Raw genomic sequence first — 64,047 nt, 5'->3', positions numbered from 1 at the left:
GCACGTCAATGGTCATTATAATACTCACATAGTCACTTATCACTTATTATATTTGGTTTGTTACGCCTACCTATAGTTTGTATAATTATAGCACTAGTTGATTAATATAGTCAGTTATGCATTGTTTTGACTTAATAGGCCACTTTCCTTTACATTGTATCTTATCTACACTTTATGTACATTGTATTGTGGGTGAAAGAAGAAGAAGAAACCAATAAAAAAAATGTTTTGGCCTCCATATCTCTATTGTGTTCTTGAGTGAGTTTCCTCTTGTGTGTATGGTGTGTGTTTGATGCATCAACTCAAGAAGTTTCCCCACCACACCATTCATGACACATCCATCTTTCTATACAAATTGCTAATTTCATTAAAGATAATATCCCTACTAACTCTCAACTCACATGTAACAAGGCTATAACATTTGTATCTCTTTTAGTCAAGATAATATCTCACAAATATACATTTTTTTGCTTTGGGATCTACTTTACTATGCAATCTATCAAAATATGCACATAAGCAATACATTCAAATACTTTCAGATGGGATAGATTTATCTTTTTACATGTATACTTCACCTCAGATGTCATAGCATATATTGTAGCATAGGTTTCTTATTCATAATGTATACATTAGTAGCAATTACTTCAACTTAATAGTAATGAGTCAAGTCTCTTTCAACTATTAATGCTTGAGCCATCTCTACATATGCTTGTTTTTCTACTTAACAAGTCCATTTTACTACAGAGTGTACATATATTTAAACTATCTCTACATATAATTTTTTTGCAAGAAGTTAAAAAACTCATTAAAGAAGTACTCTCTCCCTTTATCCAAGCTTAGGCATTTAATATCTAATACAACCTCCTTCTTAGCCAAAGCCTTAAAGCTTTTAAAAGTGAGTGCATACCACACTTTTTCAAGCTCAAAATAAATCCATACTTTTTAAGTATGATCATTAATGAAGGAGATATACTCCTTGCAACCATCATAGTTACACATTTTGTAGGACCCCACATTTCAAAATGTATTAGCTTAAGTGACTTATTGCATATATGCTTTGCATGTGAAAATGTATACCTTGCATTTTTTCCAAATTAACATGTTGCATATACTTTATACATCCCATCAACTTTGAACTTTGATTAGCCATCCACAATTTATTTTTATTACATATTTTTCAAACATTGCACATTTACATGGCCAATATACTTATGTCAAATTTCAAAGTTAGCCACAATACATGAACCTTGTGCAAATATATGAGCATCCATTTTAGGTAGATATATATCAAGGATAAACAATTTACTAGCACACTTACCCTTTGCGATTAACTTGCAATCATTTATAGAATCCTCTATATAACTCCTACATAACGACCATTAGATGCCAACTAAACTTGAAATCCTTGTTCCACAATTTGACCAATAGAAACCAGATTCTTAATTATGTTTGTACATGTAGCACATCAACCAAGTACTTTATTTTACCATCATGCATGCTCAATGAAATATTTTCAATGTGGTGGTTAAAGGCGCCTCAATTTGCATACCATCTTACAAATCACATGGTGGAGGGACACACAATACATACAAGAGGAAGCTCATTCAAGAACACACAAGAAGTAATCAAGTCCAAAACATCTTCTTGTTGGTAATGCAATGTACATAAAGTACATATAAGATACAATATAAAGGAAAGTGGCCTACTAAGTCCAATAGTACATAATTGACTATACTAATGGATTGGTGCTATAACTATGCCAGCTATAGACAGGTGTAATGAACTAAATATAACAAGTCATAATTCAGTAGCTATATGAGGAGCTACTTACATGTGTCATAATTGTTTAATTACCTTGTTTTTTTTAATTTTTAATTTTAACATTTTTAAAAAATATGACATTTCTCACCACAATGCTAGCATTTCCTATTATCACTAGAATTCTATTATTGTCGATTAAAACCTAAACCTTGCCCTCTTTGGCTCCCATTGTCCTTCCCTATTTTGCTGTGCACTATAACTTTGACCACAACCACCACCTTGGTCTCAGCCCATGACCTTTGCCTCTACTAGTGAAGTAAAACACCTATTCATACTTGCTTTTACTCTCTCTCTCTCTCTCTCTCTCTCTCTCTCTCTCTCTCTCTCTATCTAGGGGGAGGGAAAGAAGGAAAATTTAAATATGAAGTTAACCAAAGCCACTAGATACATTTAAGCTTTAAAATCCTTTGTGCATGTATCTAAGCTATAATTAGAGCTCTCTCTCTCTCTCTCTTTCTCTGTGTCTTTCTATCTGTTTGTCTGTCTGTCTATCTATCAGATGTCTCTCTCCCTCACACTATCAACATGAAACAACCACAATTTTGCTAGATGCAAGATTCATTCAAAATGCACCATGATTTGATGCTAAGAGATGAGAAGACAAAGCTTGTTACTTAGTAGATGATCATTTTTCCTCCCAAGAGCAAATTGCAGTGATTTTCTTGCTCAAAAGAGTAGAAATTTGATCAAATAGAGAAAATACAATATCCATAATTTCTCTCTCACATAATTGGATTGTCTTTTGGTTTTTTCAAATTATCCCAAAACAATCCTAACAACATCTTCCTTCCTCACAATAATCTTAGCTAGCCCTACTTCAATGTATGCTTAAGTCTCCATTGTACGATAATGTGCTCTCATATAGTTACTTTACCTTTCTCCCCTTTTGTTTTATTACATGGTATCAAAGCTATTTTAAAATCATGTAAAGCCTAAGTGAAGACTAAGATAAACGTAAGCAATAAGTAAAAAGCTATTACCATATAACCAAAAAAGGCTCTTCATTTTGGTCCAACAAGTTAATCGACCACAATTTTTTAATATACTAATATTATATTAGTCATTTATAGATAAACATGTTACAAATTTTAAATTTGTAAGATTTTAAGTATTAGCTAAGCTACAGATACAAAAGACATCATCTACATACAAATTACAGATTGCCATTATTGTGCAATTAATGAAAAAAGATGCATACATTGGTTGTAGTGCAATTAGTATTAGCTTGGTTACATATTGGAAGTTTTATAAAGTTGCTTATCTTGTCGAAATATCCAACAATTTTAACTAAATTATCAATGACAATCTTGATGAGAACAATTACCCTACATGAAAATTCATGACAAATTTCCTTAGTGCAAAGGCGTTTGGACTCACGTAGTCAGAAACAATGCAATGGCATCCATAGTTCCTCTATGAAATGCTACTACAAAATAAACAAAGATTAAGATTGAGAACAAGCAATAAGTAGAGTTCTGTATTGATTATTTATAAGTGTCAAAAACCATAATAAGATATTTATAAGAATCCAAAAACCCCATAATTACATGGAAGAATCTAAAAGGGATCCTTAAACATGTTGAAATAAAACTCTAACATTGAATTGCCTCTAAAATTACCCACCTTAGGATACTTATACAAACTCTATATAAACTATGCATAAAAGAAACAAATAAAAATTTACATTGGCTTGTCTTTGGTGATGTGGGTTCAAATGCAAGTGTCACAAATAGCATGGTAAGCTATTTCAAAAAATCTGAAATTCCCACTATTACATGAAATAAACTAGCCAAGCTCTTTGAAGTAAACATAAAAAGATCAAGTGATAGCTAAATAAAATTTAAGGAGTGAATTTGTGTTTATTGTATGATAGAGGGCTATCACTCACACACACACACACACACACACTCTCTCTCTCTCTCTCTCTCTCTCTCTCTCTCTCTCTCAAAAAGAGAGCAAGCAAGTGCATCTCGATCAGTTAAGTTGAACAAGGTAGTAACTAGGTGTTTGGTTCAACTCCTACCCTCTAGTTGCTGGTCCTCCACATATAGAGCCTCTGGCTCTTTTTCAACAGCAAACATTCAGCTTTGTAAATTGGCTTCTTAGGCAATTTGGTGAATCCATTATCAGCAACTTGCATGTTATCTATTTTGATTTCAAGATTAGATTTCTTTGTATTTGCTAAATTCATCAGCAAATTCTGTTCTTTGCTGTTCATTTCTACTTTTGTGTTAACTAAATTTTATATCGTTACAAAGCAACGCACACTGAGCTGCAAGCTCCCTCATTGTCAGCTGTGTTATTCACAGACAATACTGCTAGCTTTTTTTGCTACTCTTTTATTTTGCCATCTCTTTAGGTTTTGCATTGCCTTCTATTTATTACAAATCCAAATGTTATAGAGTGCAGGGATGTATGTGCACCCTACTGTATCTGCACTGCCATTGCTTGTATCTGTAAATATGCATGTCCACAAGACCATACCTGAAAATAAGGGTTGTGATTTATTTGTTAACCTCTCAGGCAAAACTCCAAGACATTTTGCAGCATAGTTTGTTCCAATTGTGCAACTTGATAAATGATAAAATTAAGAAATGTCACTTTGGAAGTAAATGTAAAGAAAAAGAAAAATGAAGACTTAACAGAATCCTCAGACATGCAATACCCCAAATATTGTCACCTGAGCCAACGCAATGAGTAAATAGTTTCCAGGTATATATCAAAAGTGCATCACACATCTCAAGCTCTTGCCTTCAGTCATAAGCTTGAAAGCATCATTTATTTGCAAAAATGGCAGCTCATGTGTGATAAAATCCTCCAGACAGAAAACCTGCGATTTATGTAAATATGCAACCTCAAAAGAGACTTTTGAACAAAGATTTCATTATCTGCCACATTTCTGTCTGGAAATGACCATCCAATCCAACTTCCAGTTCAAAAGCTTCTAAATTGTGCTGCAGTAAATAATCGTAAAAGGACAATTCACATTTTTGGCATGAAGATGATAGAACATTACCTTCTTCATATACATGTCCACATATTCTGAGAGCTGGGACTTTGGCTTCAGTCCACCGAACATTGCTCCAGTTAACGTTCGTCCATACAAGAAAAATCCAGGATGAGCTGATAAAAGTGTTTTTTCACCAGCCACACCGCAAATCACTGCCATCCCCCAGCCCTAGAAATTTGCCAAAGGTCAAAACTCTAATCAGAAAGGTGCCCTGATGGCTAATAGTGAATAAAAACAGCACCCAGTTTGAAGGTGGCTGTACATCATGGCAACTTAATAAGGCCGATTCGACAACTTTTGCACTTCCAACACACTCAAAGCTGTAATCGACACCACCTTTGGTCATTTCCTTTATCACCTGGCATAAAACAACAGAGCAATGCACATCATTTGGCATTCACATAATTTCAAGCCTGTTATCTTACTTTCAAGTGCTTAATGAAGACATGATATGGTTCAAACGAGATGGATTACTTGGCTGTTGGGAGGCAAGATGTGCTTACTGGAAAATAGTTATGTGAACAAGATCTGTTCTTTGGGAGGTGAACTGCGCTTACTAGATTGCACTTTACCAGGCGTGCTTACAATCATCATTATTGAGACATAATGAAGGAATATTCCCAGAACAGGTATGATGTCATGTTACTGTGGATCAACCACCTTCCAGAAGTATTCTTGAGCACTATTCTACTTGAAGTAGGAAGCCCTCTTTCAGTGTAACAACCTAGCAGTTCAAATATAGATGACACACTAGAAAAACATTCCTGCAATAGCTACACTATTTCAACGCACACTTTTGGTGCAGGTGTCATTGCAAGTCCCAATGTTGATGTCATCTCGCTATGGATCAACCATCTTAAGGTGCTGACCATTAACTGTTAATCATGCTCACTTGCACCTACTATCACATCGAACAACCCTCAGTGCAATCATGTTTGAGCTTGCAAGGACCTCTTTCAGTTTCCTTTCAATACAACATGTTACAATGAGCTTGTCACTACCTGTGGCTGTGTAGATTAAAGCACTGCTCCTCCAGAGTCTCCATGCCATCTGGCAATAACCTTTGAGGAGATTGACTAAATGTAAAGCTAAATGGTTCTCATTATTCTGGTAATTAAAGAGGTGACCGATAATGAGTGGTTACTTGCTGTGCAGATTAAAGGCACAGCTTATTAAGGCTCTCCATGGCTATATACATTTCGCAACAACCTTTGAGGTTCTCATTATTGTGGCGATCCATGCCAGCTAAGACATGATTAATAATGAGGGGGTACTCATGGAAACTTCAATGGAAAATGTAAAGCCATGTTAGGAACCTTCAATTGATTAACCTGATGCACACGCTCACCAAACACGGGATTATTTATGGAAATGTCAAAGAAAAATGAGCGACTGTGTTAGAAACCTTCAAATAAAGATTCAAACCTGATGCACAGGTTCATCAACCTCCAGTGGGTTCAAACAATCAGTAACAAAGAAGCTTTGCGCTGTGAAAAAAAATGATGTCAGTGCAATGAAAATATTTGTCACACTCGTATTATATGCAATATAAAGTCAATATGATACCTTTCTCAAATTTTGTTGTGTTAATGTCCACACCTATAATGCGAGAGGCACCAGCTATTTTAGCTCCTAATGCCACCTGTTACAATACATTCATTTGTGCAACAAAAGAAATGTACTAATAGATATTTTAAGCAAAAATAAAAATGTCTTTATAGAGCACACAACTCATTCCTCTGACTTACAGCCAGGCCAACAGTTCCCAGCCCAAACACTGCCACGGTTGAACCTTTCTCCACTTTTGCAACATTCCAAACAGATGATAGACCTAGAGCCATGGCATTTCAGCAAAATTTTACACGAGTCACCTAAATATATCATAAGGATGGCTAGGTGCATTTGATTTTCATGTTAAGGATGCAGCTGACAGCACTTAAGATTCATAACTGAGACTGGACATTGGGAAGACAATGAACCAGGTCTCATCTGCTAGACAATTTGCACTTCATAAAATCATATAATTTGCAGATGATGACTAGATTAAAGCTCTGAAAGGAGGTACATTCATGACTTCTCTCTGAGATATCCTTCCAATCTTGTCTATGTTGATAGAAGATCTAGTCAGGAGATGTCCTGACAAAACTCCATGAATGACCAGAAATATCACTTTTCAATTTCCAGTCCTAAGAATAGCTGAAAGATAGGTAAGTGTAGCATACCTGCTGTAACACCACAGCTAAGGAGGCAAATTTTTTCAAGGGGAGCAGATGGATCCACTTTCACAACATTCCCATGCTCTAGAACTGTATATTCACAAAATGTTGAGCCCAAAAAATAATAAACTGATTCTCCATTCACTGAAAAGCGTGACCTCTTGTCATAGAGCATGACGCCTCTTGTTGTATTGACACGAAACTTTTCACAAAGATTACTTTTCGGAGATTTACAATAAATGCATTCCATGCACTCTCCGGTAAACAGTGAAAGAACATGGTCCCCTTCTTGAAGATCAGTCACATCTTCTCCAACACTCTCAATAACACTGCAAAATGATTCCTTTATCAGCACTCAATGAATAATTGAAATATAATAATGAAAATTTGAATAACAAACTGCAGCATTCCCCAAATAACAACATACATACTGTGGTGCCAGAGCTGAGTGAATACTTGTGCATGCACACACACCCACGTGTGTGTGTGCGCGCGCGCGTGTGTGTGTTAATGTAATTAATGCATTCAACTTGTTTCACCAAAAAAAAAAGAGCATTTATGAGTGTGGTTTCACCCAGAATCATGAACCATCTGGACAGACTCTGAGAAAACACATGCTCTCTGGACAAACTGTCAGGATATTTGAGAGCCTGCTTCCCTTTGCAAAGGTTTGGCAAGCATTTTTTGGCCATTTGGGCGCCTCCCTACAGCTTGGCTGAGTACTCTCGCTGTATTGATTGGATGAGATGTTGGGCTCTCTAGACAATTTGGAAAACTTATACCATGTTGTGCTTTTGAGCCTTACACATTCTTTCTTTTGAAGACCACAGCAGGATTAACTCTATGATTGCTACGGACTTCATTGAAAAGGATCAACTTGTATGTTTCCACTGCTGCTGACATTCTCTATGGTTACATTCAGACACACTTTTCAAAAAGCAGTTTCAAATCAGTGGTTTCAAAAGCAAAAAAAGTGTGTTCCTATGCATGTGTCTAAACAAGCTATCATTATCTTGTCACTCAATGCCCCAGCTTAGGATGCAACACAAGGGGTACAATAAATTTGTGCATGGAATTTATGCAGAGTGAATTTTACAGCTCATTGAACTTGTGATCTGTTATGAGAATATGTATAATTAAACTATGTTGGAATATCTCCACTGCATGTACTCCTTTAGTTCCCAACCATGGATACAAACATCTCATTGGTCATAGGTGTCCACTATGGATGGAAGTCATTGATTTTCCTGAGTATCTGCAGCAGATTGAAGTCCTAGACTTTCCAAGTACAGACATCAGCATCTTCCATGTACATAGCAACAGTCCAGGTGATTTTGTATGCCACTAGAAATAAAAATAGGTTTACTAATTTACATACAAAATTGGCTATGACTTCTATTCACGCAGAAAGTGTTTGAATGCATGGGTGCTCAACATTTCATATTAAAAGGGGGTCTTCACTCAGGCATGTTTTTTCACGTCACAAATTTGGGCATATATGTCTATTGGTACTCCCTGTAATGTGATATCCCCAAACAAAAAGGGGCTTCAACACAATCAATATGAGCAAATCAAAGCAGCCAAATTTTTTGCCCTTTTTGGACATCAATTACAGAATTGAATGGGACTTCCCAAAGCCAAAAGGAAATGAGAGAATGTCAAATGGTTGGCAAGCACCTAAAAAGCCAATTGCATCACATAAGAATGTAATGCACTTGAGTAATAGGTTTCAAATACAAGGCTGAATTGACGGAGCATTGTCATAGATAGGTTTGCATAAAGTTGTTGAGCACATGCAAGATACTTGAGACATTAGGTTTTTACATACATCCTGAGCCAACTCATATGTACATTCCATGACAAATGCACCAAGCCAATGTGCATTGTCTTGCAATAACAAGCATTCAACAGGATAAGAACTGAAGTTGGATGCAATATAGATAAGCTATTATTGATTTTCTCATCAAGGCCATGGATATTATTTGCCATATCCCAAAGTATGCATACTTGAATATTCCTTCTGTATGTAAGAAAACCTCCTTAACATACATGTAATACTTTGCCCAAAGATCTCTTCACAGAAGAAGCTGTCAATAAAAGATATGTTGGCAATGATTAAAGAGTCACCCATCCAAATAAAAGGTTATGAACTCCTTTGCATGATCAAAATGGGCATCTGAAACCAGCCTTCCTTCTTGGAATGGGTGGTGATAACTTGATTTAAGAGTTAATTACAGCAATAAATAAATGCACATAAAATGAAATACACACTTTACCATAACATTCTTGGATAGTAGACACCCTGTTGGCCCCAAAATTAGCGCCCCTTGCGGTATTTCTTTAGCTTTCATTCAATTGGAAGGAGAACAACTTGAGATTCCTCAATCTCCTCCTGCTAACCAATTGCTCTTGCTGTCATAATGACCAGCAAGCCTTTTGGGTCATTTGCCCCTTGATTTACCCAGGATTTCTTCTCCAATTTGACCCTTGGCTGGCCAAATGCTGTCCCAAATCAATTTAGGATGGGCTGGCTCCTGAAATCCCTAGATAATCTTCAATTATCAGCTACTGATTTCAGTCCCTTGAGCCTTCAATCTCTGGCACGGATCCCAAGGTGGCTGTTAAACCCTAATTTTTGCTGTAAATTAGGGTTTATTGCAAAAATTACAGATCAGCCCACCAAAAATGGCTGAGAATTGCTGAGAATGGTTGAGAATAGGCTGAAGGAGATGAGAGAATGCTGTAGAGAGAGAAAATTCTGAGATTTGTCGCGAAGAACTGATCAAAATCAGTTGCTGCCCTGCTGTACCAGCCCCAAACAGATGCACCAACACTGCAATTGTCAGCTTCCCAAGGTCAAGAATATGCAATCTCCATTACCAAAATGGTCTCCAATGGCTGGGAAATGGCCCCAAAAGCTGGCAGCAACAATCCAACACCTCTTCCCAACAGCTCCAAAATGAAAAAACGAGATTAGCCTTTCCCCCACTTGCATGGGAAAGTTTTGCCAAGTGGCAGCTTTCTTAATCCATTTTCAGCAATTTCCAATTATTTAATTAATTTTCAAAATTAATTAATTCTGAAAATTAATTCGACCTGCCCAAAAAGTTGACATTGGTCATCCAAAAATTAATTGGCTAGGCCATTTGCAACCCAAAGTGGTTCCATGCATTAATTGACCCTTGGACAAGCATTAATCCATTATTTAATGCCTAGTCCCTAGTGTCACCACTGACACTTAATGGCCAATTAATGGTCCTAGGGGCAAACTGACACCAAAATTTACCTAGAATCTAACAAGTGTAACTTGTTACAACTTTTGCCTTTGATACCCATCTTTTTCACAGGGTTCTTCGGCCTTCAACTGTGAAAATGTAGCTTGCACCCCACATGTGCAACACATGTGCATCTTTTAATTGCACATTTGATTAATCCTTTAATCAAATGTCAATTAAACATAAGCAAAGCATCAAATTTTCACATCCTCATGGCAGCATCCCACGGCATAACAAATACAAAATGGCCAGCCTCCATACTCTTGTCATGGTAACCAACCAATAAACAACATTTAGATCTAGCACTGCCCAAAATGAATTCCTTTTGCAAAAAAGTAAAATTCACAATCCTGTCCTCACCCATGGCATATTTGACCCTTGCTCACAGCAAGATCGATCATGAATTTTGACCATGAACTACACAAAGGGGAAGCTACAAGGACCTGCTTTTGGACTTTGACAGATTGCATGGTTCCTTTAATCCCAGTCCTCATGTTTCTCACATAAGGCTTATAAAAAGGCCCAGCAGCCTAAATCTAAATATTTGACTGACAGCTTCAGATTCAGTTTCCATGTCTGTAGAAAACTAACAGCTCTAGAATGCCTCCAAACCTTGAAAACAGCTCCCCAATAATGTTTATTCCCCCACAACCACCCCCCACACCCCCCAAACACACAAAAATGCTTGCTTGCCCACACAACACCCCACCACCACCAGAAATGGTGTATGTGCGCACACACGCACATGCACCACACAGGCATAGACATAGGAAACATAAGTATTTAAGAATTTATGAAAAGCAATGCACAAGCATAACAATAACTCTTAGATATCAAACGTAGAAATGGCTTGTAGTGAAAAGCATACCCAGCTGCCTCATGTCCAAAAATCCGAGGAAACAAACCGATCTTAGGCTGCACAAGTACGTGAGCTTCGTTAAAACACAATCTAAAATTGTATCATGTGGTCTTGTCATCTGCACACAACTAACTCAAGTTAAGTGACTCTTCCACTTATTTTTAAGAACCCCTTTATTTTCTCCATTTAGAACAATACTACCACTTGAAACCTTTATAATAACCACAGCCTACTACACAAGTCCAGACTACACTGACTGCCCATCAAACCTCCAATTTTTAAAAATCACATTTAAATATTTAATTGACATTACTTCTTCCAGTCATGTCCCTTCAAGTTGCATTCCTCCCTACTTGAGCATTAATTACATGGCATCTTGACTTCTAAGGCCATAAGAGTCCAGTGAAATTGGAGTACCTACTTTGATTAGGCACATCGGACCAGCTAACTATTCACCCATGACCTGGGCCCTCTCCTCGCCTACATCTTCATTCAATTGTCAATAGAGTTTCCTATCGTGACAAGGGCTATCTATTTTCTGTCCATGTAAAGACACCCTTGTAGTCACACACTGTACCAGCAGCCCATGTGGCTGACCTGCTGGGTTTGCTGCAAAATGGAATCTTCAGTGTTCACGCACACATAGTTAAAAGAGCACAAGGAGAAGAAAATCAAGGCTGGAAGGCTTGCATCCAATCCAACTGCTAAGTCTGAACTGAATACATGGAAGTTTGACAACTAGATCTGGATATTGAAGCCTGAAAAATTCAACAGATCATTGACATGACCAACATCTAAATATCGGGAGAATAAATCATCTCAGTCAAATTTCCATAATTCAGGTGAACCAATATAATAAGCTGCTTGCACCTGATGAAACAAGTAAAACCTAGAAAAATACACAAAATTCATAGAAAGTATAGCACAATAAAGTTGAAACAATGAAGATTTTTCCACCTCACTGGTGCAGATCGTGCACTCAGACTGCAAATCAACCTCAAATGCAATACTCCTGAAAAATCTGTACTGGAACAGCTACACACTTTCAAAAGCATCTCCAAAATAAATTGGTGCTAAATTAGAATTGGCTCCCTCACATGATGGAGCTAACTTTGTTCGTGGAAGGTGCTCAATGCCCAGCGCCCAGACTTAGAGATCAAAGCCCCAATTGATCAACTTGTCATCCCCAAGTCCCTGAGGGATGAGCTCAATTACAATCAACCTAAGAGTGAGGATAAGTATTTCTCACTCTCACAAGATCATGTAAAAGATGTACATGCACACATGCATCGCATGCATATACTTACTATGCAATAAAACAACTAAATTCTTTATAAATTACTAGTAGGAAGAGAAACAAAATCAGCCCTTTTTGATGGTGGATCAACTATACATTGTTAAGGCTTTCTTTTTTATCTTGAAACAAAAGAAGAGCTTCAAAAGAGAGGTATTGTAATGAATTTATAGGTCTGCTACCCTGTAAAACAGCAATGAGAGAAGAGGGACTTGATGATGGAGTGGAGGATAATGGTGAACAGTGGTTGGAACCAACTTTGAAGCTATCTTCAACTGCTACATACGAGTTCACAAACAAGGAAAGCTAATGTAGAATGAGAGGAAATGAGCTCTTTTTACAAGAGAAAGGGAGACTTGATGCAAAGAGAGAAAGTGAAGTAGCACAAAACAAGTGTCTAGCAATATGTCATGAGGTGTGACAAGTAGTGGGACACTTAGAAACTTGTATAACAACTGTCTTGACACCTATCTCTTCTCTATGGCTTTCCTTTTTTGGAATTGAGAGCTGTCAACAGTACTAATATCCATCTTCTCTATCTGGGAGAATATCCACTTAAGACTCTTATGGTCTATCACTAGTATGAAACTTCTATCAAGGAGACAATGTGTAACTAGCCGTCCTATCGTGGATGGGTGGTAAATCCCTAATTACAACTTAATTACAGCAACAAACAATATATGCAAATCTAAAAATACAAATTTACATGTTGATCTTGGACGATGTACACCCAATTGGCCCCAAAATTGGTGCCCCTTTTGTTATTTCTTTAGCTTTATTGAAGAAAAAGTTGATTTACAATGGGATTCTCCCAATCCCCTTCGCAATCCAAACTCCCCTTGCTGTCTAAAGTGACCAGTAAGTCTTCAAACTGATTTGCCCCTTAATTCGAGCACTTGATTGACTTTCACCTACTTTGATGGAGATGAAAATGCCCCAAATTCAATGGCTTGCTAGTCCTCCACCTGAATTTAACTGAAATTCACATTCAGCCCTAAAAAATCCAAGTCTTGGAGCTTCCAATTTCTAGCACACTTCCCGAGACTGCTGCTAAACCCTAATTTCTGTTGTAAATTAGGGTTTGCAACAAAGAAATTTGTAATTTCTCAGCCTCCAAGGGTCCAAATGCTGAGATCTTCAGAGCAAGGCTGTGAAATGGCTGGGAGATGAGAGAGAAAGTTGTAGAGAGAGAAAATTCAGAGTTTTGTCGCAAAGAATGACTGAAAATCAGTCAAATGCAGCTACTACCTTGCTACAACAACTTATAGATGCAAAGAACTGAAGAAAATCAGTCATTTACTGCTGCTGCCGTGTCGCAACAGCCTGTAGATGCTATCACCTACTGTTGATTGGTCTTCTCCTGCCCCTTGCTACCTCAGAAGGTCCTCCGATGGCTACAAATCAGACCAGCAACATCTCCTCCCTCTCTCTTGCAAGCTGAGTACACTAAATTAGGGTACCATCTCCTTTCAGTTCATAAGATTTGCTCCCTTGGCCTTTTGGTGGAGTTTGACAGTACGACGGTGCGAGTCCTTGATCGTGGATTGAGGAAGGTTCTCTCATCCGGATATGAGGAGAACGGCATTTACAAACTGAAGTCTTCCACCGCCCTCTCTACTCTTCTTCTTCCCTCTCAGGCACAGTCAGAATTATGGCATGCTCGGTTTGGTCACCTGAACTATGACTATCTTCGGAGGGCGTCACGTGGACAGCTTGTTCGAGGGTTGCCGGATATAGTGGTGAGCCAGCAGCCATGTGTCTCCTGCATACGGGGGAAGCAACATAGAGATGCCATTCCCCACACAGCTTCGCGGCGGTCTACTTCACCGATGGAGCTAGTATCTACGGATCTATGTGGCCCTATGAGGAATGAGTCCCTGCGTGGGAGCTCGTACTTCATGCTGATCGTGGATGACTATAGCAGGATGACATGGGCCTACTTTTTGGCATTAAAGTCAGAAGCTTTCTCGCACTTCAAGGATTGGCTTCTCTTTGAGGAGAACCGATCAGGCCGGAAGTTGAAGACCTTGCGATCCGACAAGGGAGGTGAATTTGTGTCTAATGAGTTTGCTCGGTTTTGTACAGATAGAGGAATTCACCAAGAGTTTGCCAATACCAATACTCCTCAAGAAAATGGTATTCTTGAACGGAAGAACCGCAGTGTGATCGAGATGGCGCGCACCATGATGGAGCACCGACAGACCCCTCAGGTTCTGTGGGCCAAGGCTGTGGCTACTGCAGTCCACATCCTTAATCGATCCCCTACTTCGGCCGTGGAAAGGATGACTCCATTTGAGGCTTATTTTGGGACGAAGCCAGATGTTTCTTACTTTCGAGTCTTTGGGTGTGATGTCTATGTTCACATTCCCAAGGCTCACCGTGATAAATTTGAAGCAGCTTCCCGAAAACAGGTATTTGTTGGCTACAGCTTCCAGTCCCAAGGCTACCGACTGTATGATCCCGTCAAGCGGGATGTGTACACTAGCCGTGATGTGCGGTTTGTGGAGGTTCCGGCTACTTCAATGGGTGAGGAGCATCCCGTTCTTGGAGATCCAGGGGAGAGTTGGGCTCCTTCTACAGTTCCATTGGAGCCCGTGCCTTTTGATTATGATTCTGTTTCTGACACAGAGTCTACTGTTCCACCGGACACCTCTGAGGAGTTACCGCTGGTGGATATTCCAGAGTCTTCTGCTGATGGAGAAGGACGAGGGGAGGTTCGGCCTCCTCCTCGCTGGGCCCTTGACACACTCCGTGATTCAGGGATCGAGGGGGTTCCTGAGGAGTGGGGACCGCAGGATGGTCCGCGGCGGTCACGGAGGCACCAGGTACATTCTACGGAGCTTGTTTGCTCCAACTATTGTTTGATGACCCATGTGATGCAGGATCGAGAGCCCACCTCCGTGAAGGAGGCTTTACAGTCCACACCATGGAAGAAAGCTATGGAAGCCGAGTTGGAGGCTATTGAGAGGAATGGCACTTGGTCACTCGTGCCACGCCCCTCGAAGAAGAAGGTGATTGGAGTCAAGTGGGTCTTCAAGACCAAATACCTCAGTGATGGTACTTTGGATAAGCACAAGGCTCGCCTTGTTGCTAAAGGTTTTGCACAGCGCCCAGGGATTGACTGTCATGACACTTTTGCCCCCACAGCTCGTATGGCGACCATTAGAGCTGTTCTTGCTTTGGCTGGTCATAGGAGATGGCCTGTTTATCAGTTGGATGTGAAGTCGGCCTTCCTGAATGGTGATTTGAAGGAGGAGATCTATGTTGAGCAGCCTCCTGGCTTTGGTTCTTCAGATGGGAAAGTCTACAGGTTGAAGAAGGCCTTGTATGGCCTCAAGCAGGCCCCGCGTGCATGGAACGAGAAGATTGATTCGTTCCTCCAGTCTCAGTTGGGATATCGGCGGTCCAAGGCCGATCCGCAGCTGTATGTTCACACTTCCGAGGATGGTTGTGTGCTGTTTGTCTTATATGTTGATGATTTGATTGTCACAGGTGATGCTGCACAGCAAGTCCAAGAGACGAAGTCAGCTTTACATCGGACGTTCGAGATGACGGACTTGGGTCTCCTTCATTTCTTTTTAGGCCATGAGATTTATCAGTCTCAGAGGGGGATCTTTATCTCTCAACAGAGATATGTACAGGAGCTCTTGGTGTCTTTTGAGATGGAGGATTGTCGGGCCCTCTCTACTCCTATGGATCCGAACTGGAAGGCCACTTCCCATTCAGCTTCTTCTTTGGTGGATGCGTCCCGCTATCGACAATTGATTGGGTCTTTGATTTGGCTTCTCAACACTAGGGTTGATCTATGTTTTGCTGTTGGGCTCTTGGCAGGGTTCATGAGTGACCCTAAGACGGTGCATTGGCAGGCTCAGAGGCTACTTCGGTATCTAAGGGGGACGTCTGATTTAGGGATTCATTACCCCGTAGGGACAGATGGGTCAGATCTTGTACTTGCAGGTTGGAGCGACTCGGATTGGGCCGGTGACGTGGACCACAGGCGGTCTACTACAGGTTACTGTTTTACTTTGGGTGCAGGTGTTATTTCATGGAGTAGCAAGAAGCAGCCCACGGTAGCCCTTTCGTCTACTGAGGCGAAGTATCGGGCCGTGTCTTCCACCACATGCGAGGTTGTGTGGCTTCGAAGATTATTGGAGGAGCTTGGGTGCTCCCAGACTCGTCCTACATTGCTGCGATGTGACAATGAGAGTTGCATTGCCTTGGCAAGGAATCCTGTTTTTTATGCCCGGACGAAGCACATTAAGATCCAGTACCACTTCATCCGAGAAAAGCTTCTGGATGAGACCATCACTGTGGAGTATTGCAAGACGGAGGACAATCTTGCGGATTTGTTTACGAAGGCACTTACTCAGGCTCTACTTCGGAGACATTCCAGATCCCTCAGGCTTCTGCCCTGTCCAAGCTCTGAGAGGGGGTGTTAGAGATCATAGCCTGATCAGGGGATCAGGGGCAGTAGGGCAGGTTTGGTGGCAGTCTGCACAGTCGGACTGCCACGTGGCAGTCCGACTGCCTGCAGCCAACCTGTTCTGGTTGCGCCCTATTTTTGGCGCCCTCTTTTTGCCCCGGTTGTCGGCTATTTATACCCGACGTTCCCAGCAATCTAGGCACACTTCTCTCACGCAGATTACAGACCGGTGACGTGCAGATTCTGTCTCTGTTCACAGATTTCAGACAGCAAACAGTGCAGACTGCAGCGGACTTCGAGGTGGACAGCAGGTTGCATCGTCGAGGTGGAGACACGCAGTCCAGCGCACTGCGCCCGTGTATATATCTGCATATCTTTGTATTCAGCATTCTTTATACAGCAGATCTTCATCGTCCACTGTCTCTTTCTCTCTCTTCTCTCTCTGCGTTCTCTCTCTCTCAGTCCTACGCTTCCGCACCGCTGCACTCTGACACCTTCAACATCTATAAATAGACAGGCTGCCCCCATTCAACCTCATTCCGTCTGTGCAGATTTCACACCCTTGAGTGCAGATTTCAGCCATTAGTTCACACACACGTAGCTGTCCAACCCCAAAGACTAATGCCACACCTGCTGTTACGTTTGCTCCTCCAGTGTGTAGGTGACAGCTGGCAGCCCATTTCCATCATCAGGCGACAACTTCCTCTATCAGGCGACGACTTCTCTACACCAAGTGACAGCTTCCAGCCCTCTTCATCATCTGTCCATAGCTTGCATTTGGTGCTCTAGGTCCTCCTGAGACCTGTGTTTGCTGCATCCTCTCCATCCTACACTCCGACTAGTGGTCACAGATTTGGGATCCGTCTTTGGTGGATGTCACTCTCTGACACACTGCTCTGCCTTTGAGTATCTGTACACTCTTACATTCATTTGTAGTATTCATTCACTTCAAAGTTGTGTTCTTTCCCTTCTTTTGTTTGTGTTTGAGTTTCTATGTTTTGAGTTTTGCGTTTAGGGTTTGAGTTTTGCTTTCTGTATTTGTCTCTGTCTCTTTTTTTGAGTTTCTATCGTGGTTGTACACTCTGTGTTTCCTCAGTCCAAATCCTAGCAATTTTCTTCACATGGTATTAGAGTCGGTGCTCTTGTAAAGAGTATCCTGCGGATATTGTGGAGAGCTAGTCTTTGTGAGAGACACACAATATGACTTGTAACTGAATCACAATGTCTTAGACACCTTCTTCTCCAGTTCCTATAATGTCCTATCAGGCTTCTCCATCACCGGAGGCCCTAAGACGGCATTATGGACTCGGTGAGGAGGACGACACTCCACTTTCACCTTCACCTTGTTTTTCTACTCCTATTACAAATTTCACTAACATGACGGAGAACTTTGAGGAGTACTATTGCAACAAGTACAATGATGTTTATACCCCTCCTACCAGTTTTACTACCACATTCGGACCGGTTGGTGAGGCTAGCCACCTCTCCAATCATGAAGAATATACGGCATTCAGAACGTTTGGTGATCCATCTTCATCATCTAAGCCAGGTCCAATGTTAGGTTTGTACAATCCTTTTGAGTTGCATGAATCAAAACCCTCGCATGTTTCTTCTTTTGAGGTACAAAATCTAGATGGCTTTGCATATGTAAACTTCGATAGAGGGGGCTCTCGAAGTAGACGTAATTCAGGTACAACTACAGCTTTTGTCACATTTGATCATGTAACACACTTCTCACTTCCCTCCCATCCCACCCTCTTCTACCTCCACCACTGATCATCTCTCTTCGTCCTTTCAAAATCTCAAATTACACTCCACATCCGCTTCACACATACTAGGGGTTGGATCTTCCATCTCCGCTCCTAGCACCTTTTTCTTCTCTACCCCATTCCATATCTCTTGCACCATGGTACTTCGTTAGGGCGAATGCACCCATAGCACCTGGGACGGCTATGATGGGCATCCCCCTAACTATCCCCAGATTCACCTCTCACATGACCACTCTGACGCAAGGGATTCCATCCCCAACTTGCGTCATCCTACTTACCTTGGGTTACACCTACGTAGGGATTTCCATCTTCTGCTCCACGTGTTCCCATCCCACCTCCACCATGGGTTACTCGTTGCCAAGTTCTCCACTACTGGCTCTCCAAAGTCAGAGGACAATCAGGTTACGTTCTTCTTGAATAAGATGCCCTAAAAATCTTCAATTTCATTCAGCATATCATTTCATAGCCTCAATTGCCAACCTTCTACAAGTTTGAGTGTCACTTCTTATGTTACGCGAGGCTACATGATCAAGTTCACAAGAAATCCTCATCACAGCCTTATTCAGAGCAGAGGGGACTTGTTACCTCTTCTTCGAGAGGGAAAACCAACAGTGGCAAGAACAGGCAAGATACGAAGGCAAGTCAATCAAAGGATGACTCATCTTCCTCAAATGGAACCAAAGAATCTAGACCTATCAGCAGCAACTCCCTTGGAAAAACTCGTTTTGCACACACTGCCAAAGAGCAGGCCATGTGGACGAGGAGTGTCGCTCCAAGGCCCAAGGTCTTCCACCTAAAAAGCCTCAACAGACTACTGCGACTGCACAGTCCAATGGGGTTACGTCTTTTGCTCCTGCTTTATCTGCTCCTTCAGCACTTGTTGCTGCTGTTGGACATGTGGCCTGAGCACAACCTCAACAGACAGTCTCTTTCACTACCCCTGAGGGACTGGCTGATTGGTCTACAAGTCCCGATCCCATTGCATTTCATGTATCCATCTCACCTTCTTCTCCACCTCATCAAGTGTTCCCTTGGCAAAGCCCTGCTACTAGACATACGCGATGGTAGACACGTTCTTAGACTAGCATGTCTCTAGGTCCTTTAGGATACCCTAGGTCAGTCTAGCATCCATCTTTCGCACTCTTAGAGTCGGGCCCATAGGATTCATTGTCCTTAGCTTTTCCATTCTTAAGTCTTCCGTTGCATTTATTTACACACATACACATTCATTGCATTGTCTTTTCAGTTAGATTTTCTCTCTGTTTTGTTTTGCTTTGGAGCATCTCACCACTGACCTCTATGTTTGCAAATTCTTATTTCTTTTGCAAGGTTTTGTCTTTCAGTGTAGGGCTAACTTGCAGATTGCTTTGGTCCTACCTGGGCTAGAGACGTGGAGATGTGCACCGTTCCTTTCATGGTTTCATTCTCCTAGGAGTGCTTGCTATTCTTCCAACATGGAGGTTTTCCCTACCGAGGCAGATCGTATAGTATCCCTCTCGATGTTATCATGGTGGTGACTTCTACCTTGCTCTTCCAACGGGGTGCTTCATTCACTACATCTTCATCATCTTCTTCCATTCCTTATGGTTCTCGGCACCACACAAAGACCGACATCAAGCTCCTCTTTCTTCTTCGGCATCTACATCCAAGTTGAGAGGTGGTTTCTACCCTTCTTGGTATTCTATAAGCTTCAACACTTTGTCTTTAACATCGGCTTCTCCCCCCCTATTGTACCTTTTCCCTTTGCATTGCATGATTTCATCATCTTTGTACTAGGGCACTTGGGCAAGTGAACAATTTTCCCACGAGGAATACTATCCAGGTGGCACCTGCTGCATGAGCATTCTTCAACATGTAGCATACTTTGCATCTTATTGTGCAGGGCACCACTTAAGCGGATCCTAAGCTGTTTTCACCAGAGGTTGTTGTTACCACACCACCATACTCCATCACACAGATACCTCATCACTTTTTTTTTTTCATCGTCATCGACACCCTTAAGTGGATGGGTAAGCTTGTATTGTTTTGTGATATGTTGGGTGTACCCTCCCTACTCTCGTCTTCTAGGTCATTATTACTCAATCGGCCGCATCCCATAAAATTTAACTCCCACTTTTTTTAAAAAAAAGTTCAATGCGGTTCCATCAGCCTTTGTAGGGTTTGGTAGGCCACTAGGCAACCGATGTGCACCCTTTGTCAGATGCCCTGTCCTCTCTAGGGTGACCACTTGGACTCCCTTGGTAAGATAACCATCGCCTTTGTAGTCTTGGTAGGCCACTAGGCAACCGACGTATACCCTTTGTCCGATGCCCTGGCTACTTTGGGGTGGGACACCTTGGGGTAAGTAAAAATCCAAGTGGTTGGCCTAACCTTTTGGCTCCGTTTTGGGCCTAAGAGGAGGTGTTGAGCTAAAGCACACTTTTCAGCTGAGTAGCATTCTTAAAATAGCCCTAAAACACACTTAATTAATGAAAAACCCTAAAAAGGGGAGCGGTCCGAGAGAGTTTCAACGGTCTCCTAAAAACCCTAATTCTTTGGGACACCTTTCAACATCTATAAATAGACAGGCTGCCCCCATTCAGCCTCATTCCATCTGTGCAAGTTTCACACCCTTGAGTGCAGATTTCAGCCATCAGCCCACACACACACATGGTTGTCCAGCCCTCTATCATGCAACAACTTCTCCACACCAAGCAACAACTGCCAGCCCTCTTCATCATTTGTCTAGCTTGCGTTTGGTGCTCCATCTCCTCCTGACACCTGTGTTTGCTATATCCTCTCCATCCTACACTCCGATTGGTGGTCACAAACTTGGGATCCGTGCCCGATGGACATCACTCTCCAACGCACTGCTCTACCCTTAAGTATCTATACACTCTTACATTCATTTGCAGTATTCATTCACTTCAGAGTTGTATTCTTCTTTCCCTTCTTCTATTTGTGTTTGAGTTTTGAGTTTTACGTTAAGGGTTTGAGTTTTGGGTTTTGCGTTTAGGGTTTGAGTTTTGCTTTCTGTGTCTATGTTAGTCTCTTTGTGTTTCTGTTGTGATCGTACACTCTGTGTTTCCTCAGTGCAAACCCTAGCAGTTTCCTTCACACACTCTCCATTTCAAAAAAGATTGTAGCACTAAGCATAAAGTTGAAACTCTTCCCTCTCTCTCTCTCTCTCTTTGTTTGGCTATAACCTGTAACACAGCATGCTCTCTCTTTTTAGACTCTCACACAGTACCTCTCTCTAAAACAGCTTTCACTGCTCAACTAATTACAGCTCTCTCTCTCTCTCTCTCTCTCTCTCTCTCTCTCTCTCTCTCTCTCTATATATATATATATATATATATATATATATATATATATATATATATATATATATATATATATATATATAACATCTCTGTTTTCACAACAATCTCTTTCTCTCTCTCTCAAAACAGACTAAGTCTCATGGAGGATCGACTAATGCTTTTAATTCCTAAATTTGTAGAAGTCATAGCTTCCTCCGGATCAAAGCGTTTAGGCAATAAGTGATCTCAGCCTAGTTGATGGGACGAGGTTGAGAAAGTGGACCATTATGCATCAAAGGGAGGTGCAAAGAAATGGAAACGCAAAAGATGTGAGCAATTAAAAATAGAAGGATCCAATCATGTGAAGCAACAGTTATGCCATGTTGACATCAAAGCCCAAATAAATTTCTGCCCAAATACCACACCTAAAATGCAAAGGCAGCTCTTGGCAAAGTACCCAAGTGAAGAAAACAAAGCATGTGCAAGAAAAAAGCAAGCAATTGATGCCTCTTTTTTTAGTTGGCAAGCTGATGATACAGTCATTGGTGATGGAGCCATGCATGGGGACTTGGAGCTTTTGCATCCTCACTATCCCATCATGGAAAATGCAACAAGCAACAAACCTTGGGAACAGCTTGGAATCCTCGTACAAAGGACAAGGTGGATGCAGCTGTGGCAAGGTTTTTCTACCATGATCATGTTGCATTCAACGTTATAAGATCTCCCAACTTCCTTGAGATGGTCCAAGAGATCGCAAAGTATGGTCCAACCTATAAGCCTCCATCATATGAGACACTACATACCACTTTGTTGCAAGAGAAAAAGGATGCAATTGAATGTGCGTTGGCAACTGTGCAAGAAAGTTGGGTGAAGAATGGTGTCCCTTTGATAGTGGATGGATGGAGTGATACTCAAAAATAGTCCATCCATGGGATGGTTGTTTATTCCCGAGGAAAGATACAATTCATTCCTCACATGATGCCTCAAGTACAAGAAAAAGTGTAGATCAACTTGTGGAGAAATGGGAAAAAGGTGTTGAAAATTTGGGGCTGAAAATGTAATTCAGTTTATTGTTGATGGTGAGGCAACAAATAGGACAACACGTATGAGACTTGAGAAGAGATACCCACACATCACATTCAGCCCATGCTTTGCTCATTGTTTGAGCAATTTGTTGAAAGACATTATTAGCTTGTCATGGATTATCCCTTCATCCAAAAGGGCAAGGATATAATCAGTTTCATCCAAAGCCATCAGTTCATTCTTAGTGAGTTCCGCAAGAGATCACCTAAAAAACATCTCTTAAAGTACTCTGAGACGTGCTTTGGCTATAACTTTCTCATGACAAAGAGACTTGAGAAGATAAGCTTACCCCTAAAGCAATTGGTAGTAAGTAATAAGTGGATGGGATGGGCGCTACTTCTAGATCAAGGGCTGGTATAGTAGTGGAGAATATCATACAAACAAGATCATGTATTTTGGAATTAATTGAAAGGCATTAATATTGTCATGAAGCCAATCGTGCGCTTGATGTGAATTGTATATGGACGAGAGCCATGCATTGGAAAGGTCTATGCGGGGGCAAATCACATGATTGAGAAGCTAGGACAACTTGGTTTGGATGATTGTTGCCCGTCTAGGCATCAAAGAGGATGAGATGGGACCCATGGGGAAAGTTGGAATGGCATGTAAAGGCCATGCAGAGCCCGTCACACCGCTCATTGAAAAGCTTCAATTGCATATACAAGGATATGTGGACAGCGAAGAGTTCTTCATTGCTCCACTTGAGGGTTGTGATGTATTGCTTGGTATGCCATGGTGTCACCGTATACATACAGTGATTGATTCTCGTGCTGAAAATATCACTATTCAGCACAAGGGAAAGATACTTACACTTGATGTAAAGTTGAAAGGTGAATCTATTCCTGTTGTATCTACAACTACCATTTCTAAAGTAATGATAGTGAGAATATTGGGAACATGTCTAAGTTGAAAGGTGAATCTATTCTTGTTGTATCTACAGCTACCATTTCTAAAGTAATGATAGTGAGAATGTTGGGAACGTGCCACCCTACAGAGTCAGTGCAGCCCAACAAGAGGAGATTATAAGTCAGGTAAATGAGCTGTTAGAAAAAGGGTTGATTCAGCCCAGCTCATCTCCTTTTTGTTCTCCAGTGCTTTTGGTGCAAAAAAAGGATGATTCATGGCATATGTGCATTGATTATTGTGCTCTGAATAAGATCACAATAAAGAATCGCTTTCTGATTCCTCGAATCAATGATGTTATGGATAGATTGCAAGGGGTAGTCATATTTAGCCGTATAGATTTGAAAAGTCAGTATCATCAAATACGTATTAGACCAGAAGATGTGTCTAAGACAGGTTTTGGAACATCTTTTGGATTGTATGAGTTTCTAGTTATGCCTTTTGGACTTACAAATGCTCCTACCACTTTTAATCGGATGATAGATCGTATCTTCAGACCACATAGAGGATTTGTGGGCACTTTCTTTGATAACACGATTGTCTATTCAAAGAACGAGGCAAAGCATAGAAAACGCTTGTATCAAAAGATAGCGTACCAACGAGGTAGTAGGGTTTGCGGGGAGGAACACAAAATGAACTCAGTAAACATGGAGAAGAGAACAGAAGAGAAAAGAAACTTTGATGAATGGAATGATGAAGTTCTAAATCATGGAGTGAATGTGATACAAGGGAACAAGGGTGCCGTAGCACAAGGAAGATGATGAAGACAACCATGAATCACGAACCACAATGTCCTCCTAAAGGGGTGTGAGAGCAGTGGAGAGACTGGAGAGAAGAGGCGACAGATTGAATGAATCAGCCGTAAAGAATGAGTGAGAGAGTGGCCTGTAAATAGGCGCAGTCAATCTAGCATGGCGCCCCTTTTTGGGGTTGCAAACCCTAAACGCAAAATGCAGAAACGCAAAAACGCAAACTGCAAGTGAAGGGTGAAGGGTGAAGGGTTTCTCAACACCTCCTCTCAAGCCCAAAACGGGAAAGAAGAAGAGTGAGATGGAGATGGAATGCAACATGCTGAAGAATGCTCGTGCAGTAGGTGCCACTTAGAGAGTGTCCCTCGTGAGAAAATTGTTCACTTACCCAAGCGCCCTGGTACAAAGATGATGAAAACATACAGAGGAGAAATGTCGAACTTTATGTGGTGCCAAGAACCATAAGGATATGCCGGTACTCGATCTTGGGAGTTGGCTTCATGCTAACTAAGTGACCAAGGCAAGAAGAAGAGGAGAAAGAAGATATAGAGGATCCCTAAGATCCAAGATTTCCACCTGAAAGGTAACGTGCAGTAAAGAACAACAGGAGGATGCGACCAATAGTAAGAGGTTGCAACTAGTAGAAAAACGCAGGTGAGGAGAGAGAAAGACTAAAAACGCAAGTTGTAGAGGAGAGAAATACTAAAAACACAAGAAAAACCAGCAATAGCAATCAACATGCTAAAATCAGCTCCGAACAGTGTGTGATAGGCTAGAAACAGGTGCCAGACTATTCTAGTCACCAATGGCCAGCATGGCCTGCGATATTCTCCGCGTCCGAGGTGTGGGCAGCAAGCTGAAATACCTAAAATCTGCAAAAACGAGATTGTTTTCTGAATGGAGAGTGATCAGCAACAATCAATCTGTTGTAAACAGCTGCAGACTACGTGTGGAAGGCTGGAAACATGTGCCAAACTGTAGATGGCAGCAAGGGATAACTGAGACTGCAATGTCCTCCACGAAAGGGGTATGGGCAACAAGCTGAAAACACATGAAACTTGCAAAAACGAGATTTTGATGCAGCGGAAGAAGAAGAGAAGTGGATGCCAAACCCACCACCAGTCTTTGCTGTCACTGGAGTGGAGGATCTTTGCCACTGTTTGAGCAAATCCAACTCTAATACTATGTCAAAAGATGACGTATCAGCAAGGCAGTAGGGTTTGTGGGGAGGAACACAGAGTGAACTCGGCAAACATGAAGAAGAGAACAAAAGAGAAAAGAAACTCTGATGAATGGAATGATGAAGTTCTGAATCATGGCATAATGTGATACAAGGAAACAAGGGTGCCGTAGCACAAGGAAGATGATGAAGACAGCCATGAACCATGAACCACAATGTCCTCCTGAAGGGATATGAGGTCAGTGAAGAGGCTAGAGAGAAGAGTTGATGGATTGAATGAATCAGCCGTAAAGAATGAGTGAGAGAGTGGCCTATAAATAGGCACAGTCAATCTAGGATTGCGCCCCTTCTTGGGGCTGCAAACCCTAAACGCAAAACGCAAAAATGCAAAATCGCAAACTGCAGGTAAAGAGTGAAGGGTTTCTCAACAACTTTGACAATTGTGTTCAATGAACTACGCGACCATAGGCTGGTTATCAATGACAAGAAAAGTGAATTCTTCTTGCATGAAATCCACTTTTTGGGGCATATTGTATAGGCTGATGGTATTCGCATGAACCCTATAAAGGTTGAAGCAATACGATCATGGCCACCTTTGAGGAATGTGTATGAGATCCACAGCTTCTTGGGTTTATGTTCTTACTACGGGAAGTATGTGCGCGGGTTTGCTAAAATTGCATCTCCATTACATGCCTTGCAGAAGAAGGATGTGCCATTTAGATGGACAGCAGTGGAAATCTCAGCATTTGAAAAGTTGAAGAAAAAGATGACTTCAAATCCTGTGCTTGTGTTCCCAAATCTAAGGAAGTCATTCATAGTTCAATGTGATGCATGTGGTAACAGCATTGGGGTTGTTCTTATGCAAGACGATCGAGTTGTGGCTTATGAGAGCCAAATTCTCCACGATGCAGAAAAGAATTTGCAAGTCTATGAGAAAGAGCTCTTAGCTGTAATTCATACACTGTCTACATGGAAACATTATTTGTTGGGGGACTGATTTTACAATGCAGACAGACCATCAAACTTTGAGGTACTTTCTCACACAGACAAAGTTGTCAGAGAAGCATATGAGATGGGCAAAAATTCTCTCTATGTTTCATTTTCAAATTGTACATATTGATGGTAGAAAGAATGTTGTGGCTGATGCACTGTCACGTAAGCCACAAATTTTAGCTACCAACATGGTTTATCACACGGAGTTGGATGCCATGAAAGAGCAATATGTTGTTGATTCGGACTTTGCTAATGTTTATGATCATCTTTGCAATGGCCAAGGCATGAACACTTTGGGCTAAGAGATGGATTTCTGACGATGCATAGACGACTATGTGTCACAAAGCAGTTAAGGCCTAGCGTTATCACTAAAAGTCATGCTCCTCCGTATGCAGGACACAGAGGTATTGATGCCACGGTCAAGGCAGCGGAGTATTTCTTTTATTAGCCAGCTTTGAGGCATGATGTAGAACAATTTGTTAAGACATGCATCGTATGCCAAAAGGTAAAGCATGATAGGCAAAAGATGCCAGGTTTGTTACAGCCTTGCCTATTCCAAATAGGCATTGGCAGAGCATTGCAATGGACTTTATTTTTTAGCTTCCTAAGACACCTACAGGAAATGAAGGGATATGGACTATCATTTGCAGATTTAGCAAACAAGCCCATTTCATCCCGGTGAGAAAGAAAATAAAGGCTAATCATATGGCACAATTGTTTTTGCAGCACATCTTTAAGTATCATGGTATGCCAAAGTCGATCATTAGTGATCGAGACCCCCGGATGACCGGTTTATTTTGGAAAGGCTTGTTTGAGAATATGGGTATCACGCTGAAATTCTCATCGTCCTTCCATCCACAGACAGATGGTCACTCTGAGAAAGCAAATTCCACAGTGTTAGATCTTTTGAGGTACTATAGTTCAAACCACAAGACACAATGGGAGTAATATTTGCCCTTGGTTGAGTTTGCTTACAACAACATAGTGCATAGTTCTACAAGCAAAGCTCCATTTAAGGTGTTTGAGGGTGGCAAGAAGATACTACCTATTCTGCAAACTAAGGATAAGATCTTTGAGGTTGATCGTTATGTGGAAAACTTGAATGTAGCCTATGCAAAGATAAAATATGCACTTTAGAGATTGCAAGAAAAGCAAAAGAGGGCAACTGATCGCCACAGATGTGCTTTGCAATTTGCACAGGGTGATTGTGTATTGTTGTGTTTTGAAAAGGCAAGGCTGAAAAAGACGAAAGGAAGAGAAAGATTGTATCCGAAGTTGAGTATAAGATACTATGGGCCCTTCCAGGTGTTGGATAAGATCACCGATGTGGCATATCGACTGAAATTACCTCCACATTAGCAAATACACAATGCCTTTCATGTCAATTTATTGAGGTCTTTTCATGGCGATGTGCAAAAGGATATGTCTGCTGAAATTCAGCTTGAGATTGAGGAGCTAGATGAGATTTTGGTACCTCAGCACATTTTGGCACATAAGGAAAGAAAGGTCAAAGGTAAAGTTTCTAGGAGATACTTGGTGAATTTTCAGAATTACTCACCAACGGATGCCAAATGGATGGAAGAGGATGACTTGGCAAACCATCCTCAGTTGTTGTAGCTTTACCTAGATGCCTTTCAGTTAAAGCCATCGACTTTAGTTCGGGCTCCCTCAGGTTCAGCAGAGCAAGGGTCCGGAGTATTGCATGATGCTCAAGGGGGAGGTAGCACTTCCCCCCTCCAATTATAGACAGCTCTCGTATGTAGTGGATCTCGAATGTATTCAGCATGCATCCAAGGTATTGTGCTGATAGTATGTTTGCCATGAGGTCACTACTTAGTGTACTAGTCACTGTGAGATGTATGTAGATGAGTATGAGTTTCACCTAGGCACTGGAACTATACTTTTGCATCAGCTTATGATCAATTTGGCATGAATTTTGCCTCAATTTTGAGACAAAAATTCTGATCAGTTTCAGCTCAATTTTTTATCAGCTTGAGAATCATTTATGGTCACTTTTTGGATCAGTTTTTGCATTGATTGTTGGTTAGTTTTTGCAATGAGTTTGTGATCAGTTTGGGGTCACATTTGCAGTAGTTTGTGATCACTTCTCAGATCAGCAAGTGATCAGTTTATGATCAAATTATACTCAGTTTTCAATGGTTTACATCTAGTTCCATGGACAACAGCATATGTTATGATGCCATTGATGTTTTAGCCATGGTTTATGCTTGGTTATGCTCTGCTATGGTTTGGTTTTGCCAGATGAGTTGAGCTCATGAGAAATAGACATGTCACATGATAATCTGGTAATGTTTTTCAGATTCTTTGCGAGTCTTATGTTATGCTATGTTGGCTGGTAATTTTCAGCATATGTTGGGCATATGAAATGGTTGAACAGCAGTGCGCAATGTTGTGTTGACTATGATATCCTATGGAAATTCCAATGTAGTACTTTGCTTTTGATGCATTTGGCAGTGCAATCGAGAACGATTGCAAGGATTTCAAGGGGGAGGGTTGTCATGAGGACATGTATTTTTGAAACCTCACTTAACATGTGGATTACTTTTTAATCACATGGTTAAGTAAATATTGCACATGTGAGCCGTAATTGGGGTTAGAGTAAATTTTGCAAGCTCGGGACCCGAGAAAATCACGGGATGTCAAAGGCAAAAGTTGCTATAAGTTATGTCGCACAGATACTTGATGGTATTTGGTGACACTAGAGAAGTGGCGTTTAATGGTACCTAACGTCAATTTGATGGTCAAAGATGGCACAAAGACACTCACGAATGAAAGTTGACTAGTTAATTTAATTATTGGTCAGTTAGATTATTTTTCAAGGCATCGAAATAATTATTAACCTAATTTTCAATATTTGAAGACTGGAAATTAATATTTAATTATGGATAATGCTGAAAAAACCATTTGAAAATGCTGCCACTTGTCAAAAATGCCCATGCAAGACTGAAAACGTCTTTAGAGGCTGGAGGGGTATTTTTAGTGTATTCAGCCTACAAGAGAGAATGAGAAGATGCTGTCGGTCTAATTTGCAGTCATTGGACGACCTTCTGAGGCAGCTAGGGACAAGAGAAGACCAATCAATAGCAGGTGATACCATCTATAGGCTGTTGAGACAAGGCAGCAGCAGTAAATGACTGATTTTCTTTAGTTTTTTACATCTACAAGCTGTTGCGGCAAGGCAGCAACTGCACTTGACTGATTCTCAATCATTCTTCGTAATAAAACTTTGAATTTTCTCTCTGTGCAGCTTTTTCTCTCATCTCCCAGCCATTTCACTGCCTTGCTCCGAAGATCTCAGCATTTGGACCCTTGGAGGCTGAAAATTTGCAAATTTCTCTGCTGTAAACCCTAATTTACAGCAAAAATTAGGGTTTAGCAACAGCCTCGAGAAGCGTGCCAAAATTTGAAAGGTCCAAGACTTGGATTCAACAAGGCTGAAGATGAATTTCAGCTAAATTCAGGTTGAGAACTAGCTAGCCATTAAATTTGGGGCATTTCCATCATCTATGAAGTGGATGAATGCCAATTAAGTGCCCGAATCAAGAGGCAAAATAGATTGAAGACTTGCTTGTCACTTTGGACAACAAGGGGAGTTTGGATTGCGAAGGGGATCAGGAAAATATTATTGTAAATCAACTTCTTCTTCAATAAAGCTAAAGAAATACCGAAAGGGGCGCCAATTTTGGGGCCAATCGGGTGTGCAATGTCCAAGATCAGTAGGTAAATTTGTGCTTTCAGATTTGCATTAATTGCTGTTGTAATTAAGTTGTAATCAGGGATTTACCACCCATCCACGGAAGGAAGGCTAGTTACCACCTCCCTTGGGAAGGCCAAGTATTTGATGTTGATTGTTGATGACTTCAGTCGTTATGTGTGGCCATACTTCTTAAGTACAAGAGCGAGGCATACTCTCATTTTTGCAAGTGGAAGGTGTCTGCTGAGCAACCAACGACCTTCCAAGTTCATGGTGTTCTAGCTGATCATGGTGGAGAGTTTACTTCTCACCTCTTTTCTCAATTTTGTAGGGATCACAACATTTGGGTGGAGTATATCTATCCGAACACACCATCCGAGAATGGTGTCGTGGAGCATATGAATCAGACCATGCTGGAGATGACCCAATCGATACTAGAGCATCAAGGATTACCTCATTCCCTTGGGGGTGAAGCGGTGGCGACTACGATTCACATCCGCAACCGTTCTACCTCAACTTTCCAAGACATGACTCCATATGAGGCTTTCTTAAGACGAAAGCCTTCCGTGCCGCACTTTCGCATCTTTGTGTACAATGCATTTATCAATGTGGACAAGAAGAAGAGAAAGACCAAGCGCGACTCTAAGTCGAGAAAGCTCCTCTTTGTGGGGTACAGCACTACTACAAAGGGATATCAACTCTATGATCCTACGACATAGAAGATTGAGGTAAGCAAGGATGTGATTTTTGACGAGGCTACGGCCTCTAGGAATCCGATTGATGGTTCTAGTGCACGTGATTCTTCGTCATCAACTGCCCCTTCCCCACCCTCTATACCTCTCCTTCCCCCCAGGTTACCTCTCCGCACCCCTCCTTCGTCATCAGCTCCTCCCCCTCCATCACCATCTCCTTCATTTCCTTCTACTCTAGCTTCCTTATACTACCGCTTACGGGTTCCTCTACTCCTTCAAAGAGTAATCCTACCCCTTCTGCCTCTCCTCGACCTTTTGGGGATGCACAACTATCAGCTAGGGACTTCCTTCAAGTAAGAGGATATACCTTCACTTTGTGAGGGGGGGGTCCCTTTCCCAAAAAGGTGCTTTGCAGGTACCAGAGGCTTCACAACCTCTCTCGCAGCATGATGAGCCTATCACCATTCCTCAATGGTATCAGCAGCTCATGGAGAATGTAGGTGTTACCCATTTTCCTACTACTACAAGTCCACGCAGATCAGCTTATTTACAGGTTCCGCAAGATTGTTCACTTTGTGTGAACTATGCTCTTATAACCCAAATTCTCCATGACAGTGAGCCTACTTTAGTTGATGAGGCTCTTGCTACACAGGTGCTTTCCACAGTCTACCTATACCTACCAGACATTGTCATTGTCATCTGGGATTTTTCCGAGGTCACCCCTATTTTTCTCACATTTTACTTCAGTGACCAGCATTTATTATTGGTCTGCCAAGATTTATGGCCTCTCTTGGTGCAAGTCAGCCAAATTGGGCATTTATGGCTATTTATAGCCAAACCCCCCCCCCCAACTTGTCAGACACACACACTGTTCAATCTTCAATCTTCCCTTTGCATGTGCACACTCCAACTCTCCATGCTTGGTGCCACCATCATCAGCCTAATCTAGTGTCCTCACTAACGCTTTGGGTTGCGTGCAGGGACTGATTGGTCCATCATCATTGTATCAGCATTCTTCTTGAGTCAGTGCAATATTCTTCCTTCATCTTTTGCTTCCTCTCTCTCTCTCTCTCTCTCTCTCTCTCTCTCTCTCTCTCTCTCTATGTTTGTGCTTCTCTTCTGTTGAGTACTCTCACACTAAAGACATGGCTATGATCCTTTTGACTCAACTACCATCTCCTCAATTTGATGTCTCCTACACCAACCTTATCACATGGAGGACCCATGAGACACTCTTATGGGAGGAGCTTTCATTGCCGCTTGTCTTTGGAGCATAACGAGAGACTCAGAGAGGTTGGGGCTGGTCACCAATGGTGCTGGCTCCACCAAGGAATTTATTGCAGGTACAAGGTACAGGTGGAGGAAAAAAGGAGAAGGCCAAGGAAAAGAAGCAAGAGGACAAGAAGGATGAGAAGGAGAAGAAGCCCAAGTGCCCATGTTGTGGGGAGGGCACTCATCCTAAGAAGAAGTGCTGGCAAAAGTACCCCCATTTGAAGCTGAAGGAGAAGGATTCGAAGTCCACCCGAGCTATGACAAAGTGTGTCTTTGTGTATATATTTACCAAGGAGAATACAGCTCTTGCTTCTTCCGCATAAGAGAAGGCTTGGCTCGTGGATAGTGGGGCCTCTTCCCACATGACCTATAGACAAGATTGGCTTCAAGACATGCGTTCCAAAGGAGGTGCAATCACCATTGGTGACAACTCTACCATTCTCATTTGAGGAGGGGGGACTATTCCCTTATTGCTAGACAGGTAGTCTTCTTCGGCTAGAGTTCTTTATATATCAAATTTGGATTTTAACCTATTGTCTGTTCATGGTCTTACAGGGCTAGGTATCTGCGTTGTCTTTACATAGGATGCAGTGACCATGGAGGATGTTTCTACCTGTGCAATTCTTTGGACTATTCAAAGGAGGGCAGGCTTTATATGCTCACAATCTTAGCCGCAAGGTCTTCCCACAAGCTTGGGCTGCTTGGGCATGCTCATTATGGTCATTTGAACATTGATGCTATTTGATGGGCTTCTTGAAAGAAGATGGTGAAGGGATTTCTAGATTTCCATCCTATTCAGACTTTATACCCTAGCAATTTGAGGGGCAAGCAACATAGGCAACCACATCCACAGGTTGCCACTAGGTGGGCTTCTACACCACTTTAATTGGTAAATACCAACTCTTCAAACCTATGGGCATGACCTTCCTTGGGAAGGCCAAGTATTTGATGCTAATTGTCGATGACTTCAGTCATTATGTGTGGCCTTATTTTCTGGAGTACAAGAATGAGATGTACTTCCAATTCTGTGAGTGAAGGGTGTTTGTGGAGATGCAAAGTACTTCCAAAGTTCGTGGCACGCACACAGATCATGGTGGAGAGTATACTACTAGTCTCTTTTCTCACTTTTGCAAGGATCACGGTATTCAGGTGGAGTATTCACATCCGAACACACCATCCAAGAATGGTGTGGTGGAGTGTGCGAATCAAACCATGCTAGTGACGGCCCAATTGATGTTGGAGTATAGAGGTCTTCCTCATCCACAACCATTCTCCAAATTTTCATTGCAAGCCATGACTCCATACGAGGCTTTCTTTGGTAAGAAGCCTTCCAAGTCTCACTTTCACACCTTTGGGTGTGATGCATTTGTCCATGTGGACAAGAAGAAGAGGAAGATGAAGCTTGACTCTAAGTCAAGGAAGCTCATCTTCGTGGGCTATCGCACTAACACGAAGGGCTATTAGCTCTACAACCCGACAACACGGATGTGATTTTTGATGAGATTACAACATAGTAACAGGGAACGGCCGTCCCAAGGCCCTAGAACACAAGAACGCCGTCCCGAACGGATAGGCCGAATGGGGACGCCAAAATGGGACGGGGATGTCCCTTGTCTCGTCCCCAACAGCCGTCCCCCCATCCCGGCCATCCCCTACCCCGTCTCCTTGTCACGTCCCTTGTTAGGGGACGTTTTTAACAGTTTTTTTTTTTTGGAGTGGGTGTCTTTTAGAGGGTGGTTTATTTGCATGTTCTTTGGTAGTATACATTCACCCACACACACAGTAACATGGGACCAGTTTTGGGGATAGGGATGGGAATAGGGACGGGCCCATAGGGACAAGAATAATAAATTACCATCCCCTGTCACCATGAGAGGGGGCTCTAACATGGAGATGGGACTGGGACAGGAAGCTACAAAATGGGCATCCCTTATTACTATGCCCACACATCCATCCACCACATCACATGCATACATTTTCAAATGCTATTTATGTATGTCGTTCCCTCCCGCGTCCCACCCCCCGTCCCCGTTCCTTGCTTTTAGCTGTCCCCCATCCCCAACCCCATGCCCATCTCCGTTCCCGTTCCCCCAGGATCCTATCGATGGTTCTATTGCAAGTGATTCTTCATCGTCACCTGACCCTCCCCCACCCTCAATCCCTCTCCTGCCTTCTCGGTTGCCTCTCAACACCCCTTCTTTATCTTTGGCTCCTCCCCTCCTCCTCCACCTTCTATACTGACTTCCCTATCACCTGTGATGGATGCGACTACTTCTTCCCCGAGTACTTCCACCTCCCCTCTAGAGTCTTCTAGAGATGCTCATCCGTCAAAGGGGAAGCCTTCTTCAGATGAGGAGAATTTACCTTCCCTTAGTGAGGCGGAATCCCTTACACAAAAAAGTGCATTGCAGGTACTAGAGGCTACTCAATCTCCCTCACAATAGGATGAATCTATTCGGATTCCTCTTTGGAAAATGCAACTCATACAAGATTCAGGTGTTTTCCACTTTCCTACTCCTACAGATTTACGCAAATCAATCACTCACAAGCCCAATGGGATAGTTCACTATGTGTGAACAATGCTCTTATGTCACAGATTCTTAATGACCAAGAGTCTACTACAATCGAGGAGGCTCTTGCACAAGATATTTGGCATCAGGCTATGTAAGAATAGCTCGCTTCTATCGAGTGAAATCAAACTTAGGAGTTGGTTCTGTTGAGCTAAAATATGCATTACTTGCTGATTAGCCTCCTAAACAGCCCCAAAACATACTAAAAATGCTCTTTTAGAGTAAAACCCTAAAACAGGGAGTGGTTCGAGAGAGTTCAGTGAGAACCCTAAAAGGGGGAGCGGTTCGAGAAAGTTTAGTGGAAACCCTAATTTTCGGGATGCCCTTCCACATCTATAAATAGACAGGCTGCCCCCATTCAGCCATCATCCTTGTTTTGCAGGTTACACCAGCCCACACACCCTCTGCTGCTGTTGGCGCCCAGTTTCCAGCCTACAGCCCGCTTCCATCTGCTGTCCAACCATCATCGACTGCAGCCACATCATCTTCAGCTTGTCCATTGCTGTAGGCGACAGCTCTCAGCTGCTGGCGACTGCTCCAAACTGTTCTAGACTGCTGTTCAGCCTGCTGTCCATCATCTCCAGGGTTAGCCAGCCTGCGTTTTCAGCATTGCAGGCCCTGACACTCTTAGACACTGTTTCAGCCTGCTGCTTACAGCAGACTGCACAGTTTCCAGCCCCCAATCGGTGATACACTGCTGCGTTTACCAGTTTCCAACCTCCAGACTGCTGCGTTTTGGTGACCCGCCTACTGCCATTCACTATTCAGTACTCCTACACTCCGACTGGTGGTCACAGACTTCGGATCCGTCTTCGGTGGACGTCACACTCCGACATTGCTCTGCCCTTGAGCACACTATACACTCTTACATTCATTTACAGCATTCATTCACTTCAGAGTTGTGTTCTCTCTCTCCCTTCTTCTGTTTGTGTTTGATTTTTTGTGTTTGAGTTTTGAGTTTTGTGTTTAGGGTTTGAGTTTTGCCCTCTATGTTTGTGTTTGTGTCTTTGTGTTTCTGTCTAGTCGTACACTGTGTGTCCTCAGTGCAAACCCTAGCAGTCTTCTTAACATGGTATCAAAGCCGATGCTCTTGTCAAGAGTATCCTGTAGATATAGTTGAGAGCTAGTCTTTGTGCGAGGCACACAATACGACTCGTAACCGAATCACAATGTCCCACACACCTTCTTCTCCAGTTTCTATGATGTCTTATCAGGCTTCTCCATCATTGGAGGCCCTAAGACAGCATTATGGACTCGGTGAGGAGAACGACACTCCACCTTTACCAAATTTCACTAACATGACAGAGGAGGACTTTGAGGAGTACTATCGCAACAAGTACGGTGATGTTTACACCCCTCCTACCAATTTTGTATGTGAACTTCAATAGAGGGGGCTCACGAAGCAAATGAAATTCAAGTATATCTACAACTTCTGTTTCATTTGAGCATATTACACACACTTCTCACTTCCCTCCCATCCCACCCTCTTCTATATCACACCTTGATCATCTCTCATCATCTTTCCAAAATCTTGGCTTACACTCCACATCTGCATCACACACCCTAGGGGTTGGACCTACCATCTCCGCTCCTAGCACCTTTTCCTTCTTCACCCCATTCTCTACCTCTTTGCACCATGGTACTTCGTTAGGGGGAATGCCACGCTTTAACACAGTGCCTCTCACCTTTCAACAAATGAGCACACCCATCACTCCTGGGTCGACTGTGATGGGCATCCCCCTCACTATCCCCAGCTTCACATCTCTCACGACCACTCATACGCAAGGGTTTCCATCCTCAGCTTATGGTGCGTCTTCACACTCTCCTTGGGTAACACCTACGCAGGGATTTCCATCTTCTGCTCCCCGTGTTCCCATCCCACCTCCTTGGGTTCCTCGTGTGGATACCATGCCCATGCCTAGTCAACCCATCCCTACCTATGGATCCACCTTGCACACTACCCGCATGTCTAGTGGGCACTCGGGGGCCCATTCCCAAGTGTACTCCACTCCCCCATCCTACCCCCACTACACTTTTTCACACTATCCATCTCCGAGCACTACCACTCCTGTTGCAATGGCCAAGAATGCCTTCATAGATAAGACACATTTTAACAGGTCAAATTTTACTATTTGGTCGAATTTCATGCAACAAGTGCTTGAGTCTCAAGGTCTTTGGGACCTCGTCATTGGTCTAGAGCCTATGCCGGACCCTCGACTAGCTCACCCTGACTACATCCGTCAATGGAGAGTCCACAATGCTACAGCCAATGTTAAGCTAATGCAGGGATTGCTTCCTAAGTTTCACTCTTAGTTGCAGCACTTCCCGCTCGCGTCAGAGCGTTGGAGTCACCTTCTCGACCGCTATGTGGCTCGTAATCGTACTCGGCGCATCAATCTCAACTTTGAGCTTCAAGAGTTCGAAAGGAGATGATCTGAAAGTCAAGCTGGCTGACTATAGGCAGTTACTTGCCGAGTTCGCCACTACTGGCTCTCCAAAGTCAGATGACGATCAGGTTACATTCTTCTTGAATAAGGTGCCCGCAAAATACTTCAATTTCATTCAACACATCATCTCCCAATCTCGATTGCCAACCTTCTACGAGTTTGAGTGCCAGTTCCTGCGTTACGCAAGGCTGCATGATCAAGTCCACAAGAAATCCTCATCACAGCCTTATTCAGAGCAGAGGGGATTGGTTGCTTCTTCTTCGGGAGAGAAAACCACTAGTGGCAAGAACTCGCTAGATGCGAAGGCAAGCCAATCAAAGGGTGACTCCTCTTCCTCCGATGGAACCAAAGAATCAAGACCTATCTGGCAACAACTCCCTAAGAAAAACCGGTTTTGCACACATTGCCAGAGAGCAGGCCATGTGGACGAGGAGTGTCGCTCCAAGGCCCAAGGTCTTCCACCTAAAAAGCTTTAGCACACCGCTGTGACTTCACAGTCCAATGGGCTGCTGCTCCATCTGCTCCTACAGCCCCCACAGCGACTACTGGACATGTGGCACCCGCACAACCTCAGCGGCCATCATTCTCTACTCCTGAAGGATTGGTTGATTGGTCTACAGGTTTCGATCCCATTGCACTTCTTACATCTATCTCACCTTCCTCCCCACCTCGTCAAGCGTTCCCTTGGCAAAGCCTTGCTATTGGACGTATGCAATAGTGGCCACCTTCTTAGACTAGCATGTCTCTAGGTCCTTTCGGATACCCTAGGTCAATCTAGCATTCATTTTTCGCACTCTTAGAGTTGGGCCCATAGGATTTTTGTCTCTACATTTTAAGTCTTCCGCTGCATTTACTCACACACATACACATTTGCATCTTTGCACTTGTTCCTTTAGTTAGCTTTTCATTTTCGTTTTGTTTTGTTTTTGGAGCATCTCACTACTGACCTCTATGATTGTAGAATTTGATCTCCTTTGCAGGTTTTGTTTTCAGTGTAGGGCTAACATGCAGGTTTTCCCAATACTACCTAGGCTAGAGACTTGGGATGTGCACCGTTCCTTCATGGTTTCATCATCCTTAAAGTTTTCCTCTTCTACCAGCATGGAGGCTTCCCCTCCCGAGGCGGATTGTACAGCATCTCTCTTGATGCTATCATAGCAGTGACTTCTATCTAGCTCTTCCAGCTCGGATGCTTCCTCCTCCTCTTCATTCCTTATGGTTCTCGACACCACACGAAGACCGACATCAGGCTCCTCTTCCTTCTTCGGCATCTACATCCAGGTTGAGAGGGGGTTCCTACCCTTCTTGGTATTCTACAAGCTTTAGCACTTTGTCTTTGCCATCAACTTCTCCCCCCTGTTGTACCTTACCCTTTGCATTGCATGATTTCATTATCTTTGTACTAGGGCGCTTGGGCACATGGAACAATTTTCCCATGAGAGACACTGTCCAAGTGGCACCTGCTGCATGAGCATTCTTCAGCATGTAGCATACTTTGCATCTCATTGTGCAAAGCACCACTTGAGCGGATCCTAAGCTGTTTCCACCAACGGCTGTTGTTAACACACCACCATCCTTCTTCATCTCATGGATACCTCGTCACCTACTTTTCCTCGTCATCGACACCCTGAGTGGATGGGTTAGCTTGTATTGTTTTGTGATGTGTTGGGTGTACTCTCCCTACTCCCATCTTCTAGGTCACTATTCCTCAATCGGCCGCATCCCATAAAATTTACCACACTTATTTATTTATTTTATTTTTCTTTAAACACAAAAAAGTTCCATGTAGTTCCATCCGCCTTTGTAGGGCTTGATAGGCCACTGGGCAGCCGATGTGCACCCTTTGTCCAATCATCAATGCCCTATCCTCTCTAGGGTGACTACCTGGATTCCCTTGGTAAGATAACCATCACCTCTGTAGTCTTGGTAGGCCACTGGGCAGCCGATGTGCACTCTTTGTCCGATGCCTTGGTTGCTTTGGGGTGGGACACCTTGGGGTACATCAACATCACAATGGCTAGCCTAACCTTTCGGCTCAATTTTGGGCCTGAGAGGGGTTGTTGAGCTAAAATATGCATTACTTGATAATTAGCCTTTTAAACAGCCCCAAAACATACTAAAAATGCTCTTATAGAGTAAAACCCTAAAACGGGGAGCGGTTCGAGAGAGTTCAATGGAAACCCTAAAACGCGGAGCGGTTCGAGAAAGTTTAGTGGAAACCCTAATTTTTGGGGTGCCCTTCCACATCTATAAATAGACAGGCTGCCCCCATTCAGCCATCATCCTCATTTTGCAGGTTACACCAGCCACACACCCTCTGCTGCTGTTGGCGCCCAGTTTCTAGCCTGCAGCCCGTCTCCATCTGCTGTCCAGCTGTCATCGACTGCAGCCACATCATCTTCAGCTTGTCCATTGCTGTAGGCGACAACTCTCAGCTACTAGCGACTGCTCCAAACTGTCCCAGACTGCTGTTCAGCCTGCTGTCCATCATCTTCAGGGTCAGCTAGCCTGCGTTTTCAGCATTGCAGGCCCTGACACTCTCAAACATTGTTTCAGCCTGCTGTTTACAGCAGACTGTGTACAATTTCCAGCCCCCGATCAATGGTACACTGCTGCGTTTACCAGTTTCCAGCCTCCATACTACTGCATTTTGGTGACCAGCCTGCTGCCATTCACTATTCAGCACTCCTACACTCCGACTGGTGGTCACAAACTTGGGATCCGTCTTCGGTGGACGTCACACTCCGACATTGCTCTGCCCTTGAGCACACTGTGCACTCTTACATTCATTTACAGCATTCATTCACTTCAAAGTTGTGTTCTCTCTCTCCCTTCTTCTATTTGTATTTGAGTTTTTGTGTTTGAGTTTTGAGTTTTGCGTTTAGGGTTTGAGTTTTGCCCTTTATCTGTGTCTGTGTCTTTGTGTTTCTGTCGTGGTCGTATACTTTGTGTGTCCTCAGCGCAAACCCTAGCAGTCTTCTTAACACGTTCTACGTCCACGGAAGCGGAAGGTAATATATGTAAAGTGGATCTATAAGACCAAGTACCTTGCAGATGGTTCCTTGGACAAGCACAAAGCTAGGCTTGTTGCCAAGGGTTTTGCTAAAAGAGCAAGTTTTGACTATTTTGAGACTTTTACACCGACAACTCGAATATCTACTATTCGAACTATCTTGGCTTTTATAGCCCACCACTACTGGCCTGTTTATCAGATGAACATCAAGTCTACCTTCTTGAATGGCGTCCTTGAGGAGGAGATTTATGTTTCACTGTTCACAGCCTCCCGATTTTCTTGTGCAAGGGAAGGAGAACCATGTCTACAAATTGTGGAAGGCCCTCTATGGTGGCCTAAAGTACACTCCTAGAGCTCGGTACCAGAGAATTGATAGATTCTTTCTACAAAGTGGCATTCATCGATCAACTCATGACCTTGACCTTTACTACAAGGTTGAGGGTGACATGTGTTTTGATCATACAGTATGTGGATGATCTTATCATCACACGGAGCTCTGCTTAGGATGTTGACCACACTCCAAATCTTTTGAGATAAGAGTTTAATATGACGGATCTTGGGATCCTTCACTTCTTCCTTGGATTGAAGATCTATCAAACGGAAGAGGGCATTTTCATTTCCCAGCACAAATACACTCTAAGTTACTCTCAGAGTTTGGTATGGCTAAGCGTTGGCCTATTGGACCCTGAGTCCAAGCTTTTGCCGATCATGTATGGAGAGGGGGACTACTCTTTTTGGCTGGAGAAACTTTGACTAGACAAGTGATGTGGATTCAAGACAGTCCACTAGAGGCTATGCCTTCTCCCTTGGATCGGAGCTATGTCGTGGAGTAGTAAGAAGCAACTTGCTATGGCGCTTTCTTCTGCAAATGTAAAGTATCGAGCATTATGTTCTACAACTATGCAGGCGGTTTGGCTTCGCCACCTGTTGGCGGGATTGACTTTTCCCAATCTAGACCTACAAAGCTGCATGTGGATAACCGAAGCGCCCTAGCTCTAGCAAAGAACCCTATGTTTCATGCTCACACAAAGTACGTTGAGATTCAATATCACTATGTTCGAGAGCGAATCATCGATTCTAAGTTAGCAATGGCCTATTGTCCCATGGCGGACAACACAATGGATCTCTTCACAAAGCCTTAATCCTAAGCTTCTATGCTTCATCACATGAGATTGTTAGGTCTTCAAACACTCCTAGGATCTGAGAGGGGGTGTTAGCTTATCTATTTTAGTCATGTCAATTTGTCATCTCCTGGTTGTGAGCTCTTATCAGAGTCTAACAGAGACATAGGAGCTCTAGCAATTTGAGGTGCATTTCCTTGAGTTGTCAACTTCCTCTGTGCAATTCTAGGTCAGTTTTTGCACTTTCCAATTTGTCTCCACCTGCCAGACATAGTCCTTGCTAGTCTAGATTTTTATATGGCCACTTTCTAGCATTTTCCGGAGTATGACCAGCATTAAATGCTGGTCAGCCAGCATTTATGGCTCTCTCAAGGGCAGGTCGGCCAGTTTTGGGCATTTATGGCCATATATAGCCAGCCCCCCCCCCCCCCCACTTGGCAATCACACTCTCTTCGGTCTTCTTTCCTTCTTGGTAGGTGCACACTTCGACACTCCATGCTTGGTGCTACCATCATTATCAGCCTGATCTGGTGCCCTCTGACACCGTGGGCTACGTCCAAGGACTAATCAATCCATCTCCTTGTATCAGCATTCTTCCTCAATCAGTGCAGTATTATTCCTCTCTCTCTCCCTCCCTCTCTCCCCCTCTCTCTCTCTCTCTCTCTCTCTCTCTCTCTCTCCAAGGAGGGAATCAAGCCTCCCAAACACTAGACTTCCCTAACCAGAAATGCCTCGGGCTCTTCCTCCTAGAGCTACACCGACATAGAGACCACCGTCTACAAGTCCGGGACCAAACAGCCGGAACACACACCAACGCACCCTCCAAGTGTTCTACAAACCCTCGGCCACCCCCTCTACAACGAGGACTGCAGCCAGCCGCTGCCCACACCCTGCAGGCCCATGCCCCCGCAGGAGAAATCACCTATAGATATAGCGGATACTACAACGCCACCAGGGAGCCATACCCCGCCGCTTCAGTCTCTCCATGCTAGACAGGCCCATTGTAATATTTCCGCGTACCCCGTACGCAAATATTAACTTGCCGCACGCCGTGTACACCTTGTGCAAGAGTATTCCCCTACTTCGTGATTATTGGTAACCTAATCCACACCCTGCACGCTCGAAAATGAGGTCCCACGTCGAGAATTAAAGGCCGGGGTTGAGGACCGAAAAAAACCGCAAGGGAACGACCGCTTGGGAAGGGGCAAATGGATAAATTCAAGGCAAATTTTTTTATTATTATCCCTTCCCCCAGCCGATGCATGGCTGGAGGAGAGGGAGTGTGGAGGGGGGATGGCCAAGAAGGAGTGAAGTGGGGACTGCATGAGGGGAGTCCACGTGTGTGGAGGCCTTCTTCCCCACCCCCATGCCTATATAAACACCCCCCATCAAGGGGGTGTGGTGGAGGGAGGAACTGTGGGAGAGAGCTTGAAGGGGAGGTCGCTGTGCTGGTCACCGAGCAGGAGGAGGTCGCCCAGTCCGCCGCTAGCTGCCGGTCCGCCAGCCACCGCCACGAGCCGCCATCGCTGCCGCCCTGACCGCGGCCATCTCAGGCTGCCCCACCACGTTGGATCACGACCCCCCCCCCCCACGTGTTTCTGTGGAAGCTCAGAAGCTTCTTAGAAGCTTCTAAGAGGGGGCCTCCTTAAGCCCCCTTCCCACCACATTTCCAAGAAGACCTCTTCATACCCCTCCCCGGAACTTTGAAGAGGGGACGGTGAAGCCATAAAGACCCCGCAAGAACCATCGAAAAGGCTCTCGCAAAAAGATTTTTGAAGCCGCAAGCCGTCCGAGATTAATTTCCGTGCCGATTCGAGTTTTCTTGAAAGACTCCTAAAGCCTTTGCCGCAAGTACCATCCCGAAAAGGAATCTTCCGCATACAAGGATAAAGGCAAAGGTCGGAAGGCCGCATTCCGAGGCTAGTCACTTCGTAGACCGCAAGGGCAAATCATAAGTCGAATCCACGTCTACGATGGCCCCAAAAAGATCACAAGGAGCGACCGCGGGAGGCTCATCTCCGAATGTACAAGTGGACATCTCCCCGAGCCCTCAAGTCCAGGTTCCTTCGAGTTATTCTCGCATGATTAGGCGCGCTTAGCTCATAAAAGGAATTGCATTTTTACGCTTAATTTTAATGCATACGGAAATTGGAAAGAAATACATGTGATAAAGCATCTCTTGAAACATTAGGCAAGGTTAAATTATGTCATGAATTTGAACGAGTAGAAGGCTAGTTGTATGTAGTTTTGGTACATTATCAAAGTAATGAGTCTAATCCTAGGCAAGGAAATGGGATTTATAAGTGCATTATCTTTCGTCCTAGACATGGTAGAAATAAGCGTGTGCCGCATGTTAGGCAACATTCTTCTCGTAATGATTTCATGAGGCAAGGTTAACCCCATAAGGTATTATCCGAAAAGGAATAATAGAGTACGAAGATGATCTTATGAACTTGCAAATAGCATGTAAGATGGAATAAGTTAACACTAGCTTTGGATGAGTTTCAGTGACTACTTCGTAGCTAGGAGAATGTTGTGTATTGCGTAGTCGTCATGCGAAAAATGACATTCATTAAGAGCCGCATTTAGGAGTCAAAGCATAAGATGCCAAAGTGTAGACAACAAGGTTGTAGGTATGACTATTGATGTAAGACCTAGTAGTCCTAGGAAAAGTTAGTACCCAGATTATCGTGCACCAGAGAAGGATAAAGTTATCATGGACCATGTGTTGCGTAAATACAATAAACCGCATGTTTACGCGAATTGGTGGAGTTATAACTATTGTCCTCCGTTAGATTTAGTTTATTACTTTAGAAGGATCATCCTTGTCGCAAGACAAGCATAATTGAATTGACTAAACCACAAGGATTCATAAGGGCATGATTGAGTCGATATGATAAGTATCCCAAGTGTTAACTAGGGTTAGTGCAATAATAATTCGACCTAGCATTACACTGGTTGCCAAGACAAAACCCGCGAATCTAAAGATCTTACCCACGTTCATGAAATGTCGAATCAATTGGATTTTCATACAGGAAATGATCTAAGGTTTTATCCTAAGGATCATTCGTTCAAAGTGATGAAACTCCGACGGAGTTGCTTATCTTTAGTACCATGGGCCAACATAACTAGGAATGGTTTGGAGGATACCCTAAAACCCTATTACTCGGCTGGAGGTAAATTCCGTGACTGGAAAACGCTAAGCAATGGGTGGAATGATCCCGTGAAATTAGATGCAATACATGTGCAAAAAGCTGCAACATTGTATAGACTTGAGATTTGTCCACAAGAGAGTTTTTGTCATCTCTCGAAATGAGGTTGGCAAGTTATTGAAGGAATTTAACTTACAAGAGGATGAGTAATCATCCTGTTACTCACTTTCCTTGGGAATAATTGCCAAGGGAAAGGAAAGTTAGGTATTTGCAAAGGACCAGACAATAAACTAAAGCGACAAGGTCGCTGGATCCTGCCACAACAAAACCTAATGTATTGGTAGGGTATGACCCTAACCCAAGAATGATAGGAATCTTGCCAAGTTGCAATTGATTCCGGATCGAATGCGGGTTGCATTCGGGGAAAAGGAGTCACTCCTTAACAGTTTGCCAGCTAAACGACCACTGAAAATTGATTGTGCTTGTAACAGTTTAGAAAGCACTGTTTGCAATGTTTGCTTAATGAACTAAAGGATGAAAATACATCTAAATACTTCAGGTTGAAGGCCTGAAGGGAGAGGCAGCTTCAGTTACCCCCGACTGCCTGCCTGACCCTAACCAAGGGGGTTGTTAGCCGCGCCGGGAACGTGGACCGAACCCGCCGTGAGAGGTCTCTCCGTTGAGTTCTGCTTGGAGCAGGAGGACGCTTGGGTGCCAGGGGGGGCTCTGGCTGTAAATCCCTCGCCTTCCGGGCCCTGCACAAGAGACTAACGTGGCTCGGGATTGGATCTCGAGGCCCGCATACTAGTCTACGGGCGGAAACTTGGATTAGTGATCCCTGGTGGATTACTGGATGGCCTTCGGGCGGATTATGAATACGCCTACGGGCGGGAACTCCTTGTATTGCAAAGATAAAAGGATAAAATGATAATAAAGAAGTTGTTTGGCATTGTTTTCTTTATGTCCTGTGATAAGATTACGTGAAGGAACCAGTGCTTAACAGGGTTAATCAAGGAAGCTGTTTGTTATATGTCAAACTAATGTGGTAGGTAATTACATAACTAAAACAAGCCGAGGAAAGTGCGGAGGATGGACCATGGGTCCGTCCTACGGATGGGTGGTCCCGGTTAGCCGGGAACTTTTCTCAAAGCATTCGACGAACAGAAGGACGATCGACATCACCGAAACAAGTAATGAAAACGATGACTCGGAATTACCGATTACCCAATTCAAGCTGTTTTAGGGGAACGGAATGGGACTATGCCTTTTGGCAGAGAGGTCGAGCCTTGCATCCCTCTCGTTTCCCATTCTCCTTGAACCAAGTGCAGCATGAATCCGCTTCAGACCTGGCGTTTCTGCGTAAAGTAGTTCGATCAGGTCTGACGCTAGTCGCTGTTAGTAAAATGACCAAACAATTCCAGTCGATCCTAGTGGGAACGGCCAGGACGCTTCCGTTACGTGGCAGACGCGGAAAGTCCTAGATTGCAAAACCCGCAACATTCCGTGGGAGTGTCGGGTGGAGTTTTCTAGACAACCTTTCCGATGGACTGCTAAGACGTGTCCTAGAGGATTCTAGTGGACACGTTACACCCATGCGGGACATCTTAAGATGACCACGCTCCCTAAGCAGTTCCACACTGCACTTGAAGTGCATCTAGATTGTATTGAGTCTGTATACCATTTTGTACCTACTCACCTAGTTCACCATAACACTAGATAGTAGCTTTACTGGGACTTGGAAAACTTCCGACACATTTTGTATGCAACCTTTTGGTCTCATAGGCCAACTTGGCCTTTGGTAGATGTTAATATCACACTCTCTCTCTCTCTCTCTCTCTCTCTCTCTCTCTCTCTCCGTGTTTCTCATTCCTTGTGCACTCTCACAACATCTATGTTAAAGTTGAGCTTCAATGCGCTGCTAAAATGCCATTTCCAATTCTCCGACCCTTTTCAAAACTTCTCCAGCCCTGGCACTGTCTCTGATTTAGTCAATCCTTCAATTACTCAAAGCCATTCAAAACTGTTTTTCCTATTCAAACTTTACATAACTGGCAGCACAATATTTAACGTCCAGAACTCGAGGGAATTTGAATTGTTACAGGTAATTCAAGGAATAAACCACATTGTAATAGGAGAGCATTAAAGGAAGGGTTGCATTGCATAAGAAGAAGCATGATGTGGGTCAGAGGAACTTTTAACGATTGGAAACTAATAGTAGTTATTTAACTTTCACAAAGCGCCAACCAACCTTGTCTTCCCAATACGTTATATCGCTGCGACAAAGCGAGGAATAGAGAACCTTGATTCGAACCTCTCCCTGCTGGGGTGGGTCTACTTCGACTTCTTCAATAGAAAGAGGCTCTCCAGGCGCCCAGCACACAGCACCTGTTGCAGCCAGGATCTCAAAACAAATGTGATTGTATCACAAATCACATAAAAGCATTGGCCCCCGTGTCAAACCCCATACAAGATGTTACTGCACCATAGACTGATGATACTGGGAAAGCGGCCATGCACAGAAACATCGTGGTACAGTGACGTAAACTTCATCAAAGCAAGTCACGCTAGTTACTGATTTTCCAGTTTTGCTCAACCTACCGTCTCTGATTGTAATCCTTAACAATGACAGGCATACATTCAATGTCCACGCCGATTTCACACGACAGGGATTAATGCAATGCAGGTTGGCTTCAACAAAAAGGTTTTTGAGTAGATCCATTCCTACGTGGGGGTTCAACAATAAACAAGTATGCAATGAATCTGAAATTAGGCATACATCCCTAAACCCTAAACCTTAAACCAGTCATCGCTCGGTCTCTGATCCAAGATACTGACGCAGATCACAACTGCTTTGAAGCGTGTTGCTTGACTAATTTGTGCCAGACCACATGCTACATGGGAGATGATAGATGCTTCCATCCGCCAGACTTTTGAGCTTCCATGCATCGACGCAGAAACAAGTCAATTCGGATACACCATTACTAAAAGCTTCTGTTTCAGCATAGATCGTGTGCATAAGGCTTGATCACAATGAATGTGCACTGGAACATCCGAATGCATGTGCAGATATCTGTCAGGAAACCATAATGCAGACCTTTGCATTTGATGGGTTGTCCAGCGGTGGGCGCCATTTGGGAAGCTCTCTCGAGGTTCACAGCTGCTGCTCTCCCGTGAGGCAGTGTAGTGTACAGCAAGAGTCGGACAAAGAACACGTGTTACCCATATTCCAATAGTAATAAAGAAATGCTGTTTGGCAACTCTATTGGGCCCTCGAGTCTTGCATTGGAAGAGCCATGACACGCACAGGTCTCGTGTTCCACAACAGGGCGGATGTGCGCAAAGCTCCCTTAGGGTCAGTTCAGACACGTCCGGACACCCACTTTGTGCAGGTGCGTTTGGCGGACGTGTCAATATGAGATTTGTCTTCAAAAAGGAAGGCGGACAATAAAATCATCCGCCGCTCATAAGCCGGACAAAAAGAAGTCAAACGGACATGTTCTCAACTGCACAGTCCAGCCCCACGTAGGGAGAAGCGGGTTACCCTTTCCAAGTGGCCAAGAAAGATTAGTTGATAAATGGCTTGTAAAAAAATTTATCAATTTTTTGTCCGCCTGTTTGTGAACACGAGGTGTGCGGACATGGATTTTGATGGTCTGTCCGTTCGCCCTACTGTGAACCCATCCTTAGAAAAAGGGAGACATTGTATTCTACAAGCTGGACATCATTTATAACTTAACATTTCCTACAATTGATAACGCAGAAGGAATATTAGTGAGTCCGTTTTATTGTCCACTACAACATTGCCATGTCTACTACTCAAAACTTGAAGGCGGTTTTAGGAAAATGAGGGTTTGGGCGAGGACGATGGGTCGGCCATTTTTCCTATCCAAGGACAACTTTTGGCCTATGTATCGAAAACACATCCGAACGATTGTGAAACATCCCTGAATATTGAAAGAGCCATGACAAGCACCGCTCAACTAGGTATTGAAAGAGCTATCACGAGATCTGACTACATATTGAAAGAGCCATGACATGCACATGTTGATTTTGACTAGTAAACTAGGTATTGAAAGAGCCATGACACGTACAAGTCAATTCAACCTACACAAGTCTTTGAGAAATGGATTTCCCTCATCATGATCATCCCTAAGAATAACAATAAGATTCAAATTGTGTGGATTATTAGAAGTTGAATGCATTGTACTGTTTTTAGTCCTTTTCCACTTCCCTATTTTGATAAAATCCTAGATGAAGTTGGGGGACGTGTAACATACTCCTTCCTAAATGATTTTAGTGGATACAATCAAGTTCAAATGGCTCCGCATGAACACTCAAAAATAGCTTTTGTTATTGCATGGGGAGTGTATGTGTGCAAGGAAGTAATTGAAGCTAATCCAAACATCCCCTAGTCAAGGTATGAGGAGATTTTCTAGTTCTTGAATACTAAGAAGATACCTAATCATCTAAAGATTGATCAATGCAGACGATTTGCAAATTTTTACTTTAAAAAAAGCATTATGTTTTTGGACCCACTAATTTGATCAACATAAAGGTCTAACAACATGGTGTAGAGTGTGGGGTCAAGAAGCTCATATCCACCCAACAAGAGAACAAGAAGGCCATAACCCTGCTAGCACTAGCCTAAAACTCTGTTTTTTCAAATTGCTACTTCACCCCAATCACCACCCTACACCTCCCCAGTGTAACTAAGGGTTAGCAGGGGGAGTGGGGTACGACTCCCACTACTAACCTTGGATGCAACCCATCTCTAATACCAATTTTTTCTCGGGAAGAGTGACGTGGGCATTGTATTGTTTTAGGCATTTCAAGTCTATAAGGTGGATACTTGATTTTTTCCATCTACCACTTGTAGATATGAGACTCTTACATTCTTGAGGAAATTGAAAGTTAAGCTCACTCCTATGCAAATCGTAAAATTGCCCAAAGTTAAAATATAATATCCAAAACTATTGTAGAGATCGCATGAAAGCTTGTGGGTTTTATATACATTCTATCCACAAGTCATCATGGATAGATCACAAGCCCAAAGTGGAATGTGGAAGAGAGAAGGACCATCCAGTAGTAGAAAAGGATAGATAATGTCCAAAAGTAGAATGCATCTCTATGTATACAGTGTGTAAAGATGAATAGAGCTCTCATTCTTGTGTGCACAACTTTTGAGCTTGTATATATTCTCTTTCACTAAGCTTGCAACCTCCATAGCTTGAGAGTGAGGAAGAGTGAGAGTAAGAGTCTGTGTGAGAGAATGTGATGGACTAATGATGCTAAAGCTATACGATCACTTCTTACTTCCATCTCTTCTTCCCCTCTTTTTTCCATAGCGTAAGAGGGTAAGGTGTTGACTTTTTGAAAGAGAGTATATGTGTGAGTGAGCGAGTGAGTGAGATGTGTATGTGTGTGTGGACATGTGCTTTCATGAGGAATTAGTGTAAAGAATGTATTCTGCATGTTCTTCTTCTTCTTCCTTCTTTTTTCTATTCACTTCTCTTGGCTTTAGATTAGTGGTGGCTTACAATTTGAAGAGGCTACAGTGGCAATTTGAGGAGCATCACTTGAATCATGGAGTCGCCAACATCCTCTTTTCCATTCAAACTTTAACAATAGAGAGATAAGTTAGGTGAGACTATACAACCTTGTGATCTTAGAGTGGAAACTCGCGAGCAGAAGCAAGAGCTATGGTGGAAGGAGCAAGAGCAAGAGAGAGAGGGACAAGATGTGGAAACTCCAGCACATCACATTGTGTGATCGGCCTTCCCTTATTCAAATGTCACTAAAAGAATAAAGAATAAAGTGATAGTGATGGCCACCTCGCCACTTGTATGATACAGGTTTGTGGGTACTGTCAGTGTAGTAATATACAGGCGACTAGGCACAAGCACCTTGACCCCTAACAACCTTAAAGGCGAATGTGCCCCTAGTGAGAAGAGAACGATAAAAAAGTAATAATGTACAAATATACATAAGTACAACAAGACGAGGAAAGATGTTATCTCATCTAACACCTATCAACTTCCTAAGGAACGCTCCGTTGAGAGATCTTTGGTGAGAAGATCTGTAAGATTTTGGTTAGTTGAGATCTTAACAAGCTCAATGGACTTGTCCTCAATGACCTCTCGAATAAAGTGGTAACACACCTCAATGTGCTTTGTCTTCGAATGGAAGATCGGATTGGATAGTACTCATAGAATCCAAAAAATGCAGTGTAGGGACCACATCAATCATACCAAGATCTACCACTAGACGGCCACCAGAGAACCTCCTTGCAAACCTCAATGGTTGTAATATACTTAGCCTCGGTACTAGAGAGAGCTATGCATTTCTACACCTTGGACATCTAAGAAACAGCACCCCTAGCAAAGGTAAACACATAGTTAGAGGTGGGCTTCTTAATGTCTGCATGTCTTGCATAATCAAAGTCAATGTACCCCAAGACTCCTATATCCTGGCCACGATAACATATGCACTAAGCTGTTATGTCCTTCGAGTACCTCATGATACACTTGACAACATCCTAATGCCATCTGCCAAGTGTAGCCATATAGTGAGCCATAACTTCCACTACTCATATCTCCCCAAACTATCCAAACCTTATAAGATCAATGGACTATAAGCCCTTATGTAGTCGATGCAAAGGAGAAGGCCACACTACTAAAGACTGACCCGATCCAGCCCTTGTGAAGGCCAACACCACTAATAACCAAAAGAAGACCCAAGAATCTACCTCCAACCTGGTAGAACTAGAAGTTGCCGCAATAATGTGTGCCAAGAAAAGAGAACCAACATTTCCAAAATAGAAGGTTCCCTTTGTCAAAGTTGTGAAGTTCAAGCTTCCAACAGAGCCATAGAGTAGTACAATATGGAGTATTCCAATGCCATTGAAGGATACAAACATCGTTACAGAAAGCATGACCAAAGGTCTAGGAGATAGAAGAGGTGGATGTACCTCTTGTAATAGAAGAAGTGCTGATGCAATCATTTCTTAAAGAAAGAGGAAAAATGAAAGTAGATACAACACCATTCCCTAGTCGATTGGAAAAGCTAGTGGATCCAATAAAGGAATATGACTTAGTCAAGGACCTAGATACCTTCCATCCTAACTTGACCTTTCGTCAATTGCTAATATTATCCCCTAGTAATTGAAAATGTTTAAAATTATTTTTACACATCGACATGGTCTTACGATTGCCAACCCTGCAACTATTACAAAACCCAACAAAGCCCTAGAGTTTGTAAAAAAAGTGGATGTGGCCAATGCCTTCCTAGATCCTAGCGCTCTAGAGAGTGGCATCTAGATAGAAGGTTGTTTCATTGCAAGTGCATTGATAGATGGAGGTTATTTGCTATTGAAGGAGAACCTTGAGGTGTTTTCTTGGTCTTACAAAGACTTAAAGGGGATTGATCCCATTATGTATCAACATCACATTGACCTAGAGGCTGATACTAAGCCTATATGACAATGACAGAGGTGTATGAATCCAAATTGCTCCGCCCTATTGAAAGCAAAATTGTGTGGAAAGTCGCAGATATGTGTGGACTTTCAAAAGTTAAATTCTAAGACAAAAAAAGATCACTTCCCTATCCCTTTCATCAACCAATTGTTAGACATAATGGCAAGTCATGAACTCTATTCCTTGTTAGATGGTTTTAATGGATATAATTAGGTGTAGACTATAGAAGAAGACTAGTCCAAGACAACCTTCACAACAGAATGGGATATCTATGCCTACAGAGTGATGCCATTTGGGCTCTATAATGATTGTGCTACCTTTCACCTAGTCATGATAGCCACATTCCAAAATCACCTGCATGATTTCATTAGGGTATATCTTTTCCTTTGTAAGCATTGGGATACTTAGAGCAATGTTTTGACCGATATTGAGAGTATGGGTTCTCCCTTAACCCCCAATAAATGCATCTTCAGAGTCTTTTTAGGTGTTATGTTTGGATCACATTGTCTCTGCACAAGGAATAGGAATAGACCCTTCCAAAATCGAGAAGAGTGTGGCCCTAACTATACCAACCAATCTAAGGCAATTGAGAGGATTTCTTGGCCATGTGGGCTACTAAAAGAGATTCATTGCACGTTTTGCAACAAAGGCAACCCCTTGAATAAGCTCCTAAGGAAAGATGCTGAGTTTATTTGGATAGATGATTGCAAAGAAGCCTTTGATGCCTTGAAGTAGTGTCTCATTAAAGCACTCATCCTACAACCCCCTAATTGGATAAAGGAATTCCATATGCCCACTAATGCATCAATAGAAGGCTTAGACGTAGTCCTTTACCAGAAAGGCTCCTCGAAGTTGAATCATCCCATCTATTATGCAAGCCAAAAATTCGTTAAAAGGGAGAGGAACTATATAGTGATAGAGCTTGAGTGCCTTGCAATGGTGTTTGCCTTGGGGAAGTTTCGACACTACTTGTTGTCGATGCAATTCAAGTTTTATGTGGATCATTAAGCTCTATCATTTCTGATGAATAATATAAAAGTTAAAGGCATAATGATGAGATGGCTCCTTTTGTTCCAAGAGTTTGATTTTGAAGTGGTTACTAAACCTGGTTGTCCTTATGTCCTAGTTGATCATCTATCACGAATCCCTCGGAGTGCAAAGGGGAGCAATATGATCCCCCAATCTCCCTGATGTAACTTTATTCCTAGTTGAAACTGTAACTCCATGGTATATAGACATTCCCAACCTCTTGGCCACACAACAATGTTCCCCTAGCATCTCTATCAGAGAGAAGAAGAAGCTTCTATTGAAATCAGCCCCCTACACCTTGCTAGGGGGCGGTTTGTATAAGAAAGGCAAAGATGAAGTGCTATGATGTATTGCAAGAGATGAGATTGGGATCATATTGAAGGTATGCCATGATGAGCCATGTGGAGGACACTTTGCAAGAGAAATGACAATCACAAAAGCTTTGCTCGCAAGATACGAGTGGCCTACACTACATAAAGATGCCTATGATTACTATAAGCACTATGATACCTATCAACAGATGGGAAAGCCTACCAAAATCAGTGTTATGCCACTATAGCCTATTCTTTCACTAAAGCCATTTGAGAAGTGAAATATTGGGGAAGGGCAAGACGCAAGTTGTTTTAGCAAGCTTTTGAGCGATTTTTTTTTGCAACTACTCGATTCTTATTCCACATAGTTCACTTATTCTAGCCTTAGATGTACCCACCTTCACTTCCACTTCCTCTTCCACTACCACCACCACCGCTGCCATTGATGCCACACACACACTCTCTCTCTCTCTCTCTCTCTCTCTCTCTACATGTAAGTAGCTCATTCTCTCTTTCTCTCCTCTCACACAATACACAACACATAAACTCTCTCTCTCTCTCTCTCTCTCTCTCTCTCTCTCTCTCTCTCATATTTGCAATATGGAAACATTTGTATGAGCACTCCAAATCGATAGAACTTGTATTACATTGGATTATGATATGTGTTACAACGAACAGTTCTCTCTTTACTAATATATAGCTCTCTCTCTCTCTCTCTCTCTCTCTCTCTCTCTCTCTCTCTCTCTCTCTCTCAATCCAAAAATAATTTGTGCTAGCACTTTGGATTGATAGAATCTATATTATATTGTATTATGAAAGGTGTTTCAACAAATAGCTCTCTCTCTCTCTCTCTCTCTCTCTCTCTCTCTCTCTCTCTCTCTCTCTCTCTCTCTCTCTCTCTCGTTCTCAATCCAAAAATAATTTGTGCTAGCACTTTGGATTGATAGAATCTATATTATATTGTATTATGAAAGGTGTTTCAACAAATAGCTCTCTCTCTCTCTCTCTCTCTCTCTCTCTCTCTCTCTCTCTCTCTCATATTTGCAATATGGAAACATTTGTATGAGCACTCCAAATCGATAGAACTTGTATTACATTGGATTATGATATGTGTTACAACGAACAATTCTCTCTTTACTAATATATAGCTCTCTCTCTCTCTCTCTCTCTCTCTCTCTCTCTCTCTCTCTCTCTCTCTCTCGTAATACAAAAGTATTTGTGAGAGTGTTTGACAAAACTTATTTTACATTGGATTATAACATGTGTTGCAACAAGTAGCTCTCTCTCTCTCTCTCTCTCTCTCTCTCTCTCTCTCTCTCTCTCTCTCTCTCTCTCTCTCTCTCTCTCTCTCTCTCGCACACGTACACGCACACATTTACAACACAAAATAATTTTTGCAAGTAATCTAGATCTAGATTTGTATTACATTGACCTCTAGCAAGTTTACTATTGTTTCACAAATTGACAGACAATAATAGCAAAAAGATTATCATAAATTTGATCATAGCTAACCAAGTGAGGTATGTCTATATTTTCTCAACAAAATAAAATGCATTTTCTCTAAGAATTAGCAGAGCCTTTACTTTGCTGGTAACACTATAGGCAACATTGGGAAAATTGTTCTCTTTCTAAATATGAGATGTAAGTTCTCTTTGGTAAGCATGGGTTGGTGTACAAACATGTCTACATTTGCATCCATTCCAATTACTCACTAAACATTTTTCTTTATACATGGCTTTTGTAACCTCATTAAACATTGGTTAAAAAATAAAAACTCATTATTAAAGCTTGCATATTTGTGAATTATTTATTATGGTGACAAAAAAAGATATTAATTAGTGAAAATAAGTATAAATTCGATGCTCAATTAATATGCTTAATTAGAGAGAGAGAGAGAGAGAGAGAGAGAGCATCATCTTGATCTCTCATTGTGCATGTCTTTGCTAACTTGATATCATGTTGTTGTAATATTAATATTCATAGGCTATAAAATATAGTTATACTTCTTTGAACTAATCATGTGTGTGTCGATGTGCATATGTGCGCATGTTAGGACTTCCAATATATGCACATAAATACATGTACACATATATGTATCTTACTACTATATTATTTTCATTATAGGTTCAGAAAGTGTTAAACCTCTTGAGGGCTTCCCAAACCTGTCCTTCTTACCTCCCTTTTTCAATCAAAACCCCCTCCCCTCCCCTCTTTCTCATGTGTAATCTCTCATTTTCTCTTCCCCCTCCCTTTTTTTATTAAAGCCTCCCCTCCCTCCCCCCTCACCTTCATTTTTTAAATTAAAACCCCCTCCCCTCTCTCTCACTTATAATCTCTCTCTTTCTTTTTCCCCTCCCCTTTAATTAAATTCCTCCCCCCTCCCCCCTCTCTTTCTCATGTGTAGAGCCTAGGTTTTCTCTCTCTCCTCGGACCGGTACCATGCCACAGAACAGGTGGTATGATGATGAGTGCAGAGATCTACGTCGACAGCTACGCGATTTGGAGGTCAGAGGAGAGATCACACACTGATAGGCGCAGAGACGCATGCACCGCTTGACCCGCCGTAAAAAGCGGGAATGGGAGGAGGAGAGATATTGGGATATATACCACCTTCTTATGAGCAGAGATTGTGCAGAGGCATGGAGGCAGATCAGAGAACCGTGCTCACCCACACCGATACATGACCTTGCAGTATGGCATGGATACGCACAGAGTTTATATCATGTACCCGCACAGCCGCCGCTGATACCCACACCATGTACACCGAGACCGGGTATTTCATCCTTTTTCACCACTAGTATGGTGTAACATGCTATCTCACGGTTACAGTATGGCCGCGCTCGAGACCAGTTTGATCTTCAGGCAGAGCATATTATATATGGCAGAGACACATTGGCTCCACTCATTGCTCACCTCTTCAACCGTGCATTGTCGGAGGGGTTCCCTAACTCGTGGACAGAGCACACCATTGTACCTATCCACAAGTCAGGAGATCCTATGGATCCTAACACATATAGGACCATCATGATTGGGCCAGTTTTGTCCAAACTTTATGGCACGGTGATGGAGGAGGAGCTCAGCACGCTAGTAGAGAGAGAGTGCATGCGCACACCCGGACAGGACGGGTTCAGACGGGCATTTTCTACCATAGACCACATCTTCACTCTCAGTTGTCTGATCGACCAGACACGAGTGAAGAAACAGAGATTGTACTGTTGCTTTGTGGATTTCCGCAAAGCCTTTGACATGGTTCCGAGAGAGAGGCTTTTCAGATGCCTACTTGATCTGGGGGTGGATGATGACATGATGTGGGGTATTTATGCACTATATGAGCGGGTTACTGGCAAAGTCATATGTCCGGGAGGTATATCAGATCCCCTTGTGAGCACCATTGGTGTGAAACAAGGATGCCCACTCTCACCGACTCTATTTGGGCTATACATTGATGAGATAGCAGAGTTTATTCAACAGCGAGCCGGTGGAGGTATAGATCTCAGTGGAGCCACAATTCATATCTTACTATATGCAGATGACATTATGTTGGTCTCAGACTCAGCTCAGGGATTACAGTAGCATTTATTAGCATTGGATGATTTTTGCATACAGAGAGGCATGACAGTGAACCTTGGTAAAACCAAGGTTCTTATATTCTATACATCAGCTCAGATACGCAGACAGAGTATTTTCATGGCAGAGTAGGAGGGAGTATTGAGGTCACTGGATCATTTGTATATTTGGGAGTCACCTTTACAGCAGCTTCACGGACTTTCTCGATGACACAGGCAGCTCGTGACCGCCTCACTAGAGGATACTCAGCATTGGCTCTTATGGAGCGATAGTGTTATCAGGCACATTTCCAGGAGCCCCGCACCAAGGGGTGGCTCTTTGATACTCTAGTCACTCCAGCACTGATGTATGGAGCAGCTATATGGGGGCCAGGCCTTGCCGATTATGTATGGACATTGATGGAGAGACCTCAAGTGATCATAATATCTAGATTGATTCGCAGCAAGGCCTCAGTCCCACATGACATTGTGCGAGTAGAGCTTGCCACACCACCCATGCTAGTCGAGGCATTATTTCAGACAGTGTGCTTCCTACACAGATTTCAGGATATGGACAGAGATCGCATTGCATATAGAGCATATATGGCATCTTAGGAGATGGCTCGAGCGGGGGATACCACATCATGGTATGCACAGACTAGAGCTTGGTTTGACAGACATGGGCTGGACATTGATAGACTCCCACCTCTTCTATATGATACTTAGGCTCCCACTTACACCCTCTCTCTCTCTCTGAGAGGAACAGAGTCATCAGACAGGAGATATGGCATATTTATATACAGAGGACATGGGTCAGCCCTGCACAGCCATTGCCATCGAAGATGGCACATTATTATACATAGTTCTTGAGCATATCAGAGCAGGGATTCATAGAGATTCCGAGATATATGCAGATCTATATGCCACATGGATTGAGAGTTCTTATTGGACAGCTCAGGGTATCATCACATCAGCTTATGATTGAGAGTGGCAGAGCCAGTGGCATCCCACGGAAGGAGAGGATATGCCCCCTTTGCAGATCAGAGGTGGAGAGTGAGGAGCATTTTGTTCTCAGATGCCTGGCATACTCAGAGTTGAGATCTAGATACACATTGAGCAGCTCACTTTAGGGATGTATGACTGATATGGATCAGAGATCATTTGGCCGTTTTCTAGGAGAGGCATGGCACATCAGAGAGCAAAGCACACAGCGGGTCCCAGTCAGAGAGGGGCCCACTCAGACGACTATTACACAGTTCTTTCAGACAGACAGAGTGAGAGCTACTATACCAGCCTCCAGCCAGACCTCCGGGCTCACACTACAGTAGGCTGAGGACCAACGTACCCGACGCCACACGAGGATCCGGGGATTTCGAACCCCACATCTACACCGACAGGAGATCCGAAGGATTCTTGATCTACATCGACAGCAGACTGAGATCCGACGACACTCGACACATTGGATCTCAGATCTCCAGTTTGCTCTTTCTCCACCGCCGATGTACCACATCCTGCATACAGGAGGGATCACTTGCTATTAGTGACTTCGACGATTGCTACTACATCCCAGGATAGTATATCTCCCTGCCTCTGTTACATATACACATCGCACCACTTTATCACAGCTGACAGTTGTTCCCCTATCACAGCCGACATTTGTTCCCCTTTTGTAGCCATTATCTGGAGTACCAGAGCTACATACACATATACACATATACGACACTTATCACACTCACAACACCGTATTTTCAGTTTCCAGTTTTTAGCTTTTCATTCAGCACTTTTATTTTGGATAGCTGGACCTCATCAGTTGTATCACAGTTTGTCTCATAGGCCAGTTTTGGTCTTTAGAAGACGTTAATATAACTTTCTTTCATTCTCTCTCTCTCTCTCTCTCTCTCTCTCTTATAATTAGATTAAACTTTTTAATTTAAACTTTTCTTCTAATTAAATATTTTTCAAGGTTGTATTTAATTTAAAGTTTTTCGAACGTAATTTTTCATACACTTTGAGGGATATAGAAGAAGAAGAGAGAAAGAGAAGAAGAAGAAGAAGAATGATAAAAATAAGAAGACGGAGAGAGGAGAGGGGGAAAGAGGAAAGAGAATAGTCTTTTTTAAATTAAACATTTTTCTTCTCCTCCTCCCCCCTCTTTCTCATGTGTAGTGCCTAGGTTCTCTCTCTCTCTCTCATAGTTAGATTAAAATTTTTAATTTAAACTTTTTTAAATTAAAATAAGGAGAGAGAGAAAGAGAGAGAGAGGAAAAGAAAAAAGGAAAAGAGAGGAGAGAGAGGGGAGAGAGACAGAGAGAAGAAAATGAGAGAGAAAAAAATAAGAAAAAGAAGAAGAGAGAATTCGAACATAGAGAGAGAATTATAGAGAGAGAAAAGATAAACTTTAAAAAATAGAAAAGAAAAAAATTAAAAAGAGAAGAAAAAATGAAAAAATAGGAGAGAGAAGGAAATGAGAGAGAGAGAATAATAATAAGAAAAAGAAAGAGGAAGAGAGGAAGAGAGATGGGAAAAAGAGAAAAGAGAAGTATTTTTCTAAATTTAAGTATTTTGAGAGAGAGAGAGAGAGAGAGAGAGAGAGAGAGAGAGAGAGAGAGAGAGAGAGAATATAAAATTTAAAAGAGAGAGAGGGAGAGAAGAGAAAAATGAAAACTAGGAGAAAGGGGAGGAGAAGAAAAAGAGGCAGAGAGAGAGAGAGAGGAGAAAGAGAGAGAATATAAACATAAAGAGAGAATTATATACATGAAAAAGATAAAATTTACATACTTTAAGAGAGACTGGGAAAAAAAGTGAAAAAAGAAGGGGAGAGAGAGAGAGAGAGAGAGAGAGGGAACATGTAGAGAGAATTATAGAGAGAGAAAATGTAACTTTTAATAGAGAGAGAGAGAGAGGAAATTAAAAATAGAGGAGAAAGAAAGAAGGAAAAGAGAGGAGAGAGAGAGAAGAAAAGCGCAAAGAGAAGATAAGTAGAACAGAGAGAGAGAATAAAAATTTGAAAAAGAGAATAAAGAGAGAGAGAGAGAGAGAATAAGAGAAGAAAAATGAAAAAAGAGGAGAGGGAGAGAGAATAAAAAGAGAGAAGAGAGGGGGGAGAATAAAAGGGGGGAGAGAGAGAGAAAACCAGGAGCGAGAGAGAGAGAGTGTGTGTGAGTAAATTAAAAAATTAGAAACAGAGAGGAAAAAGAAGAGAGAGAAATATGAGAAATAGATTGTTGAGCGAAGTTGCATGGCAATATCGCACGGTAACTTTACAGTATATATTAATGAGAGAGCGAGAGAGAAAGTTTTTTTGTGACAATAGTTTTTGAATAAGGGAGAGATATAGGAACAAGTTTTTAACGAGACACATGCATGCGTGTGCACATGCACATACAAATAGAGAGACAAATCAAGGTAGGTTTGTCTAATGTATATTACAGAACTAAAGACATAGCTTTAACGACTATTGCCCATACAAACTCTAATTCTTCTTGTCTAAGTAATTCATCAATGGTATTAGGACTCAATGGAGAAAAGAGAAAGGAGAGAAATATAGAATTAACTTTTGGATGAGAGAGAGAGAGAGAGAGAGAGAGAGGAGATAAAAACGTTTATTGATGAGAGGTGTCTTTTTAAAAATCATTGATAAAAGAGAAGAGAAAGAAATGTGAAAAGTACTTTGGATAGAGAGGTACATTTTTCAAATTAATGTAGGAGAGGCCCAAAAGTAGTTTTGTAGTATTATAGGAGAGAGTGCTAGAAAATTTTGAAGCCCCTTCTTTGGCTTAGGAAATTTTAGTGCCCCATTCTTCGGCTTCAAATTTTTATAGTACTCTCTTCTATAATATTAGTATTACTTTAGACCCTCTCTTACATTAATAGCCTTGGATCTTTACACACACATACATTCTCTCTCTCTCTCTCTCTCTCTCTCTCTCTCTCTCTCTCTCTCTCTCTCTCTCCAGCTTTCAAAATTTATAGTAACTCTCTCCTAGAATACCACAATACTACCTTTGGACTTCTCTTATATTAATAGCTTTGGACCTTTATCAAAACACACACATATTTTGTATGTGTGTGTGCATGTGTGTGTGGCTTTAAAATTTTCTTTTAACTTTCTCTTACAATACTACACTTGAGCCTTTCCTACACATTAATAGCTTTAGATCTTTATCAACACACACACACACACACACACACACACACACACACACACTCTCTCTCTCTCTCTCTCTCTCTCTCTCTCTCTCTCTCTCAAATTCTTCTATTTTAAAGATTTTGGCCCAAGTACAATTAGACTAAAAAGTCACATTTTGATTATAATTTCAATAGTATAAAACTTTTTAAATCTTTGATACTTCTTTATTTTTCCAAATACACAATGCAAAAGACAATAGCCATTATATATGTTAATTATTAGTTTTCTATGTTAGGAGAAAAAATATCTCAAAAGAGAGGACTACTTTTTGTTCATAAGGTCCAAGTATTTCAATATACTTCATTAAAAAAGTCTCAATCTATTATGTCTCATATTAAAACATATCATAAATATACACATAATTTGATCTTCCTAGCTAGTAATTATTTTTTATCTTCTCTCTCAACTATATATATATATATATATATATATATACTCTCTTTCTCTATTAACTATATTGAGTCCTAATGACTCTAAAGAGAGAGAGAGAGAGAGAGAGAGAGAGAGAGACACACACACACACACACACACACACACACACACACACACACACACACACACACACAAAGAGTTGCAAGAGGATACACAGTGTGAGAAATGAAGATAAGGGCCATACACAAATATATACATATGTACACATATACACATAGAGAGAGAGGCACATACACACGTGCACTACTTAATTTATTACTTAATCAATAAATTAATCACTATATATATATATATATATATATATATTATGTGACTTGCTAGCAACTTATGTTATTTTAGTTAACATTGAAGACAAAGAGAATTTCAAACCAAATGATGATATTGAGTCTCAGAAGTCATGCAAGTTAGCAGCATGGAGACTTCTCTATAGGCATAACTTAGTATCCTTCTATAGAAGTATATTTACAATGGTATCTTATTGAGGCGTTCTCTATATGTAATAGAACTATGAATGGTAGGTTCATGTGTGAGCAATTGGAGAAGGGGATGTTGCAAATTTTGCCATGGAAATGCACATATTAGATGCACTAAAAGGAGAAGTAGCTCATATATAAGTATCACCAGATTGAGCAACAATAGAATGAGGAGGTGTATCGGAGATATTTTATCTTTCTTGACTACCTAAAAGTGAATTCCCCTCCAATAATAATGCATTATACAAAAAATACTCAAAGAAAAAAAGGTGCAAGAGACATAAGGATCCAAATTCCTTGTAAGTAATGCCACATGTATTCTTTAGAATATGTCACACTTTTATGTCTTCTTTTAAAGATAATATGGCTAATCATAGGAAAGTGATATCTCCAGTGCATTTGTTCTCGTAACTCATTCTTCGGTAAGGAATCGGGATGAAGCCACAATTTCTAAAATGTTTTGATGATATTGATTGGCTACACTTTAATCCTACAATGATACTATTTGCAGATGATAGCATTAAAAAAATGCAATGTAACCCACCTAACTCCTTTAAATATCCATTTATATTTCAAGAAAATCCAATGGATACCATCCTCTTCAAACACATGCTTCCCTATTTGATTGAGAAAAATCCCTTCAATACTATCCTCTTGGAATACATGCTTCCATGTTTGACTGAGCTAGCAGGTTTTCACGAGGGAGTCTAGGAGTTTGTTAGAGAATAGACAAGTCCCCCATTGACAGAGAATTTTTGATAATTGAACTTAAGTCTAGGGTTTTGGTCCTTTTCCAAAATCTCCTTTATCCTCTTTAGATATTTTGGGTCATGGCTAGCTTCCTCCTTAGCTAATTCAAGGATAGGGTTACTAGGCATTGACACCATAGTTGCTAATGATTCCACCATTGAAGGTTCCTCCATAATAAGAGAGTTGAGGAACACCTCGAGACTTAAGGCATTAGCGATCACATTCTCTTTACTAGGTCGATACCTGATCTCAATGTCATATTCCTACAAAACCTCAATCCAATGACGTTTCATCATATTGAGGTTGGTCTGGGTGAAGATCCATTTGAGGCTCTTATGGTTCGTGACCAAAGAGAATTTGTTGCCAAGCAAATAATGTCACCAAATTTTGAAAGCATGAATAAATGCTAATAGCTCTAGGTCATGAGTAGCATAATTCTTTTCATGGGTTTTTAGCTTCCTCGAAGAACATGCTGTAGGATGACCTTCTTGCATTAGTACACAGCCTAGTGCACGTGAGCTAGCATCCATGACAACTTCAAATTCCTTGCTCAAGTCAAGGAGTTTCAGAATTGGCGATGTCATTAAGCTATGCTTGAGTTGATCAAAACTCGATTGTTCAATGGATATCCACACTATGGCAACTTGTTTTTTTAGTAGATTTGTGAGGGGTGCTCTGATAAAGGCATAGTCCTTAATGAAGATCCTATACCAACTTGTTAATCCAAGAAAACTACGCACTTCTTTGATAGTGGTTGGTGGAGGCCACTCTTGGACATCCTTAACCTTTGTAGGGTCTACAGAGATTCCTTCTTCTGACACAATAAATCCGAGATATTCAATTTGTCTGACACAAGCTCCATGCTAAGAAGAAAATTGGTGATCTGGGCCATTTTTCTTCTTAGCATAGATCTTGAGATATTCGATTTCTTGTGTCGGATTACAATGCGATGTCGGATTACGATGCGAACTTGGGGTTCATGATCCTCCTCTTTCTTGGAATAAACCA

At 42.2% G+C, this 64,047-nt stretch overlaps 1 protein-coding gene across 4 annotated transcripts; it reads right to left on the bottom strand.

Annotated features, from left to right (window-relative positions):
- Window positions 1-3,659: 3,659 nt before the first annotated feature.
- LOC148032980 (alcohol dehydrogenase class-P-like) lies at window positions 3,660-48,168 on the bottom strand. 4 transcript variants are annotated; one of them, XR_015691698.1, is made up of 13 exons: window positions 47,933-48,166; window positions 47,754-47,829; window positions 47,674-47,690; window positions 47,087-47,223; window positions 11,191-11,237; window positions 7,054-7,376; window positions 6,580-6,662; window positions 6,398-6,473; window positions 6,257-6,318; window positions 5,094-5,189; window positions 4,838-4,999; window positions 4,487-4,651; window positions 3,663-4,305 (listed from the first exon to the last, which is right to left on the bottom strand). XR_015691698.1 is itself a non-coding variant. In XM_087683679.1 (13 exons), the coding sequence occupies exons 1-12, from the start codon at window positions 47,967-47,969 to the stop codon at window positions 4,541-4,543; spliced, it is 1,227 nt and encodes a 408-aa protein (XP_087539805.1). In that variant the 5' UTR covers window positions 47,970-48,165; the 3' UTR covers window positions 3,684-4,305; window positions 4,502-4,540. The 4 variants fall into 4 exon arrangements, 3 of the variants coding, with proteins under 3 accessions (XP_087539806.1, XP_087539805.1, XP_087539807.1); XM_087683679.1 differs by having other exon boundaries at window positions 3,684-4,305; window positions 4,502-4,651; window positions 47,933-48,165; XM_087683680.1 differs by lacking the exon at window positions 4,487-4,651 and having other exon boundaries at window positions 3,660-4,305; window positions 47,933-48,168.
- Between the last annotated feature and the right edge of the window lie 15,879 nt (window positions 48,169-64,047).

Source organism: Lygodium microphyllum, chromosome 8 (assembly GCF_053477565.2).
Source record: "Lygodium microphyllum isolate KBCC chromosome 8, Lygodium_microphyllum_v1.1.10, whole genome shotgun sequence".
Taxonomy (NCBI): Eukaryota; Viridiplantae; Streptophyta; class Polypodiopsida; order Schizaeales; family Lygodiaceae; genus Lygodium; species Lygodium microphyllum.
This window is presented reverse-complemented; position numbering and strand designations above follow the sequence as displayed.

Coding starts and splice junctions, on each gene's coding strand:
- LOC148032980 (XM_087683679.1), bottom strand. CDS start 47,969: ATGGCGCCCACCGCTGGACAACCCATCAAATGCAAAG. Junction 6,474..6,579: donor TGGGAACTGTTGGCCTGGCT/GTAAGTCAGAGG, acceptor GTATTGTAACAG/GTGGCATTAGGAGCTAAAAT. Junction 4,652..4,837: donor TGGACATGTATATGAAGAAG/GTAATGTTCTAT, acceptor CATAAATCGCAG/GTTTTCTGTCTGGAGGATTT.